Source organism: Myotis daubentonii, chromosome 9 (assembly GCF_963259705.1).
Source record: "Myotis daubentonii chromosome 9, mMyoDau2.1, whole genome shotgun sequence".
Classification (NCBI taxonomy): domain Eukaryota; kingdom Metazoa; phylum Chordata; class Mammalia; order Chiroptera; family Vespertilionidae; genus Myotis; species Myotis daubentonii.
This window is the reverse complement of record NC_081848.1, coordinates 52,061,155-52,125,954: the sequence shown is the minus strand read 5'-3', so window position 1 is coordinate 52,125,954 and position 64,800 is coordinate 52,061,155. Positions and strand designations below refer to the sequence as shown.

The 64,800-nt window shown below is 41.3% G+C and overlaps 1 protein-coding gene and 2 pseudogenes across 5 annotated transcripts; 1 reads left to right on the top strand and 2 right to left on the bottom strand.

Moving 5' to 3' along the window:
* Positions 1 to 4,144: 4,144 nt before the first annotated feature.
* Positions 4,145 to 15,859, bottom strand: LOC132240988 (ferritin light chain-like). Of its 5 annotated transcripts, none has more exons than XM_059708948.1 (2): positions 15,499 to 15,859; positions 4,145 to 5,454 (listed from the first exon to the last, which is right to left on the bottom strand). In XM_059708948.1, the coding sequence occupies exon 2, from the start codon at positions 5,347 to 5,349 to the stop codon at positions 4,774 to 4,776; it is 576 nt and encodes a 191-aa protein (XP_059564931.1). In that variant the 5' UTR covers positions 5,350 to 5,454; positions 15,499 to 15,859; the 3' UTR covers positions 4,145 to 4,773. The 5 variants fall into 5 exon arrangements, with proteins under 5 accessions (XP_059564931.1, XP_059564932.1, XP_059564933.1 ...); XM_059708949.1 differs by having other exon boundaries at positions 4,145 to 5,368; XM_059708950.1 differs by lacking the exon at positions 15,499 to 15,859 and adding an exon at positions 15,034 to 15,141.
* Positions 15,860 to 27,540: 11,681 nt separating this feature from the next.
* LOC132242485 (U2 spliceosomal RNA) lies at positions 27,541 to 27,649 on the top strand (annotated as a pseudogene).
* Positions 27,650 to 64,698: 37,049 nt separating this feature from the next.
* Positions 64,699 to 64,800, bottom strand: part of LOC132241677 (cyclin-dependent kinase 1-like) — a 3,317-nt pseudogene continuing 3,215 nt past the window's right edge.

Here is a 64,800-nt window from a genome sequence, read left to right as displayed (position 1 = left end):
GAATATAATCCTGTCACAAACTCAAAAAACCTAGACCACTACCCTATTTAAAAAAATCTTGATACAGTAATTTAAAAAAAAACCCCACAGAATTTAAAGAGGTCAAAAGCTAACTCAACACTCTGGCAAGATATAAAGGTCTGTTTATATACTGAATACAAGTCTAAAAGAACCTAGATTATTCTTCTCTACAGGCGTGTATGTTATTTACAATTTTATAAACTGTAAATTTATATTTACAAAGATTAGATATGAGATATGGGTGGAAATATAGACACATGGTAAATAGCACATAAATATGAAAATTCCCCAAAAAACTGCATTGACCATGAAGGAATTCTATATACATATACCTATGCTTCCTCCCTCTCCCACCTTCCCCCATATATTTTTCCACTAAAAGGGAAATGGGGATTAGGAATCTCTAATCAATGGAAATTAATAACTGTCTAATCCAGAAGTTCATGAACAAATAGGGTGTGTGTCCAGGAACATGTTAAAGTTTCATCCAAAACATTATTGTGTTTGCATGTATTTATATGTGTGTGTACAAGTGTGCACACAATGCATACCTCACTATCTTTTTCTAGGGGAAGAATCCACTGCTTTTATCAGATTCTCAAAGGGGTCAATGAGCCTAAACCAGGGGTGGGCAAACTTTTTGACTCGAGGGCCACAATGGGTTCTTAAACTGGACCGGAGGGCCGGAACAAAAGCATGGATGGAGTGTTTGTGTGAACTAATATAAATCAAAGTAAACATCATTACATAAAAGGGTACTGTCTTTTTTTTTTTCTTAGTTTTATTCATTTCAAACGGGCCGGATCAGGTCCGCGGGTTTGCCCACGGCTGGCCTAAACAGTTTAAAATTACTATCAAATTTTATGTGTATTATTTATGCACACTGGAGCAAAGGGAGACTTAACATGAAGAGAACAGAGCCTCATGGTCACTAATTAAAAACCCCATTCACATCTAATATGGAGTAAAAATGTGTAAATGGTTAAAACATAATTATACAATCTCCCTTGAGGCCTGTTTTGGATTGAACTGTGTTCCCCCTAAAAAAATATATTGAAATACTAAACCCTAATACCTCAGAATGGGACTTTATTTAGAAATAGGAGCTTTGAAGATGTAATTAGTTAAGGTAAATGATGTCACACTAGAGTAGGTGTCACACTAGACACATTTCTTTGTCTTCACATGGCCCATTTATAAGGACTAGAGTAGGTGTCCTTATAAATGGGCCATGTGAAGACACAGAAATGCACAGGGAGAATTTCATGTGACAACAAAAGCACATGTTGTAGGCAGAAATTGGAGTTATACAGCTACAGGCCAAGGAATGCCAAATTTACCAACAAAAAAAGGTAGGAAGAGGCAAGGAATGATTCCCTTACAGGTTTCAAAGGGAGCATCGATTTTTTACTTCTAGCCTCCAAAACTGTGGAACAATAAATTTGTTGTTTTTAGCTACCCACTTTGTTACAGCAACCCTAGGGAACTATCAGAAGGCCAAATGTCCTAGTAACTAAAAGGAAGGCACAGAGCAAAAGGCCTTCTAAAGATGATGCATATGCTCTCATGACACAGTAAATACACATGACAGAGTTTGTTACCAAAAAGCCCTCTTACTAAAGACGTAAGATGGAATGGCTTTTCCAAATGGGTATAGAAAAGAATGGTAGAGAAAAGTTTATATAAAAAGGTAGAAAATCAAAATAAGGTTATGTTCAGATTCCAGAACAAATCATTGGGGTGTATTCCTAACTGCACGCCTGTATATTGTCAAATCTCAGTACACAGTAACAGATTCAGAAAATGAAGTGTTCTGATTATCTACTGCTATATACCAAAATCACTCTAAAACTCAGTGTCTTAAAATAACAATCATTTTTTCTTCCTCAAAATATCTGTGCATTAGAATTTGGGAAGGGCTTGACTAAGCAGTTCTAGCTGATCCTAGATCAGGGGTGGGCAAACTTTTTGACTCGAGGGCCACAATGGGTTCTTAAACTGGACCAGAGGGCCGGAACAAAAGCATGGATGGAGTGTTTGTGTGAACTAATATAAATTCAAAGTAAACATCATTACAAAAAAGGGTACGGTCTTTTTGTTTTTTTTAGTTTTATTCATTTCAAACGGGCCGTAGTTTGCCCAGATCCTCTTGGGATGATCTCTCTACATGAGGTAGTTTTTGGGTTTCCCTATGAGGATCTCAGGCTAGACTGCTTACAAAGCTGCTAAGTGTTTCAAGACCAATATTTTAGTGAGCTAGGTAGAAGCTATTCAAGTCTTTTACTTTCTGACCCTGTTTTGAAAGTCCCACAGTATAACTTCTGCCTTGTTCTATTGGTTACAAATGATTCAAAAGACCACCCAAACTCAAGAGGAGACATAAACCCCACCTCAGAGTAAGAGAAGACTTAAAGTCACCCTGAGATGGGAGATACTGTTACAACCATCTTTAGAAAATATAATCTGCCACTAAGGGCATGGTGAAGTAACTGCTTGTTACTCTTGAGACTGTCCACCATTTAATCCATGTTATACCTACTTCATGGGGCTAGGGAATGAGTTGTTCGTTGCCCCAAGTGCCTTTAAAAAAAAAAATATGGTCCTATGAGTCTCACAGTTGGAAATGTTTTGCTACCAAATAACCTCATTTACTTAATAAAAACTGTCATCATCCCATGTTCATGTAATTATGAGCTTGTAACCAGTAAGTTACCACTTGGAGTTAACACACTTCTAGACAAAAGAAAACCAACTCATTTTAGTTAGACTATGAAGAGGTCTCACCTTGTAAGTAAGTATATACTTTCTTTTAAGATCTGTGATAGACTCCCATCTGGAAGCATATTGGGAACTATTTGTTTATTGGTTCTAATAACTCCAGAATCTTTAGTGTTTTGATTAAGATGCAACATAAAAGAAAACATCCTCTGAAAGTAAAGTGTAAGCAGCAAATAAAGGGGCAAAATGCAAACTCAAAATGTACAAACTATTTACTGTAGTTTGCTAATAATAATAATGGGTTCCTTTTTTTAAATTAAGGCTTATAAGGCATTTTTTTTTTTTTTTTTACAAACAAAAGAATAGCTGTAGCATCTTGGTTAACATTTCTTTTTCAATAAAAGATGCTAGTGTCCAACCCTGTTGTTAGCCCTCATTGAAATAGATATAATGGCCGCTCTGTTTGCCTACACAGACCCTGATACCAGTACTTAACTCTCTGTACCCTATTTTCCTCAATGTCGAAGATACTTCTTGGTAATAAGTAATCTCAATAGGTTCTTATGGCACTACACAAGTATTTTATACACTGATGTTGGTCCCTAAGAATGGCACTTTTGCAAGAGTTAAAAATGCCTCTAAGGCCTCATTATTCTGAAAAATATTACATATACACTCAGAATTCCTGAGTGATGTAAAAATCAAACACACAGACATCTTAAGAAGTCAAGTTCTACTCCATTAGTGAGGAAATGTCAATTCTATAGCATTAAAATGATCTGCTAACAAGAAAGCAAATTTTTCAGCAATATCCATTTTCCTTCGTGTATGTTTCTGTCCTCAAGGCCTGTACCACTAGGGTAACTTCTCTACTTTGAAGCCTACCGAAGAAAGGCTGTGCTCTTGTTAACACAGAGTTTTGTAATAACTGTCCCTTTGCTGGCAAAACATGGAATCAATGCCATGTTAGGGGACACTAATTTTTCAAAAGTAATTTCATAAGTCACACATGATTCTTTTTTAGACAAACTATTGTACTATAATCTCTCCTTACCATAATAAAAATATTTTCATGCTAAGAAATAAAATTTTTATCCTAACACTTTCAGACTCAGAAAAGTGAAATGCATTTCAGAAATAGTATTCCAAAATACATTGGATTACCTTCTAAGGTAATGACCCAAAAATCGGCCAGACTACCCAGGGACTACACATTATTTAAAAAACATGACCTTCCTTTGATCCATAAGGCTCCTTATAAACAGACTTAAGTCAGATATTAAGAGTTACAAAAATGAACATGCTGATATACCAAAGATTTTAATTTGCATACAATTAATAACTGTTTGCTGCAACCATAATACTGCAAAGCTCCTACACCACATATGCACACTCAAAGCTTGAATTCTTTTACATTTTTTATTTTTTATTTATTGATTGGCTTTAATCCTCACCCAAGGATATTTTTCCATTGATTTTTAGGGAGAGTGGAAGAGAGAGGGAAAGATAGAAAGAAACATCAACGTGAGAGAAACATATCACTGGTTGACTCCTGCAGGAGACCCGACCAGGGCCTGGACCAGGGAAGAGCCTGCAACCAAGACACATGGCCTTGACCAGAATGGAACCCAGGGCCCTTTGGTCCGCAGGCCAACACTTTATCCACTGAGCCAAAGCGGCTAGAGCTATTTATTGATTGATTTTAGAGAAGAAGGGAGAGAAAGAGAGAAGCATTGATTTGTTGTCCCATCTATGTAAGCATTCACTGGTTGTTTCTTGTATGTGACTTGACCAGGGATCCAACACTCAACGTTCACATATTGGAAGGATGCTCTAACCAACTGAGCTACCTGGCCAGGGCCAAAAAATTAAATTATTTTTCTTTTTTCGTTTTCTTTGATGCAAAAAGCTTTTTATTGTTTCCATTTGGTCCAATGCATGGGAGAGGGCTTCAGGGTGGTTAAAAGAATGGCTAGTGGTTTCAGGGAGAGGCTCAGGTAAAAGCCAGACACCAGGGGAATGCAGAGGGGCCTCTCAAAGGCCTCTGGGTTCCAAAGGCTTCGAGTGGTGCTTGAGGGTGAGCCTTTCAAAGAGATACTCGCCCAGCCCAGCCTGGGGGCTGTCCAGCCCAGCCTGGGAGCTGGCCAGTCTGCGGAGGTTAGTCAGCTGGTCGCCCATCTTCTTGATGAGTTTCACCTCCTCATCCAGGAAATGTTTCTCCAGGAAGTTAGAGAGATGAGGGTCTTTATGGGCAGAACCCAGGGCATGCAGCTCCAAAAGGGCCTGGTTCAGGTTCTTCTCCAAGGCCAGGGCAGCTTCCATGGCGTCCTGAGTTTTGCCCCACTCATGCTGGGAAGGCTTCTTCACATCATGGAGAACAATGCGGCCACCTCGCTGGTTTTGCATCTTAAAAAGAAGCTCAGCGCCCTTGAACTTCTTCTCCTCCAACACTCGGAAGAAGTGGCCCACACCCTGGGAAGCCACATCATCACGGTTGAAATAGAAGCCCAGAGAGAGGTAAGTATAGAAGGCCTGCAGGTGCAGGTTGGCCAGCCGGTTGACCTCAGCCTCCACCTCGGTGGAATAATTCTGACGAATCTGGGAGCTCATGGTTGTTCAGTAAAAGGAGCTAAGGTTAAAAACAAGAACAACAAAAAAACAGTGTTGGCTGGTCTCAAAGGCTGAGGATGGCTGAGGTGGTTCGGAAGGTGGTGACTGGAAAAGAGGTTGGAGGATGGTCAGAGGCTGGAAGAAGGGACATCCCTGGGTCTGTTCCACCCAAACACGGTTGAAGCGAGAAAGATCTGGGAGACCAAGGGCACTGCCTTGAATCTTTAATTTTCTAAAGGGACACTCACTGCCAGTGAAGTTGTGTTGTCTTTAGCAGATCATGGTTTTCAATTATCATTGTTCTTACTTTTCAATTAAAAATTACCATTAATTGAACTTCATTATTGTCATTTTGGCTTTAGTTGTTTTAGTCAAACTTCAGAATGTATTATATATTTGTATTACTAAGATTTTGGGCCTACATTTTTCTAACTAGTCTAGGCTTTAAGACAAGTAGTATATTTTTTGTGATTCAATGAGCAAATCATCCATATTCCTAACTGCTAAAGAAAATCCCTCTTTCCCCAAAATGCTTGCACTTTGACAATTAGTTGTTATTATCCCACTAGAAAGTGGGAATTATTGAGGTAAAGAATGACCCAGATAAGGGGTCAGGATTAAAAAAGCTTGAGAGTCACTGTTCTACGAGTCCTCACCCTGACTGCAGGGTCACTAATTGTAGGGACAGGTCTTCTCCCTGGCCACCAGGTCTATACCAACCAAATGTGACATTAGGACTTGGAATCAGAGCCTTTCGTGAAAGTAATAACTTCCCTGAACTTGGATGTCAATAAGCCTCCGGTCTCTAGTTCTGAGTGAGAAGCTTCCAAGAAATGTCTTAAATTGACTAAATCTCTTAGCAAACCCTCTTTTCAAAAATCATTTTCTGGCTTACCTTTAAAACTCTGCAGGTTCACATAACAGCTTTCAACTAAATGCTGTCAGGCAGGGATCACCAGCCCAGAAAGGTATAGAAAACATGAGGAAACTGGTGACTTTTTGGAATACATATATATATTTCAGAGAGGGAGAAGGAGAAAGAGCTAGAAACATCAATGATGAGAATCACTAATGGGCTGCCTTCTGCACACCCCCTACTGGGGGATCAAGCCCACAACCCTGGCATGTGCCCTTGACCAAAATCGAACCCGGGACCCTTCAGTCCTCAGGCTAAATAAAGCTCTATCCACTAAGCCAAAGCAGCCAGGGCGACTTTTTGAATTCTTTTTTTTTTTTTTTGACTTTTTGAATTCTTAGTATCTGTTTCCAGCTGTGAAAATGACTCAAGCTCCTAAGAAGCCTACCCCGCTAAAGATAAGAACATGCATAGCAAAGTAAAAGCATTACAGTATAAAACTTCAAGGAATTCATCAATTTATCAATTGAGAATCAAAGTCATAATGCTAAAAACCCTAGTGTTAAGATACTTCCTTCTCCAGAAACTGAGATCCAAAAGGAAAAGACAGCCAAAATATATAAGCACAACAGACTTAAAAAAATCAGTAGGTTAATGAATAACTACACTAACGGGACTGCCACTAACCACCTAACCTTGGACATGTCAATTAACTGCTCTGATCATTGGTAAAATTCATTGAAGGGGAGGCCAAATCACTGATGGTTAAGCTCTCAAAGTCTATATATCTATTACTGCGTATTAAAATAAGTTGTTGCCTAAGAGTACATTAGATACTCAGTGAATTATTAACTCTAATACATCACAAGGGTTATCACTTTAAAGCAATACACCTAATACTCACTGATCTTCAATCAATGTACTGCTCTGCAGAGTCAAATGTCCCAAAAGCAGCTAATTCACCTGTTCCTATCTCCTGAGGATTCTGCATATGGTAATAACCATTATTTTGACTTCATTTTATAGGTACAATCCACAAGTTTTTAAAACAACATATTTCTAAGAAATTTATTTAGGACCATCCTTGAAATTAGATGGATGCTAAGATCTCTGGACTCCACTGAGAATCAATCCTTCATCAGCCAAAATATGTCTCTAAACCCCTGTATCACACCAAGGAGTTATTTTAACACAAATGTAAACCTCAAAATACTTTAATAGATTCTTTCCTCCACAAATCTTAACTATGTAAGGGCAGGATAAGTCAAAGAAATGTTTTTGTCTCTGAAAAAAATGGTATTTATACATTTATTTATTCTTATATCATATATTCTACTTCCTGTTAATTCAGAATAAATAGCAGCCATTATAAAAAGTACCATACACTTATTCCAAAATCTTTGGTAAAACCATTCCTACAAACTTATTAAACCAGCTATAGCTTGCTTTCACCCAAGAATCCAATTAAGAAGTGGTGTATTTTTTTAAATTAACATTTGCATAATGAGCTTTATAATTTTATCACTTAATAATAAAAAAAAGACTGCTTGTAAAAGGTGAGCAGTACACAGAAATAAATTTGAGTTGAATTTTAACAGTAGGCTTTCTGCCTATACATTAAAGAATGGCTTATTAAACCAGAATCCATAGGCCCCCAAGGATATTTGAGTAGGTTCTGAGAGTCTTATTAACCCCCTGAAATTATATGAAAAACTAAATGTATATTTTCTGAGGAGATAGCACAAAGCTTTAAGGAGATATTCAAACAGGTTCATGACCTTTGACTACAAATCTCTGCATTATGAATATATTTTAAGATTTTATTTCCAGCCTTAGCCAGTTTGGCTCAGTGGATAAAGCACCAGCCTGCAAATTGAAGGGTCCCAGGTTTGATTCTGGTCAAGGGCACATGCCCAGGTTGTGGGCTTGATCCCCTGTAGGGGGCATGCAGGAGACCGCCAATCAATGGTTCTCTCTCATCATTGATGTTTCTATCTTTCTCTCTCCCTCTCCTTTCCTCTATGAAATAAAAATATATGTTTAAAAATATTTTATTTCCAATTAATATCTCTAAATATTTAAGACAATACTCCAAAATAACAAGATATAATGGTAAGATTCCTTAAATTCAAGGATTGCTCATGTGACTAGTAAGAATTCCATAAAATAGATAAACTAGATATTTCAAAGTAATTCTAAAACTGTCAAGTGGTTAACATTTAAACACACACACACACCAGCCACTATTTAAAACCTCAAAATGACATACTTCAAAGCTGATCACACACTCACACACACACAAACATTCTAGACAAAATGGATCCATTAATACATGTGGTACTAAGATATTAAGAAGGCTTTTTAATGGAATGTGTCAAATAATTCACCATGGACATTCACAAAGTAGTGTGTCATAATTTGTAATAAAGCAATTGGCTTCTTTCAAATATTGATGTAAGATCTATAGTATGTCAATAACATCTTACAGGGGTCTAAAAGATATAGAGAGGTACAGGTTTATATAAAACATATTCTAAAAAAAAAATATTACATTTTTCTACTTGTTTTCTCCATGTGATCACCCTCACCTCCTCCACTTAATGTTCTTTCTCCCTGTCTAAATCCTACTTTGATTCAGAAATAATGTCATTTCCCACTTAGAATCCCTATAACCAATTTTGACATATGATCTCACTACATTCTATTTTATATATGCACACTCAGTCTCCCCAATTACATTATTCCTGCTCTACAGATTATTATATCTAATTTCTTTTGCCCAGCACAATATAATCTATAGTCTCCATGTGATATATATAAAAAAATTCCAGCCCTAACTGGTTTGGCTCAGTGAACAGAGCGTCGGCCTGCAGACTGAAGGGTCCCACGTTTGATTCTGGTCAAGGGCATGTACCTTGGTTGCGGGTACATCCCCAGTAGGGGGTGTGCAGGAGGCAGCTGATCCATGTTTCTAACTCTCTATCCCTCTCCCTTCCTCTCTGTAGAAATCAATAAAATATATTTTAAAAAATAATTAATAAAATTTACTTTTTTAAAAATTCCACTTCACTTTATTAGCACATTTACTGTCACACTTATCATAGTATCTGGTAATCACTGGTAAAAATGTCTAGGGATTTGCTTCAAAATAAAATAATGGGGAAGTGGATGGAGGTACAGATAAAACAAGATTGACCACAAGTTGAAAATTGTTAAGGTTACTGATATGCATATAATTGTATTTTTATGTTGGCAATTTCCCATAATACAAAGTTTTTAAAAGTCTGCCTCTTCTACTAGAAGAGAGAGCTTCTTACAGACAGGCCCAGTAGTTTTCTTCTGTGTGCACCTGACCAATAGAAAGCAGATAAATTTACTTTACAAAACACATTTAACTCTCTTTATTTTAATCTTTATTGTTGAAAGTATTACTTATTGTCTCCTTTTTCCCCCCATTGACCCCTTCTAGCCAGCCCCTACCCCTGGCCTTCACCACCCTATTGTCTGTGTCCACAGAGTATGCATATATGCATACAAGTTCTTTAGTTGGTCTCTTCCCACCACCCCTCCCCGGCACCTGCCTTCCCTCTGAGATTCCACAGTCTGTTCCATGGTTCTATGTCTCACATTTCATTCTTTAGGCAGAATTATCTTTCAATGAAAGTTCAAAAGCTTTCAGATGGTATTCTATTTAAATAATTCTCTTATTAATTCAGATAAAATACATTTATTCATTCATTAACTATTTAATAGGCACCTATTTTCTCAGATATCCTGTCCTGGTAAATGCAGGGTATCAAAAATAACTCACCCTCTCTAATAAGTTAAAAATCTAACAGTAGGGGGGGATGAGGACACATTTGAAAAAAAAAAAAAAATCTAACAGTACGCTCAAAGATCCATGGGGGGAAATGGGCAGGAAGGAAGACAGGGAGATGAAGAGAAAGAAGAAATAGTCAAAAGCAATAAATACAGTTTTTAAGAAAGGGATTTATAGCATCCACATTTTTTATTAGAAAGAGGGCAGCCCTAGCCAGTTTGGCTCAGTGGATAATAGAGTCTCGGCCTGCAGACTGAGGGTTACAGGTTCGATGCTGGTAAAGGGCATGAAACTCGGTTGCAGGCTCCTCCCCAGCCCGGGCCCTGGTCAGGGCTTGTGCAGAAGGCAACCCATCGATGTGTTTCTCTCACATTGATATTTCTCTCAGTCTTTCCTTCTCTTATCCACTCTCTCTAAAAATCATTGGAAAAATATCCTCGGGGTGAGGATTAAAAAAAGTAAGAGGGCACACAGTTTGTTTAAGACAGACAGGTCTGAAAGTTCCCCACCCCACTCCAATTTACAGATGAGGAAACTAAAGTTCAGAGAGGGGAAGTGACTTGCCTCAAGTTATAAATCAAGTTACTAGCAAAACCAAAATTAAAACTCAGATCTGCTGATTCACAGTGCAATGTAAATTTTCTACATCACAGGATTTTTCTATACTATAATATTCACTAGCTAAAGAGAATGACTATTTTATTATTAATATATACTTCAGTTCTATATTGTGCCATGCTGAAAAAAAAAGTAATTGGTTAAGTAAAGAGAGGAGGTTGGGAAGAAATTGCACACAACAAAATACTAAGACAGTTATACATGAAGACTATATGCATATACCACACTACCTCAATTCTGAGACACATTAAATTTTAAGACATAGTATCCATTTCATAAACATCTTAAAATAAATATAGCACTGTAAATACATCTTCATTTCAAAAAATACTAAAATGTGAGCACACCTCTAAATGTAATATAATACACTCAATAAGACACAAAAATTACTATCATTTAAGAGCCACTGTCACAAAGCACAAACACACAGAGTAAGAATCCCTTCTAAGGGTAACAAATAGTTACTAAACACCTAAGGCTATGTGCCATTCCCTTCAATTGCAGGTATTCAAGTAAACAAGTTCTTCTTGCCACTGTCTCACATGCGTGAGTTCCGGAGTTTTTTGACAAAGCAAGGTTTGACTCTCAGCTCTGTCACTTACCTTTTCAACCTTTGGAAAATTACTACTCTGAGCCCCATTCTCTTCATCTGAAAAATGGGATAGCCACCTTAGAGAACTATATGAAAATTAAACGTGATAATTTAAGAAAAAGAACTATAGTACCTAGATGAAATACTGTTTTCTCCCACAATCCCTATAGGCTAAATGAAATTTAAAAACTAGAACTTAGCCCAGCTGGTGTGGCTCAGTGGTTGAGCATAGGCCTACAAACCAGGAGGTCACGGCTGGATTCTGGGTCAGGGCATTCGAGTTGCAGGCTCAATCCCGGGTAGGGGGTGTGCAGGAGGCAGCCAATCCATGATTCTCTCTCATCATTGATGTTTCTATATCCCTCTCCCTTCCTCTCAGAAATCAATAAAAATATGTATTTTTTTAAAAACTACAACCTATTCTTGACTTACAAAATTCCTCTCTTTCTCCTTTAGAGATTGGAATAAATCAGACTGGGTCCTAGAGCAAATCCTACTAGTCTCCTTTGGAGAAATTTGATGAGAAAAGCTTACTTTCTTGAAATCAGTCTCTTCTTCAAAGTGGGAACAGAAAACAATGACAAATTTTAAGTGTTTCAGTTTTATGCAAATTCAGCATTTTCATATTGTTTTACTGAACCGGGACTCTAAGCCCATTACAAACCCACTGAAGAGAGGAACTACAGAACCAACGTGTGGGAAGAGGAAAGAATAAAAGGCCAAAAGACAAAGTTGAAATAACTCAACTGTACTAGTGGTTTGTTTTCTTTTTAACCTTTAATTCATTTATTAAATGCAAAGAAAACAATGTTCAGGAGAGTCAAAACCCTATCTTCATGATTCAGGGTGCTTTAGTCATCTTGATCCCTCAGATTAAGCACATGCTATCTTTCAACATGTAGTTTCAGGATGTTCACACTGGTAACAACCCAGACATTCTACGATGGGAATGTGCCTACCAAAGTGGCTCATATGCAGTAGGCCCTGAAGTAAAGGCCATCTTTTTCTCTGATCCCAAACACAATTCAGATTAGCATTAGCCCACCCACACAGTCCCTATTTCAGTTGAATAATTTGCCCCCACTAATTACAAAAATAATGCTCATTTTTTATTTGAAAAAATACTAAAAGCACAAGCATTTTTAAACCACCCACAATCTTATCAGCCAAAGATTAAAATATTACAAAGAGACATGCCAACATCTTTTCTATGAATTTGACCATAACTGTGATCATACCAAATTTTACATTTGTATAGAGCATTTGCCATTAAACATGATTAACTATTGGCCTGTATTTTAATATCTTCATTCTGGCTTTCTTGAGACTAAATTCACAATACTTTTTCCCTTACCTAACTCAATAGTTTCTTTTCAATCTTTGTTCTTCTGAGTCTCTCAGCTATATAGTTTGCTGCTGACCACTTCCTCTTTCTTAAAATTCTAAGTTTCCCTAAACAGTATATTGCTCAGTGTCTACAAAAGTCCTTCCAACTAATCTTTTTCTCTTTCTTCCCTGGCTCTCTTCTGTTAACTCATGACAATCTCTAAAAAAAAATAGCTCAGACCTGACCTTTGGATTTGCTATCAACTTTGAATCTCCAGCACTTACTACAGTGCCTGACATGAAACAAATGCTCAATTAATGTTTATTGACTGGCTACACCAATCCTGACCTTATTAGCTGTGTGATCTTGGGCAAATTAAATCTTTCTGAATCTCAGTTCCCTCATCTATAAAATAGGGATAACCAAAGAAAGATGATGCTCAGAAAGCTCAAAACAGTGGCTGGCACAAAGTGGAATCCAACAAATTATACTACCATTATCAACATAATCTAGTACAGGACACAAAAATGTTTATTATACATAGTTGAACACCAAGTCTACCTCTCAACAACCCAACTTACTTTCACCATATTCTCTTATAACTATCAAAAAATACTTTTATGATCTTTCCTTTACTACCTATCTCCAATCATCAACTATTCTAATTCTTCTCTTATCATAATACAGAATCATCATTTATCAACTAAGCTACAACAAACTTAGTTGAAGTCCACACCCTTAAATCTTCATTCAAACCTTCAATCCTCCTTTAAAGCCATTTCATTTGTCACTCATTATAATCCTCATGTCTTCCAATAACCCAAATCCCAACTCCTAATTCAAAGGATGGTTCAAAACTCACCTCTTCCCAGAAACTTTCCCTGAGTAACTGTAACTTCACACTACTCAGATTCCTTCTCTGCTCTGAGTCGCCTCAGCACCTGTGAGCGCTTGGGTATTCTGTTATACTTAGAGTAAAATGTGATCAATGAGTAGCATTACCAAGAAATTACTTCCACAAAATTATTTCTACATCCCAAAGAATGGCTCATTAGCTATAATGCTTTGTTGATCTAGTTCAGCCGTGGGCAAACTACAGCCCATGGGCGTTTTGAAATGAATAAAACTAAAAAAAAAGAAGACCCTACCCTTTTATGTAATGATGTTTACTTTGAATTTATATTAGCTCACACAAACACTCCATCCATGCTTTTGTTCCGGCCCTCTGGTCCAGTTTAAGAACCCATTGTGGCCCTCGAGTCAAAAAGTTTGCCCACCCCTGAATAAGGAAGCACCCTACACATACAGTGAATGCCCTCTTTGGTTTCTGTCCTTGACCCTATACTATTTTAAGTTTGTCAAAAGTGCTGAACTCTTCACATTCTTTTTGTGGTATCCTCAAGCAGAAATTATACCTCACTGCCTATCACCTCCTCCCATTTAATGCCACTGGAAATTGGGTAGCGGGCCACTCTTTCTTTTCTACTACCTCTTCTCTGACCCCAGCCTCTGGCCTCACCCCACAAATAAAAAATCCAAAAGCCTGAAACAGTGATACACATGTATCATGTCTGTATTTCCTCTGAAAACGAAAGGAACTTTGAACCTATTTAGCTATAAATCTTCCCAAGGCTGAAAATTTTCCCAGCAAGCATGATACATAACCAAATTCTACTACATCAAAATAGCTGATGCTGTAGCATAGCAGGATTGTATTTACATGTTAACTCTCACTGGTGATACCGTAAGAACTCCTGCATCATTTTTATGCTAATATTACTCATGCCCAGCAAGACAGTTGAGTAATTCCCCTACAGGGCAGATTTTCTAAGAGTTATCTTCTGACAATGCGTTTAAACCAATGCATACTTTTTTTTTTTCATGTAAAGAATCAAGAGATTCTTCCCTGCCATCCAAGCAAAACCAAACACTTGTGCCATTAATGCTGAGAGTGCGCGCGCGTGGGGGCTGCTGAAGCAAAGCAAGTCAGATGAACTGAGGGGAGGAAGATGGATCAGCCTCAGCAGCGAGAGTTGTCAAGTCTGGGCGTTTAGGCCTCGATGCAGCGCAGCGAATGAACCTATGAACTTGGCGGACTGACTCCTTCCTGAGACATCTGGCTCTCCCGTCGCTGCCAAAACCGAGTTATTATTTATTACTCACTCAAAAGGCCCACACCCTTCAGCTACCACGCATAAACCTACCTTGTTTGCCCCTCGTATACTTTCCCCTAACTGGCCACCTAGCGCTCTCTAGTTAAGGAGCCTCTATCCACATCTCACCTAAAAAAATAAAAATTTAAAAAAAAAAAACAACCCTTCTCCTCTCAGTCACCTTCCGGTTTCAGTAGGTGTCTCTGACTCCAGATCCACGTGTCCCCAACTGTCCACATCGCTTAACCTTCAAAACCCAAGCCTGCCCTCCCTGCACTCCCAGCTGACTCCCCCCACCCTCTACCCATGCCTACTTACCAGAGGCCAACCACACTGCACCGCTCCGCGCCGTCTCCTCCGGCACCTTTTTCTGAGCATCAACCTTTTCTCATCACTTTCTTCCTCCCCAGACCTGGAATCCTTCAATCACGGGCTTCTGGTGCACACCAGCCCGCTCCTCTGTTAGCTACCCCGCCCCGCCTTCGCCGCCTCTTCCCGGCCTCCCCACCCCGGGAGGCGCCCCCAGGCTCCGCAGCAGCAAACCAGGCTCCTCCCTACATCCCTGCAAGCGGTCCCCGCCCTCCGGAGGGCAGCGGCGCGCCCCAACCGGAGACCATCCGGTCCGAAGCCGGCACCCCCAGTCGGGGGCGAGGACGTGGGCGGGGCGCCGGGTGTAACCCCCGACTGGGCCCGGCCTGCCTTCCCGGCGCCCGCAGCTGCGGCCCGAGCCAGGCGAGGAGGGGCCAGCACCCGGCTTCTCCCACCCGGCGTCCTGCCTCTCACCTCGATGCACAGGCTTGGGCCTCGCTTTCCCCCGGGTCGTCCGCCGATGGCTCCGCCGCCGTCGCGCTCTCCTCACTGGCTCTTCCACCACCCCCGAGCGGCTGCTGAAGAGCGGACGGGCAGCGGCACGCCCATTGGCTGCGACCCGCACTCGCGTCAGCCGGCCCCCCGACCCAGACCGCGGGATGTGACTGGCTGGCGCGGCGCCACTCTTCGACGTCTTGGCCTGATTGGCTGTCTCGCGCCCCCTTACCAGTAGGACCGCTCACCCGCCTCCCCGCTCTGGCCTCCCACCCCCAACCCTTTTTTCCATCCGGGAGGGAGGGGGGCGGAGCGGGCGCCGGTTAGAACGCAAACGACCAATGGAAGCGCCGAGAGAGGGCCGGGGAGGTGGGCTCTGCGGCCGGACGGGGGAAAGTTCAGCCAATGGGCGTGCGCCCCACATCCCGGGCTCCGGAGCGCCTCCCCTGGCCACTCACGTTCTCGCGGGTCGCGCCCAGGGCCACGCCCGGCTGGCTGCCCATCGCGCGGGAAGGGCGCCCGCACGAATGGTGGAGGGGCTGCGGCGAGGCTGGCGTGGGAGCCCGCGGGCGGGCGGCTATTGTGGCGTGCCCCGGCGCTGCCTACGTGAGGCCCGACCGCCTTCTGGCCGGCCGGGCTCCGGCCCGTGTGAGCGGAGCCGTCACTCCGCGGACCCCCTGAAACCTCCGCCGGACGCCCTTTAAAAGGAGAGCGCCGAGGGTGCGTCCCTTCCAGGCCCGCGGGATTGTGAGCCAAATCATGCCATTTCTCCAGAATAATTTCCTACAGAACTTATCAGTGGTGTAAGAGTTTAGAATAATGGTTACCTCTGGAGGGATGGAAGGGGCACAAGGGAATCTAGTAAGAGTTTTAAAAAGCTCCGGGTCTTGATTTGAGTGGTAGTTACAAAGATGTATACATACGTAAAAATTCATGGAGCCTTAAACTTAAGATGAGTGCACTCAACGCACTTGATGTGTCGATTTTTGATGATAAAAGGATTTTGACAATAACTAGTAACATTACCATAACCTTAGGTCCCATGGGACTCCATGGTATAAACCAGTGGTCGGCAAACCGCAGCTCTCGAGCCACATGCGGCTCTTTGGCGCCTTGAGCGTGGCTCTTCCACAAAATACCAGTGCGGGCGCCCACGTTCCGTGCATGCAGTGCGATTGAAATTTGTGGCCCATGCGCAGAAGTTGGTTTCTGCCTGTGGGGGTCCTTTGGCTGAGGTCGACCCCCTCAGATTGAGGACGTTTTTTAGCAAAGGCCAGCTTAGGAGAACCCCAATTAAGTTAATAACAATGTACCTACCTATATAGTTTAAGTTTAAAAAGTTTGACTCTCAAAAGAAATTTCAATCGTTGTACTGTTGATATTTGGCTCTGTTGACTAATGAGTTTGCCGACCACTGGTATAAATAATCCCATTAGGCATTGCCTATCATTCCCAAATGACAAACTGGGAAGAAAAAGGGGGGGGGGGGGGGTGGTGGATTGTGAGAGTTTAAAATGAATGAAAGCTTCTGGCACAGAGAATAACACAGATCGATACTTTAAGGATAAGCCAAGATGATTGAAGGTGATTTTTTTCTTTGAGGATTCAGTGCCTGGCCCTGTTCATAGCACAAAGGCACAAAGGGTGCTGCACTCAATGGAAACTACAAAAAGTTTACTGAGCTCCCTGCTTTGTGGCCACATCAGTCTGAACCATAGAAACCTTCCTTCCATGGCTTTTGCCCTAGGCCTAGAGGATCTCACAGTCCAGCACGAGTATAGTTATTTCTGGAAGAGGGCAGAGAAGGCAAAGCTAACACAGCTGCCTACCCTCAGGGATGAAACATTCCACTGGGTGAGGCAAGATGTGAGCACCTGGAACCCAGACCCGTAGCAGAATTCTGAAATAGCCAGGTCAGGTGAAACACTCCTAGAAATAGGTCAAGAATATGCTCCCCAAACAAGACATAAGAACTCTGAACCAAATTCTAACCTGTTATAGGGCACCAGCCAAACAGTTAAAGATGATGGGCTTCATAGTTAGTAATTTCATCATTAAGTTGTTCAGTTCAGATAAATAGCTTTGTTTAAAGCCCTTGTTCCTGAACTAGGCACATAAAATTAGATAAGAGTATTTTCCATAGAGCAAAGGTTATAATAGGGAGACAGACATAAACGGATAATTCCAAGATAATGCCGGATGGGGGAATACATATAAATAAAGTGGATATAACCCAGTCTAGGGAATGTACGGGCATCTTCTTAGAGTACACTGTTAAGGTTTATCAGCACACCCTCTGTAATTAGGTACTACTTTTGGAGAATACTTTCATTACAAATGTTTAAATTTTTGTGCAAATATCTTTTTTATTTATTATATTTTTATTGATTTCAGAGAGGGAGAGAGAGAAACATCAGTGATGAGAGAGAATCATTGATTAGCTGCCTTCTGCACACCCCCTACTGAAGATCCCACAACCCAGGCATGTGCCCTTGACTGGAATTGAACCCAGGACCCTTTGCAGGCCAGTGCTCTATCCACTGAGCAAAACCGACTAGGGTGCAAATATCTTCTTAAAATAGCTATAAATACAAAAATAAATTCATACTTAGTTCTGAGGAAACCACAGTAAGAAGTTAAGTAATTGCTTAATGAATACATTGTGATTTTCAAAAGTAACTTTAGCACTGAGAGCATGAAGTCATCTCAGTATGTAACATGTGCCTCCAGCAGAGACCCCCACGAACCGACAGCCTGCTGTTTAGAGGAGGACTTAAAACAATGGTTCACTCTCCAAGATGGTACAATCTCATGGGGAGGGCAGGTTATATGGTCAGTGTCCCTTATCATGCACCATCATTCTTAAGTTAATTCAAAGAATTTATATAGCTACAATTAATAGTCTTCACAAAAGGCAATGAAGAATTTTGCTCAGAGTCTAACCCAGGAGTGGGCAAACTTTTTGACTCGAGGGCCACAATGGGTTCTTAAACTGGACCAGAGGGCCGGAACAAAAGCATGGATGGAGTGTTTGTGTGAATTAATATAAATTCAAAGTAAACATCATTACATAAAAGGGTACGGTCTTTTTTTTTTTAGTTTTATTCATTTCAAACGGGCCGGATCCGGCCCGCGGGCCGTAGTTTGCCCACGGCTGGTCTAACCTATAAAATGTAATAATACCAAAAAAGTAATTCATTCAAGTGTGTTTCCCATTGTTCTTCAACAAGAGCCCTATAAAGTGGACAGCCATATATTGGAGTCAACTTCATTGTAATTTTATTCAAATATAAAACACCTGTACCATTATAGTCTACAGTCTAAGGAGAGATATATAATAATGAAAAAATACATAGGAATAAGCACCAAAACAAATATGCTACACGTAATGTAGTTATAGCTATTTATGAATTCCTCAGAATTTTATAGCATCTTTAAAAACAGAAATACTACCTCTTCCTGCTCTAAAGAAACACTTTTATATATATATATATATATATATATATATATATATATGTATATATATATATATATATCCTATCTAATAAAAGAGAAACATGGTAATTAGCCATACATCTGCTACCCTTCCCATTGGCTAATCAGGGCGATATGCAAATTAACTGCCAGCCAAGATGGCGGCCGGCAGCCAGGCTACTGACACGAACAGGAGGCTTGCTTGCTTCAGTGACGGAGGACTCCAACCTTCCCCGCCTGCCGCTGCTGGGCTCTGAGCTGCTAAGAAACATTGTTACAAATATAGAAGACAAACAAAACCCCAGAAACCTGTTTTCAGTCAGCCGGGATCTCAGAGCTGGAGTCACAACAAAGTTTCAAATACAGAAAGTAAACAAAGCCAGAAACCTGCTTTCAGCAGCGAGGTCTCACAGCTAAAGCCGGTTCTCAGCTCCAGTGACAGCCATAAATCCAAGAATAAAAAAAAAAAAGGAAAAAAGGAGCAGTTGGGAGCTTCAATCACCCGCCAGCCTGAAAACGGCCCTCAGCCCCTCACCCAGACTGGCCAGGCACCCCAGTGGGGACCCCCACCCTGAAGCGGGTGTGACCAGATGCAAATAGCCATCATCGCCTCATCCAGGCTGGCCAGGCACCCAAGCGGGACCCCCACCCTGATCCAGGACACCCTTCAGGGCAAACCAGCCGGCCCCCACCCGTGCACCAGGCCTCGATCCTTTATAGTAAAAGGGTAATATGCCTCCCAGCACCGGGATCAGCGGAGCCGCAAGGCCTCCTGGCCCCTGGAGCAGCGTGACAGGGGGCAGCGCCCAAACCCCCTGATTGCCCTGCGGCTCTGTGTGTGACAGGGGGTGGGGCCACAACCTTCCTATCTGCCCTGCTCTGTTTGTGACAGGGCAAGGCGCCCCAATCCCCTGATCGGCCCTGCTCTGTGCCTGATAGGGGGGAGCTCCCCAACCCCCTGATCGCCCTGCGGCTCTGTGTGTGACAGGGTGCAGCCCCCCAAGCCCCCCATGGACCCTGCTCTGTGTGTGACAGGGTGGAGCCGCAACCTCCCCATCGGCCCTGCCCTGAGTGTGACAGGGGGTAGTGCCCCAACACCCTGATTGGCCCTGCTCTGAGGGTGACGGGGAAGCACTCCAACCTCCCCATCGACCATGCCTTGAGTGTGACAGGGGGCGGCACCCCAACCCCCCAATTGGCCCTACCCTGAGTGTGACTGAGGGTGGCATCACAACCTCCTGATTGGCCCTGCTCTGTGCATGGCAGGGGGGGAGCTCCACAACCCTCTGATCGGCCCTGCTCTGTGCGTGACAGGGGGGAGCTCCCCAACCCCCTGATCCGCCCTGGTCTGTGCGTGACAGGGGGTGGCGCCGCAACCTCCCCATCGACCCTGCCTGGAGTGTAACGGGGCGGCGCCCCAACCCCCCAATTGGCCCTACCCTGAGTGTGACTGAGGGTGGAATCACAACCTCCTGATCCGCCATGCTCTGTGCATGACAGGGGGCGGTGCCCCAACTCCCGACTCGGCCCTGCTCTGAGCCCAACCAGGGGCTGCGGGGCAGGCACCTAGGGATTGGGCTTGCCCTCTGACACCCGGGAGTGGGCCTAAGCCAGCAGGTCGTTATCTCCTGAGGGGTCCCAGACTGTGAGAGGGCACAAGTGGGGCTGAGGGACAACCCCCCCCCCCCCGCCCCCGCCAGTGCACAAATTTTTGTGCACCGGGCCTCTAGTATATATATAATTGATTTCAGAGAGGAAGGGAGAGGGAGAGAGAGATACAAACATCAATGATGAGAGAGAATCATTGATTGGCTGCCTCCTGCATGCCCCCTACTGGGGATCAAACCTGCAACCCAAGCATGTGCCTTTGACAGGAATCGAACCCGGGACCCTACAGTCCTCAGGCCGATGCTCTATCCACTGAGCCAAACCAGCTAGGGCAACACTTTTCTTTTAGCATGTATCATTTTCTAACATATTTTTCCTCAATGTCTTATTAAACACAGATCTGTTGACATTCTTCACTCTGTTAAAAAGAAACAACAGGCCCAAAATGCAGTCACGAAACTGATATTTAATACCTAACCTAACTAATCTCAGCCTTTTGAGGAAATGTAACTTTCAGCCAGTTAATCTGTAATTTCCTGGTCAACACTAGTGAGGTAATCCGCCCAATAGACACCCCAAAGGAAAGGGCCTTGCCTGAAATGTTGCACTCTTTGCTAGAAACTTCGTTTCTCTGCCCCCTTCTCCCTATAAAAGGCTTTCGTTTTATATAGCTCCTGGGATCTCTTTCCTATTTGCTAGATGGGATGTTGCCTGAATCATTGAATAAAGCTAATTAGATCGTTAAATTTATTCAGTTGAATTTTTTTAACAGCTGTATCTTCACAACAACCGTATGCAAGCATTTACCAGTATCTATGTATCTGAATTTCATAGAAGAAAAAATTGAGGCTCAACGAGACAAGTACCCTGCCCAAAGTCACACAGCTGTTAGGTGGCAGAAGTATGATTGAACTCTAGATCTATTTGATGGCAAACTCCTTAATCTTTCTACTATGCCACATTTGCCTCCTGTAAAACAAGATCAAGTCCTTTTGCCTGCTCCTTCTACTTCTTTGTATTCCCCACAGTGAGTAGCACAGAATCTCACATATGTCTCAGGGAACTCACAGAATTAATTATTTTCACCATGCTTCTGTACTGATTTCATGACAATGTCGAGTGTGAACTATTTAAAAGAAACCATTTTTCATTAAAAATGTTTATTTTGACAAAACTAAAGGGGGCACAACTTTGAGGTTGCAGTTGACAACCCATCACAGCTATCTAGAATGCATCAGAGATGCTAATTTTCATAGAGAGTTTCAGGCAACTAGCGAGAGCCAAATTTCTAGTAAGGGCAGTTATGCTCTGCAGTTAATTTGATGATCTCTATCTTGCTCTGTACTCAATTATGACATCCAGAATTGATCCGCTTTAAACATATTTTTAAAGCTTGTTAAAAATAAAAGCAAAAAAAAAAAAAAAAAACTCTACCAAGTTTCTAGCATTTCTATTAATACTGTGTGCAGATGGAGCAAGTACACAGGTCCCTGTGGTTTCATTTCCTCATCTCTAAACAAAGGGTGAAACTTAATGCCCATATCCATCCTGAGGGCTTCAGAGATCTGTGAAATAAGAGATGAATAATCTGACCTTTGGTTATTCAACAGCCTAATCTAGGTGGAACAAAAATGGAGCTGCTATAGTCTTGGCTGTGCTAAATCATTCCTTGTGTCCTGGCCATTGACTTTCTGTTTCTTAAAAGTAAACACCACCTCAAAATATGCCACTTTGGCACAAGGATTATTTAGAGCTAAAGACGCATAAAATACAAAAGGTTCAAGAAGGGTATTCTAATCCCCCTTTTTCTTCCTGGAAAGAGGGTATAAAAATGTCCTCCTTACACCAGGAGAGAAGACACCATTGACAGGAAAAAATTCTGAGATGTCGTAAATTAAACTACAAGCTGGCAGAGGGTAAGAGGAAGACACAAGGAAGGTTAATCAGTTAAAAACCTTGAGGGGAAAGCAACAAAAGACGGCTTATTTTCCTGAATATATATTGAAATTTTGAATTAAATTCCAAGAAGCTGTTTCTGAGGTTATCTAGATAGAATAGCCGATGAATGAACTTTCCAAAGTATTGCCCACGACCAATCCAGAAAGAGCAAATACTTTCTTACAGACTATATACCTATCCCAAAACTAGTTCTGCTTCACCTTTTCCTGCCCCCTCTATCTATAACCAATCTAAATTCTTTCAAAACCACTTACTCATTCTATAAAAGCGCCGGGTCAACCCCAGGATGTCAGACATGTTTGCCTCTCCACCCAGCTCTACTGCTGGCAGTTTCCACTGCATACCCCAAAACCCGGTGCTTTTTCCAGCTGGCATATGGCTCAATATGCCCTTTCTTTCAGAAAAACTTTCTACTTCAAAGTGTTTGTTCAACTCATCCTTTCGTGGGGAATCAAAGCCGGGAGAATCTTGTATTAAATAGACCTTTTAAAACTAATTCTTGGAGAAACCAAGATGGCGGCATAGGTAAACACTGGAATTTGCTGCCTCGAACAACCACTTCAAAAATACAACTAAAAGATGGAACGGGCATCATCCAGAACCACAGGAAGGCTGGCTGAGTGGAAATTCTACAACTAGGAAGGAAAGAGAAAAGCATACTGAGACTCAGAGGAGGCGCAGTGCAGAAGTAAAATACTAAGGTACAGAGGCGCACATGGAGCGGGTTGGCGGCTGAGGGCGTGGTTGTCGTTTTCAATCGGAAGGGAGTCTCAGGCTCTGAGCTCCAGTTCCGGGCGAGTCTCTGGGGACCCAGACTCATACAGGAGAAGCGGGACTGTCTGGCGGAACTCGAGGGCAGCTTTCTCTCGGAGAGGCTTGCAGCGATTACTGGGACATTGAGAACCGGAGCCTCTGAGAGCAGCCATAACTGCTAGCCCCGCCCCGTTGATCCTGTGGGACCCGTCCCGCCCAAGCCCTGCAGGGGGGCTTTTGCTGGATAGCCTAAGGCAGAGGCTACATTAGCACCTCCCTAAAGATCCAGGACCCAATGTACCCAGAGGTCACAGTGGGACCATCCAGTTTGCAGTTCCTCAGGTCCATAAAGGACACACTCAGGGGGGCAGACTCAGTGAGCACCAAAGCCCCATTGAAGCAAGTCTTGCCCCAGAGGGGTGTCTCCAGCACAGAAGTTTTCCCACTGCAGACACAGCTGATTCTCACAGCCAATTGGCCTAGAGGTCAATTCCTCCCAGTGATACCTACAAAAATCAAGGCTACAACAAGACTGTGCACAAAGACCACAAGGGGGTGCACCAAGAGTGTCCTCCTCAGGTAATTGGGGAGGCTGAACCACTGGGCCCTAGAGGACACTTAGCACAGAAAACCACTGTATCAACACAGGGAAGCATAAAAAATGTGGAGACAAAAAAAAAATGGACACAAATGACAGAAATGGAGGAAAGCAAACTACTGGATATAGAGTTCAAAACCACACTTTTAAGGTTTTTCAAGAATTTTCTAGAACCTGCCGATAAACTTAATGAGACCTACAAGAAATCTAATGAGACCCTCGAGGTTGTGATAAAGGACCAACTAGAAATTAAGCATATACTGACTGAAATAAAAAATATTATACAGACTCCCAACAGCAGACTAGAGGATAGCAAGAATCAAGTCAACAATTTGAAATACAAAGAAGCAAAAAACACCCAATCGGAAAAGCAAAATGAAAAAAGAATCCAAAAATACGAAGATAGTGTAAGGAGCCTCTGGGACAGCTTCAAGAGTACCAACATCCGAATTATAGGGGTGCCAGAAGAAGAGAGAGAGCAAGATATTGAAAACCTATTTGAAGAAATAATGACAGAAAACTTCCCCCACCTGGGGAAAGAAATAGACTTACAAGTCCAGGAAGTGCAGAGAACCCCAAACAAAAGGAATCCAAAGAGGACCACACCAAGACACATCATAATTAAAATGCCAAGAGCAAAAGACAAAGAGAGAATCTTAAAAGCAGCAAGAGAAAGAAAGTCAGTTACCTACAAGGGAGTACCCATACGACTGTCAGCTGATTTCTCAACAGAAACTTTGCAGGCCAGAAAGGAGTGGCAAGAAATATTCAAAGTGATGAATGCCAAGAACCTACAACCAAGATTACTTTATCCAGCAAAGCTATCATTCAGAATTGAAGGTCAGATAAAGAGCTTCACAGATAAGAAAAAGCTAAAGGAGTTCATCACCACCAAACCAGTATTATATGAAATACTGAAAGGTATCCTTTAAGAAGAGGAAGAAAAAGGTAAAGATACAAATTATGAACAACAAATACACATCTATCAACAAGTGAATCTGAAAATCAAGTGAATAATCTGATGAACAGAATGAACTGGTGATTATAATAGAATCAGGGGCATAGAAAGGGAGTGGACTGACTATTCTTGGGAGAGGAAAGGGGTGAGGGGATGTGGGAAGAAACTGGACAAAAATCGTGCACCTATGGATGAGGACAGTGGGTGGGGAGAGGGAGGAGGGTAGGGTGGGAACTAGGTGGAGGGGAGTTATGGGGGGAAAAAAGAGGAACAAATGTAATAATCTGAACAATAAAGATTTAATTTTAAAAAAAGTAATTCTTATCTTGATTGAGGAAAAAAAGAAAGAAAACTCGAGGACATGGACAACAGTGGTGATTGCAGGGGGGAGACGGTGGGGAGAAGTGGAAGAGGGCAAATAAATGGTGATGGAAAAAATAAAATAAATAATTTTTTAAAAAAGTTTAATACTTATCTGCCTTTAGCTTCCTCATATAGTTTAGTGCAGAGGTTCTCAACCTGTGGGTCACGACCCCTTTGGGGGTCAAATGACCCTTTCACAGGGGTTGCCTAATACCATCAGAAAACACATACATAATTACATATTGTTTTTGTGATTAATCACTATGCTTTAATCATGCTCAATTTGTAACAATGAAATTGGGGGTCACCACAATATGAGGAACTGTATGAAAGGGTCCCGGCATTAGGAAGGTTGAGAACCACTGGTTTAGTGACTTTTCCACCATTGCCTCTCTTTGTGCAATCTAATGTAAAAGCCTGTAGGTTTCGCCATATTTTTAGATCTTTATTTTCTTGTGAGAGCTTTCATATCTTGTATACTTTTCTCCTGTTAATCTGTCTTATATCAGTTTAATTCTCAGGCCCAGCTGAAAAACCCTAAGAAGGTAGAGGTAAAATTTTGGCTCCCCTGCCTTCTCAACTGTCTCCTCTAAACCCTGTTTATGGTTAAAAGTGTCCTGGTGTTACCTAGCTCACAGGTGTTGGGAGGAAGAAGAACAGTATTTGCAACATTTCTTTGCATATCATCTGTTATCTATTTTCCAAACATCATTGTAAAAATAATCAATCATCTTGCTGGCCAATTTCTTCCCACATCTGGTTAGGTGAACATTTTGGCCTTCTTTTGAGAGTGGCATTGTTTTGACCTCATTGTTGGGCTATAGTAACTCAATACAGCCCTGAGACCTGGAAGTTAATCTTTATCTTGTCTCCTTTCCATTTTTTTTTTTTTTTACATTTTTAGGAATTTATGCCCTTTGTATATGAGTCAGAGCAGAGCTGCTGCAAATGCCCAGAATGGGAATTGCTAGTTCGTCATCTGTATTCAAATATCACAGCATGTCTAAGGTGTAAGCCACAGTCTCTGACTTGCCTATTTCCTCCTCTTTGGGTGGTGTTTTTTGAGAACTGTGCTTAAAGTCTCTAAGATCAGTACCTCACACCTTTGAACTACTTAAGAAAGGCCTCCTCCCAGAAATATTTGCAAAGTCCTGGAACTAGAAGAACTTGAGGCAGCAAACCACACCTGTGTGTAACAAATTGTCAGTATATACAAAAGTATGACTTTTTTTTTTTTTAATATGACTCTTGAAGTAAGTAAAACTTATACTTGACTCAGTCCCTACTCTCTTATTTTCCAAAGCTCAGAAAGGGCACAAATGAGCGTTTCTCCATAAACCAAGTCATTTAATCGCTGTGATGATATTTATTAAAACAGCAAAATTGTAGTGTTGTGTGTGTTTTTTTAATGAATTAGGCAAAGTTTGGCTTGAGAAGAATAGAGCACAGTGATTAAAAGTCCTGATTCTAGCCCTAACCGGTTTGGCTCCGTGGATAGAGCGTCAGCCTGTGGACTCAAGGGTCCCGGGTTCGATTCCGGTCAAGGGCATGTACCTTGGTTGCGGGCACATCCCCAGTGGGGAGTGTGCAGGAGGCAGCTGATCGATGTTTCTCTCTCATCGATGTTTCTAACTCTCTATCCCTCTCCCTTCCTCTCTGTAAAAAATCAGTAAAATATATTAAAAAATAAAAATAAAAATATAAGTCCTGATTCTAGAAATGAACTCCTGGGTGTAGAATCTGAGCACTACTATTTACTATCTTTGTGACCTTGGGCAAATTATTTATCCTCTGTGCCTCAGTTTCCCAAAGGTAAAATGGAAGTGACAGTCATACCACCTACCTCATAAGGGTGCAATGAAGCTGAGTCAGTTAATATTTTAAAGCACCTAGCATAGTTTCTGGCGCGTGGTAAACCTTCTCTTAAAGGGTTACCTTAAGGTTGTTAAATCTTAAGGAAAAATAATAATTAAAGTGAAAGATTTCCCAGAACCAATAATAATGTCTATCTTCTATTTTTGAAAATATACTAATATGCCAAACACTTTGCAGATATTATTTCCAAACCTCACAACAAGATAGGTAGTAATGTCTCCATTTTACAGATGAGGAAGTGGAAGATTGGGGAATTTAAATTGCCTGAGGTTACATAACTGAGTAATGGTCGCGGAAAGTCTAACTTAGTTTGTCTAATTCCAAAGCACAGTCCCTTCCACTGTGCAACATCATTTCCTAAATCTTCTAACCCATTCTCTCCACTTATTTATAATCCACACTATTTTAGAACTGGCCTTAAGAATCACGTTGCATCGCTTCTTGGCCCTTAGACTAAGATCAAGTGTAGTATCTATTCTTAATCAGCTTAATATCTGATATGTCAGCCATCTGAGAACAGTATATTAATGGATGGACCTCGAGAGTATTATGCTAAATGAAATGAGTAAGACAAATACCATATGATTTCATTTATATGAACAGAACAAACAGATACAGAGAACATGGTGATAGTTGGCAGAAGGGTAAGGGGTTGGGAGCTGGGTGGAAAAACTGAAGGGATCAAAAAGTACAAGTTGGCAGTTACAAAATAGTGATGGGGATGTAAAGGGCAGTATAGGCTATATAGTCAATAATATTATCACTATGTATGGTGTCAGGTAGATTCTAGACTTATGGGAGTGGAAATAACTTCATAAATTATATAAATGTCTAACCACTATGCTGTACACCTAAAACTAATGTAATATTCAATGTCAACTGTAATTGAAAATTTTTTTAAATTTAACAAAAACAGGCTCATGGAAACAGAGACCAAAGGAATGGTTACCAGAAGGGAGGGTTGGGGATATGGGTGAAAAGGAGGAGGAGAATATAGTCAATAATATTGTGATAGCTCTACACGGTGACATGTGACTACTAGAATTAGTGGAGTGATCACTTTGTAAGGGTATAAAAATGTCTAATCACTATATTGTGCACCTGAAAATAATATAACCAATATAAGAGTAAATTAAAATAAGTAAATAAATTAAAAATAAATAAGAACAAAAGCTAGAAAAATAAAGTTTCTGCCTGGGGAAAAAAGTCATTTTGCCCAACCCCTCTGTCCTTTCACAAATAAGTAAATGGAGATCATTAGAAGTTAAGTTGCTTTCCAAAGGCTACCTAATTACTTAATGACTGTTCAGTAGCTATTGAATGCCAACCAGCCACTTGATGGTAAGGAAAGGAATAAACAATTATGTATCTTGCTTATCACAGGGCCTTTCACCTGGTAAGCCAATGCAAGCTATTTTATCATCATTCATTTACTCATTCATTTATTAGGCATTTCTTACAAGTTTGGCACCTGAGAATACAAAAACGAACAAGATGTGATTCCTTTTGAAGCTTACACTTACTGTCCAATCTGAAAGCCACCAACCACAGTATTGGGTACTTGAAATGTGGCAGATTGGAATGTACTATAGGTATACAAAACACACAGGATTTTTGAAAACTTACAAAAAATAAGGTAAAAGACATAATTAACAAATTTTATGTGTTGAAGTGGCGATATTTGGGATATATTTGAGTTAAATGAAAATATTAAAATTCTTTTCATCTGTTTCATTTTTAGAATTTTTAAATTATTATTATTTTGTTGTTGTTAATCCTCACCAAAGGATATTTTTTCCATTAATTTTTAGAAAAAGTGGAAGGGAGGGAGAGAGAAACATCCATGTGAGAGAGACACATCTATTGGTTGCCTCCTTCACATGCCTCAACCCAGCCCAGGGATTGAACCAGAAACTAAGATACATGTCCTTGAATGGGAATCGAACCAGAGACCCTTTGGTTCGAGGCCCAACACTCTATCCACTGAGCAACACTGGCCAGGCCCCCCCCCCCCTTTTTTTTAATGTGTCTAGCAGAAAAGTTAAAATTACATGCAGCTTGTATTTCTATTGGACAGCATTAGTCAAGATGGCAAAAAGATGAATGCAATAAAATATAAGTGCTATGCCCTAGCCAATTTGGCTCAGTGGATAGAGCATTGGCCTGTGGACTAAAGGGTCCTAGGTTCAATTCTGGTGAAGGCCAGGTACCTCGGTTGCAGGCTCTATCCCTGACCCTGGTCAGGGCACATGTGGGAGGCAACCAATTAATGTGTCTCTCACATCAATGTTTCTCTCTCTCTGTCTCTTCCCCTCCCTTTCTCTAAAAATCAATGGGAAAATGGCCTCTGGTGAGAGTTATGCTGTCAATAGAATGTTAAGAAAAGTCAATAGAATGTTGCATGGGAGCACAGGAGAAACTGAATATGGGAGTCAAGAAAGGCTTACAGAAGAGAAAATATTTGAATCCCAAAAGACAAGTAAGAACATTGTTAGGTGAGTCTTTTCCAGCCAGAGATGAGCATGCAGAATGCCACATAATCATGCAAGAGTAATCAACAAGTTGAAATATGATAATTTTACTTTTCCAAGTCAGAGAATAGAGGGCCAGAGTGCTTGATGAGAAGTAGTAAGAGATGAAGTTGGAAAAATACATCGAAAGATTATGAAAAGCCTTGCCTGCCATGTACTATTGAAATGTTTAATGAAGGCTGGCATTGTTTTATTTGACCTACAGAAAGATAACTCTAGTGGCCTTATGGAGGTTGGACTGGAAGTAGAGAAAAGACTTGGGATGGGAAAATGGGAAACAAAGACAGGAGACCTAAATGGCCATAATTTGGGCAATGGGAATTCAGAGGAGGATAGGTCCACAAAAGCTCTCTCAGTACAGTAGAACTGATGAGACCCAGTAATTCATGTCAGGGAAGCAAAGAAGAATTAAGAGAAATAACCAGCCCTGGTCTGGTTGCTCAGCTGATTTGAGCATCAGCCCATAGAACAAAAGGTTGTGGGTTTGATTCCCTGTCAGAGCGCATACCTGGGTTCAAGTTTGATCCCGGGTTGGAGCACCTGCGGGAGGCAGCCAATCAATGTTTCTCTCACATCAATGTTTCTCTCTCTCCTCAACACCATTAAAAAAACAGATCCTCGGGTAAAGATTAAAAAAAGAGAGAGAGAGAGAGACATCCAGTTGTATTTGTACATTGCTACATAGTGACATTTCTTTCTATTCAACAAATATTTATTGAAGACCTACTTATGTGTCAGGTAGTAGGTAGTAGTGCATAATGGACTTCTGGTGACAATGTCTTACTATTGTGCGACTATGTTTAAAACATTTACTGAGAGTCAGAAAAAAAATAAGTGGTTAAATCCATATTTAATTATTGGCCCACTAATGAAAATTTTTATTTTACTTCTGTGGAATTATATCTTATCGGGGAACTTAAGGGTCAAAAGTCTTGTGCTAAGTTAAAAGTGGGGGTTCCTCATCTAATGAGATAGCCAGTTAGAGCAGGAATCTGATCCCTGAAGGGAGAGGTCAACCCACAAATTGACAGGTATAAAGTCTGCTACTATAGTGTTTAGGACAAATGTGAAGAAACAGGAATCCCTTCATAAATTGCTTATAAATTAATACATTGAATTTTGAAAAGCAATTTGGAAGTTTGTAGTACAATTGAAAATGTGCATTTCATGGAGTTCAGGCATTAGATTTCTATGTCCCTGAACAGTGCTCTGTAAAGCAAGCACTAAGTCCAAGCTATCTAATAAGACAAAATTTTTGCCAGTTCACAAATTACCCTACCCGTTTATTTAAAGTTAAGTATTTATTTACTGTAATAATCACCCCAAAATCATGTTCATAAAGTTTGAACAATGAAGAGGAAACCTTGGTTTTCATTCTGGTTTATAAGAAGACTAGAGGCCCAGTGCACGAAATTCGTGCATGGATATGGTCCCTAGGCCTGGCCTGTGATCAGGGCCATCTTTCCCAGCTGCCTGTAGCTGGCCCCGCCACCCCCAGCCACCCACCCCCGGTTCCCTGTTCGCCACCAGGTGATTGGTGCTTGACGGCTGGGGGAAGGGACCAAGAGATCGGCTGTTCCAGTCCACTCACCAGCCCCACCCCCACCGTGGGTGGCTATCAGGCAATTGGTCATTCTGCTGTTAGGGTCAATTTGCATATTACCCTTTTATTATATAGGATGCTGGCATGCGTTATACTTGACTCACTAATCCATTGTAGTTTTCAATGTAGGGTTTCAGGAACTTTGAGTTGTAAAGTAAGGCTCTCAGTTACAATAGTTACTAAAAATGATTGACAGCCAGGTTAGAATTATATTAGCCAGAAGAACTTGAAATTCAAGGCAAAGTTTTAGAAACTATAAAAAGTGAGAAAGGGGAAGGACTTAATACTTAAAATACAATGACACGAGTATTTCCCTCTTAACTCTGAAAAGTGGCAATTCAGGTTATACAGGCCTTCAAACATAGAATGATAAGGAATGTACACAGAGATTACAGAAAAATTAATTGTCCAGGAGGGAGAGAATCAAGTTCTTTTGTTTCAACACAGTAAAAACCTGAGAGAGGCTGGATTCTAGAGTCATTGTTTATTGGTATTATGCCTATTTTTTCCAGAACACAGCCACAACTTTTACTACACAAGAATATCAAGGGGGCTGAAGGAATCTCACTTTTGAAACTGGTATTCATATTATTCAAGAAAGTAAAAGAGATGCCAAGATATCAGAAATTGGTTTTATTGTCTATAGCAAGTATGTCATTACTGTAAGCATTGCTAGGAGAGCTAGCTGCCAGGAGGCCTACTGAGCTGGACCAACAATGTGGATAAAGGGAGGTGGGGTGGGGCTTGGTAAGATTTCCGAAGGGAAGCCACCTGATTGTAAAATCTGAATTTGAGGCTTGCTAGTCCAGAAAGCAGACTTTGGACCCTAGAATGAGCAGGTTCTGAGAGAGTTTTATAACTAAATTTAATGAGGTTGGTGCAATTGGCCTGAAGGCCAGTTTGATTTATTTATAATTAGGAGCTATATCTTTCTAGTGACAGTATGTTCATGTGCCCTCTTCAATGCATCGCTTTTCCTAGGACCCCAGACCTTTGTAGACTGAATTGGTGATCCAAACATTGTTGGATAGGCAGGGAATTCCACCCAAAGGAGACAATTAGACCTGAGGCACATTTCAGCCAGTTCAGAACTGGGAAAATATTCCTGACCCACAGAAATACATTTCTATTGTACTAGACACTCTGTTAGAATTTGCTTTTCTGAACATGCTTTATACTTAGTGTTAACATCATATTCAATCAGTTGTCAAAACTAAAAAAATTAACATTGATATAATACTGTTAATCATGGACTTTATTCAGATTTTACCAGTTTTTCTGCTAATGTTCTTTTTCTATTTGAGGATCCAAACCAGTGTCCCACATTTCATTTAGTCATCACATTTCCTTAATCCTGTTCAGGCTATGACAGTTTCTTAGTCTCTCCTTTGACAGTTTTGGAGAGTACTGGTCAGATATTTTTTAGAATGTTCTTCAGTTCGGGTTTTTCTCAGGATTACACCAGTTTTGTGGGAAATTACCGCAAAGGTGAATTGCTTTTTTTCTCATCTATTATCAGGGGGTATAGATCTCAACATGATTTATCATTGATAATGTTAACTTTACCATTTGGCTAAGGTCGTGCCTGCCAGTTTTCTCCTATTTTTCTTTCCCATACTCTATTTTTAATTTTTTTAAAGTATGTTTTTATTGATTTCAGAATGTGGAAGGGAGAGGGAGAGGGAGATAGAAACATCAATGCCTCCTGCATACCCCTCAGTGGGGATTGAGCCCACAACCAAAGCATGTGCCCTGATCGGGAATCAAACTGTGAGCTCCTGGTTCATAGGTTAATGCTCAACCACTGAGCCATACCAGCCAGGCCCCAGACTCTGTTCTTTGGAAGCAAGTCACTAAATACAGCCCACACTCAAGGAGAGGGGAATTAAGCTCTACCTCTTGGAGTGGGGAGTATCTGTGAATATTGTTCTGAATTCTTCTATAAGGAAAATTTGTTCTTTCTCTAGCACTTACCTGTCTACTTATTTTTTCAATTGTTTATTTACATCATTATGGGGTTGTGGGTATTTATTTTATTCTTTGAGTTATAGTATTAGTTGTGCAAACTGCTCCAGCTTTGGCCAAATTTTCCTAGCTTTCAGGCCTCTTACCTTCTATGTCCCTTTATTAGAGATCTAGAGGCCCAGTGCATGAAATTCATGTGGGGGGAGGGGGGGTGGGCAGGGGAGTGGTGTCCCTCAGCCCAGCCTGAACCCTCTCCAATCTGGGACCCCTTGAGGGAAGTCCGACTGCCCGTTTAGGCCCAATCCAGTTGGACATCCCTCTCACAATCCAGGACTGCTGGCTCCCAACCGCTCGCCTGCCTGCCTGCCTGATTGCCCCTAACTGTTTCTGCCTGCCAAGCCTGATTGATGCCTAACCACTCCCCTTCCAGCCTGATTGACACCTAACTGCTCCCCTGCTGGCCCAATTGCCCCCAACTGTTCTCCCCTGCTGGCCCGGTTATCCTTAACTCCCCTCCCCTGCAGGCCTGGTCACTCCTAACTGCCCTCCCTGCTGGCCATCTTGTGGTGGACATCTTGTGTGTTGGAGTGATGGTCAGTTTGCATATTACTCTTTTATTAGATAGGATTATACTTGGAAACCAAGATTTGGGTGTGGTATGTGCTCACGGCTACCGAAGTGCCACTGCTTGTAGGCCCACTCAGTGAATGGAGCTAACGTGTGTGTGTGTGTGTGTGTGTGTGTGTGTAAGCAAATACACATATCTATATTTGTTTCTGTGTTTACCTACATACATATTAAAATAAACATGAGTTCATACAAACATCCCCAACTCCAATAGAGTATTATAGGACTCACTTTAGCCTTCTCTCCTTGATTTTCTTCTTCTTTTTTCTACAAAAAGCTTTTTGTTTCTATTTGGTCCAATGCATGGGAGAGGGCTCCAAGGTGGTTAAACAAATGGCTACAATTTCCGGAAGAGGCTCAGACAAAATCCAGACACCAGGGGAATGCAGAGGCGCCTCTGAAAGGCCTCAGGGCTCCAAAGGTTCCTAGTAGTGCTTGAGGGTGAGTCTTTCAAAGAGATACTCGCCCAGCCCAGCCTGAGAGCTGGCCAGCCTGCGGAGGTTAGTCAGCTGGTAGCTCATCTTCTTCATGAGTTTCACCTGCTCATCCAGGAAGTATCTCTCCAGGAAGTCACAGAGATGAGGGTCTGCATGGGCAGAGCCCAGGGCATGCAGCTCCAAAAGGGCCTGGTTCAGGTTCCTCTCCAAGGCCAGGGCAGCTTCCATGGCGTCCTGAGCTTTGCCCCACTCATCTTCCAGAATGTGAAGGCTTCAGCACATTCTGGAAAAGTATGCTTAGCGCCCTTGTGCTTCCTCTTCACCAACTCTCAGAAGAAGTGGTCCATGCCCTCCAGAGGCACATCATCGCAGTGGAAATGGAAGCCCAGAGAGAGGTAGGTGTTGGAGGTCCACAGATGCAGGTTGGCCAGGCGGTTGACAGCAGCCTCCACCTCAGTGGAATAATTTTGATGAATTTGGGAGCTCATGGTTGTCCGGCAACAAGGAGTCAAAGTAGAAAGAAAATAGTGTCCTGGCTGCTAGTCTCAGAGGTTGTTCCGAAGCTGGTGACTAGAAAAGATGGTGGATGGTGGTCAGAGGCTGGAAGAAGGGGTGTCCCTGGGTCTGTCCCATCCAAACACTGTTGAAGCAAGAGAGAGATCTTTGACTGCTGAGGGTTCTCTTGATTAAAATACAAGTTTCCCCTATTAATTGACTCATTCACTTTAACTATACAGCTGTTCTGAGGGCCTAGGAAACAATTTGCTGGCTTCTCAGATGTGCTGAGTGGATAGGTTTAGGGTTCAGAGGGCAGCATTTTTTCTCATTTCTAAGATTTTGAAAGGCTCCTCACTGCTGCTCACTCACTCCACTGCCATGTATTAACTAAGTAGCTTGCCCACGAAATCATAATGACCAAAAACTTGCATCTGAAAGACTCATTTTGGACTGCACTGTGAGACTGTTCCATCTCCCTTATAATATCATGCCGGGAGCCGGTCCATTCTTGCTGTTTCAAGGGACCTGGCATATATGGCATACTGTTCTTAATATGTTTGCTCACCTTCTTGGCACTATGTGTTTTAACCAAGGTCTCCTCTCTGAGAAAAGTTGTTTCCCCAGGTAGGGATTTTCCCCTGAAGTTAGGGAGGGAATAAAACCCCTCAACTAAGTGCCAGGCGGGTAATTAATCACTTTACGAACAATCATGCTTAAGCTACATAATCTTTACTCCCTGGAATGGAGATAAGAAACGCCCTAACCTTTGTAATAGAGATTGATAGGATTGAATCAACTGGTATAAATACAGATGTAACAAGACAGAAAGAGAACAGAACTTAGAACACAGAATTCAGAAGACAACAACAGACAGAACTTAGAACACAGGGCTTGGAAGACAGGACCAAGAGAGACAGAGCCTAGGCACAGAACCTACACAGAACGTTCTCTAGAGACAGAAGAACTTCGCTGGCGAGAGCATGCCGGAGGATCCTGGACAGGGACTGGCCTTGGAGCTTGGAGGCAAAGCCTGGCGAGAGAGCATGGCAGGGGATCCTGGACTGAACCTGACTGCGGAGATTGGCAGGAGAGCCTGACTAGAACCTGGTGACTGAACCTGACTGGAGAACCTGGACAGAACCTCTCTGGAGATCCTGAGCAGAACCTCTCTGGAGATCGAGACCAGAACTTGGCTGGAGATCTGGGCTAGAGATCCTGGCTAGGCTGCTGATCAACTGAACCCTGTCTTCGTGTCATTCCTTCTTCGCCGACTCCGTCCACACCTTTGGAGACCCCTGGACCCGCTGGGGTTGGACCCCGGCATCTGGCGCCCGAACAGGGACCCCTAGGTAAGCGCCCCACACTCGGGACGGATAGGACTCCACCATAGGAAAAGGGTGGATAGTCTTCGCCGACTCCGTCCACACCTTTGGGAACCCCTGGAAAAGGATTCCCCTAGGTAAGCCCCCACCCCATTGAAAACCCCCACACTCGGGACGGATAGGACTCCACCAGGGTGCTACAGACCCCCCTATAGAGGATAAATAGGGTAAGAAGGTGGATAGTACAGAACTTAGATTGAGAAGATGTGCCATACTGAGTCCAAAGAAAGAAGACTCTGTATTGATCTTTAGATTAAGAAGATGTGCCATACTGAGTCTAAAGAAAAAAGACTCTGTATTGATCTTTTAACATATATGCTTGCTAGCAGAGGAATTAAGGTTACTCCCAGTCAGACAGAACGTTTTATACAAGAAATATGTCCATGCTTTTCTGAGGAAGGAAAGGTAAATGTAATGGCATGGGAGAAGGTAGGCCCAAGGAGCCTTATCCTTAACCCCACTGCAGCCTTTCTACCCTGGGAAAGTGCAGGATTGGCAAGCTCTCCATGGGATGATAGATCAGGACTCAGGTAATAGCGGAAAGCGCCAATCCTACTCTTAAAATGGATACAAGGGAGCATTTCAGGTTTTTCTTTTTAATGCCTGCTTTTAAAAAATAAAAAAGGGGGAATTTGCCAGGAGCCGGTCCATTCTTGCTGTTTCAAGGGACCTGGCATATATGGCATACTGTTCTTAATATGTTTGCTCACCTTCTTGGCACTATGTGTTTTAACCAAGGTCTCCTCTCTGAGAAAAGTTGTTTCCCCAGGTAGGGATTTTCCCCGAAGTTAGGGAGGGAATAAAACCCCTCAACTAAGTGCCAGGCGGGTAATTAATCACTTTACGAACAATCATGCTTAAGCTACATAATCTTTACTCCCTGGAATGGAGATAAGAAACGCCCTAACCTTTGTAATAGAGATTGATAGGATTGAATCAACTGGTATAAATACAGATGTAACAAGACAGAAAGAGAACAGAACTTAGAACACAGAATTCAGAAGACAACAACAGACAGAACTTAGAACACAGGGCTTGGAAGACAGGACCAAGAGAGACAGAGCCTAGGCACAGAACCTACACAGAATGTTCTCTAGAGACAGAAGAACTTCGCTGGCGAGAGCATGCCGGAGGATCCTGGACAGGGACTGGCCTTGGAGCTTGGAGGCAAAGCCTGGCGAGAGAGCATGGCAGGGGATCCTGGACTGAACCTGACTGCGGAGATTGGCAGGAGAGCCTGACTAGAACCTGGTGACTGAACCTGACTGGAGAACCTGGACAGAACCTCTCTGGAGATCCTGAGCAGAACCTCTCTGGAGATCGAGACCAGAACTTGGCTGGAGATCTGGGCTAGAGATCCTGGCTAGGCTGCTGATCAACTGAACCCTGTCTTCGTGTCATTCCTTCTTCGCCGACTCCGTCCACACCTTTGGAGACCCCTGGACCTGCTGGGGTTGGACCCCGGCAATATCATATCAGAGTAAGACATGTCTTTCCTGGAAAGCAAAGATATATATTAATCTATTAACAGTTACTGAGGACTTGGTATTTATGTAATGAGTAACTCCCAGAGCAGTCTGTAAGAGCCCTGTTTGTTCAGACATCAGAACCTATCCTTCAAATGTCAAAAATGGTCCACTGTTGATATCTTTCTACAGTGGCTCCTTAACCTTTCTTGGTCAATTTCACATCCTTGTAGACTCTTCTGAGAATATGGGGAAAGCTATAGACCTTTCCCCCCGAAAAATGCATGAACCTACATCCACTCAAAATGCTAGATATTTTGAAAACCTTCATGAACCTCCAAAGGTCCATGGATTTCACATTAAGAATCTTGATCTAAACATTAAGGCAAGTTGATGAAACACAACAAAGGATTTTCTGATAATTAATGAGTATATTTTACTATAGAGTTAAATATACATATGCATATTGTGTTGGTTAATTTTATGCCAAGTTGGTTAGAATATGTTCGGTCACAGCATTAGTCTAGATGTTCTGTAGGGTATTTTTTTTTACATGTGGTTAACATTTGAATCAGTAGACTTTGAGTGCAGCATATTACCCTCCACAATATGAGTGGGCCTCATTCAATCAGTTGAAGGCCTTACAAACAAAACCTGAGGTTTCCTGAAGAAAGATTTCTCAAGACTGCAACATGGAAACCCTGCCAGTTTCTAGCCTGTTGCCCTGCAGAATTCTCAGGGCTGCAACATCAGCTCTTACCTGAATTTCCAGCCTGCCCTACAAATTTCAGACTTGCCAGCCCTGCCCTCCAATGCATGAGACAATTTCTTTTTTTAAAAGTCACACACACACACAATCTCCTGTTTCTCTGGAGAACTCTGACTAATATATATATATCAAACTATAACAAATGCACAGTAAATTTCCATAGAGATGTTCAGTTCCCCCTTCTGACTATGAAAAATGATGAAAACTCTTACTGTTTAATTAGGTATTGCCTCTGTTTGGTTCAGTTTGATTCCTCTTGTCTTTACATGGTCCAAGTCCTGTAGATAGTCATTGCTATGTTTCATGCTGTTCTTATTCTATGTCAGTCTGCATTTGGATGTCCTATTTCTGCTGTAACAAATTACCATAAACTTAGAGGCATAACACAACACAACTTTGTTGCCTGACAGTTCTGGAGATCAAGTCTCAAATGAATGTCAGCAGGCTGCATTTCTTCTGCAGGGTCCAGGGAAGACTCTGTTTCCTTGCTCTTTTTAGTTTCCAGAAGTCAGCTTCTTCCATCATTTCAACTTATGCTTTCATTGTCACATTCCTTTTTTTTAATGGAATATATTTTTTAATATACTTTTATTGATTTCAGAGAAGAGAGAGGGAGAGACAGATAAAAGTATCAATGGATGAGAGAGAATCACTGATCGGCTGCCTCCTACACATTCCACACTGGGGATCGAGCCTGCAACCCAGGCATTGTGCCTGACCAGGAATTAAACCGTGACCTCCGGACTCTCAATCACTGAGCTATGCCGGCTGGGCCATTGTCACATCACTGATTCTGTTCTGACCCTTCTACCTCCCTTCTATAAGAACTTTTGTGATTACATTGGGCCTACCAGGAAAATCCAAAAATTTCCCATCTCATGGCAACTTAACTTAATCATAACTAAAAAAAAAAAAAAATACAACAGTTGCATGTAAAGTAACATTCACAGTTTCCAGGGATTGGAACATAGATACCTTAGAGGACTCATTATTCTTTCTACCACCGATGTCCTTTATTTTCTAATTTATTCTGTTTTACTTTATTCTTATTTTTATTCATAAACTTATTAATAAATTTTATTTAAAGGACTATTCTGATTAGTTTATTTCTCATAGGTTTATTCATTGAATACTCTGCCAAAGTATTTTTCACTCATTAAACACCAATCTCTTTTCTCTTTTCTGATTGGATAATTCTGAAGATGTTACATCGCCATCTCCCATTTATTTATATAAAAAAAAAGTTCCCTCATTTCGACGTATGTACATATGTGCTTTATGTTTTTTATTATTTATTTACCACAAGTAAAGGTCAGGAATTGTTATCTTTCTTTTAAATTTTTTTTACTGTTTCACTTCATTACTGCTGTGTATGTGCTCCATGTGAGTGAGGTAGGTGCTTATGTAGGTGGGTTCCAACTTACAGTGAAAATCGCATTACGTCTCGCTGTAGGAACGGATCTACGACGTAACCCGAGGACCTACTGTATATATATGAGACCTCTACATTCTCTCTGTGTTCTATTTTGTTCTTTGTATGACAAAGGAGGGGCAGTTTAATAATCCATTTGTTAACAAAAATACATTATTGATTCATATTCCAGCTGAAAATGGGTTTCCTCCCTTTATACAGTGGTATCTAGATAGGTAGTGCATATACTCAAATGCTATTCTCCCCTTCATTCCTGCTAATAGAACCCTTATTTGGATCTAAAGTTGTGACAACCAAAAGATCTTTCTAAAAGTTCCTGGAGAGACTTTTATTCCCCTAAGTATTAGTAACAATTTTTCCTCCATGTTCCCCAGGACCTGAACCAGTGTGCTAATACGTCACCTGGGGTTGAAATTGGATCACTTGGTCATTTATTTGGGATTTCATATGTATTAGCAAAGGAGAGATATTAACAGATTCATTTGATATAAAAAACATAACATTCAGTTTGGGTAACTGCACAGGTGCCTGCCTCCCTGTAACTGGATTTCACATGAACAGTGGAAGTCTGAGGTCAGAAAGACAAATATTTATAGGGACTTAAATGGGAAGATCATAGCCTGATCTTTACATGTGAACATAGCCACAGCCTTGGGAATCTGGCCAGGCTGTGTAAACCATACCGGTTAGCCAGGAGAGGTAATGCTTTCTGTCGTGAAGAGGTAAATAGGAGGGGTGATATGCCAGATCAGGTCCCCTACCTCCTCCCATCTTTCAATGGTGCATGACCAGTCCACATATAATGTGTCTACATGGGTCCCTACTGTGTTAGGTGACAGGGTCCCACTAGGGACCAAGCAGTTCTTCCCCACCAGGGGTGTGAATTAATTGCCCCAACCAGCAGAATGTCCCATTGCAGATTCCAGTAAATCAGTGGTTCTCAACCTTCCTAATGCCGCGACCCTTGAATACAGTTCCTCATGTTGTGGTGAGCCCCAACCATAAAATTATTTTCGTTGCTACTTCATAACTGTAATTTTGCTACTGTTATGAGTCATAATGTAAATATCTGATATGCAGGATGTATTTTCATTGTTACAAATTGAACATAAAGCATAGTGATTAACCACAAAAACAATATGTAATTATATATGTGTTTTCCGACGGTCTTAGGCAACCCCTGTGAAAGGGTCATTCGACCCCCAAAGGGGTCGCGACCCACAGGTTGGCGACCCACAGGTTGAGAACCGCTGCAGTAAATAGTCCCAGTTCTAGGGACAGTAGGGCTTGCTGCCCTCAATTATCATGGCCAAGCCATAGAGTCAGTCATTTCAGAATCACCCAAGGTCACTACCCAGGTAGGGCAAGGTTCATGCGTGATTACCAGCCAGACCCCTCATAACTCGGCCCAGTGGCTACTATGATTTGTTTCTGTTTCCACGTAGAGAGTGTCAGCGGACAGTTGAATGCTGGCTGCCATCAGGTGGGCAGATTAGCACAGCTAGAGCCATCAGTGTACCAAGTTCCAGTCAAACTTCCATACAAGCCTGAGACATTTGGCAATATGGGCACAAGCACGTTTCCCAAGCTTGAGCAATTAGGCAAGTCAATTGAGCTTGCAGCTGCTGCCCTTTGGGATGTTGGGCTTGACCTCCTTGGGCTTTATAAGGGCCTTGATAGCCTCAGCACGTGCGCTCATGGCCTTGGTGTTGGCCTACAACTTCAGGCCCTTCTTGTTGTGCTTCTTGGCAGAGTGCATGTTCCTCAGGAACTACCCCTTAAGAGATTCATATCTTTGTGGTTGAGGTTTCCTAATGCTGTTTCTGTGCCATTTTCAGGACTGGTTGCATGTGGTGTGGTTCTTCGACTTGGCCATATTTGCACCAAAGCCCGCAGCTCCAGAAGCGCTTGCAGCTGGAAGAGGAAGAGAGAGGCCTCCCAGAGTGACTTCTGAGAATCACTGTTTTAGACCAATCACGGCCACCCAATTCTCTATCAGTGATATAGTTGGGGAAGGCGTATGATCCAGTTCTGACAAAATGGACCTTACGGTTTGAGATTGAAAGGAAGAGAGATCCTGAGGAAGACTTTCCTTTCTGAAAAAAAGAGAACTAGCAATAATGAGGCCCTTTTTGTCCCTTCACCTTCCTTGTTGCCTGGGATGCTGGTGTGCACGGACTTGAATTTGGACCCTTGGCAGTCATCTTGGGATTATGAGGTCGGCAGGGCAGACAGATGAGAAGATCCTCGATGACATAGTTATACTGCAGAACCAACTTTGGAACTGACTATCTTTAAATAGTAGTTATGTGAGATAACAGAATATCTGTTATTTAAACATTGCAAAAGATTCTGTTATTTCCAGCCCAAAGCATCCTAACCAATAGGATTAAAACATGCCGTATTAAACATTCTCCCTCTCCTTGCAAATACCCAAATGGTGAAAGTTTAGAGGTGTGTGAAATGTTTAAGAAGAGTTAACTGTAACTATGTAAGTACTATTCATATTCAGTACTAAAAAAAAACCAATAAAATATTCATGAGTACTTTACATCTAACAGAAATTTAATAAAAATATAAATTTAATAAAGCAAGAGCTTAAACACCAGATAAAACAATAACAGGAGATAGAAAGGGAAATTTCAGAGTTAAAATAGCAATTCAAGGACCAAATTTGTTAGCTGTTACTAACAAATTAATATGAAATAGCAAGAAATAGAATAGACACCACTGAGATGAGATTTTACAAAAGCCTCGTTAAACACTGAAATGCCAGAGGAGAAGAAAGCAAAGGTTAAAGCAATTAGAAAGAAGTTAATCATTACAGAGGACAAACATTACCCAACATAAGATCGATTTTTCCCAAAAGGGTAATCCTAAAAAATGCAGCAGAAAAAAAAGGGATTAAAAGAAAGTGAATTTGTAAATTAAAGGATCCATCTTGTTCTAGAAAAAAAGTGATATGAAATGATCAACCTGATGTCAGATGGATACTAGACTTATCAGAATAATCACTTCATAAGGTATATAAATGTCTAATTGCCATAGTGTACACCTAAAACTAACATAACATTATGTCAACTGTAACTGAAAAATACATTTTATTTTTAAATATATTTTTATTGATTTCAGATAGGAAGGGAGAGGGAGAGAGAGATAGAAACATCAATGATGAGAATCATTGATCGGCTGCCTCCTGTATGCCCCCTACTGGGGATCAAGCCCACAACCCAGGCATGTGCCCTTAACCAGAATCCAAACTGGGACCCCTTCAGTCTGCAGGCCAATGCTCTATCTACTGAACCAAACCAGTTAGGGCCTGAAAAATACATTTTAAAAGATTATTAACCTGGGATGAAAAATGCCAAATTCAGTTGAATTTCAAGTAAAGTCATCTATAATAGAGGAAAATAGAATCATCCTCTGACTTTTCCACAGTAATATTCAATGCAAGGGGATAACAGAGCAATATCTAGAAAGTTAAAATGTGAGACAAGACTATTACACAGCCAGGTTGTTCACATTTAAGGAAGTATATTTACATTCCTAAGTATAAAGGAACTCTGGAATCACATTACCCAGGAATCCTAGAACAAAACTACTTTTTAATAAAGTCCATATATCCATGAGATTTCAGGATAGAGAAGGCAAAAAAAAAAAAATCATTGGTGGTAAACAATGACTACATTTAAATACAGAATTAAATAACTGTGATATAAAGCATGGTGTAAAGCATGATTCACTAAATGTGATGATTATTTCCGGGTGAGAGAATTTAAAATATATTTTTATTGATTTCAGAGAGGAAGGGAGATGGAGAGAAACATAGAAACATCAATGGTGAGAGAGAATCACTGATTGGCTGCCTCCTGCATGCCCCTTACTGGGAATCAAGCCCACAACCCAGGCATATGCCTTGACCGGAATTGAACCTGGGAGCCTTCAGTCTGCAGGCCAACACTCTCTCCACTGAGCCAAACCGATTAGGGCTATTATATTTTACCTTTCTTATTAATCTCTCTGTGTTGTTTGAATGCTTTTCAAAGAATATGCTATATTACATATTCACAAACATAATCATTAGTGTAAATATAAATTTGTGATCTAGCTTAAATAGTTTATCTCTAGAAATTTTAGGAGGGGATAAACTAACTGGGATAAAACTTGGCTTGATTTTTGTCCTTTAAATATTTAGTACCTTGTTCATAAGTCTACCTTTGTATCTAATATTTTGTATTCTTATAACCCAACAATGTAGAATTATTCAGCACAGAGCAGGCTTTAATTTTCTTGGCTTTAGTGCATTACTAAGGCCTTTGCAAATTCTTTGAAAAAATAAGAGGGGAGGGAACACATCCCAACTAATGAAAGATTAAAACTTTTTTCTAAGATCAGAAACAAGACAAGTATGTCTTACCACTTTTATTCAACATTGTGCTGGAGACACTAGTTAGGGCAATTAAGCAAAAGCAAACAAACAAACAAATCATATTGGGAAAGAAATTAAACTACTTCTACATGTAGATGGCATAAACTTGTTTGTAGAAAATTCTAAGGATTCTGTTAAAACTAAGAAATGCATTAATTCATCAAAGTTGAAAAATACCAAATCAATTATAAATATCAATTGCATTTTTGTACACCATCAAATAACAGAGAATAAAGTCAAGAAAAAAATTTCATTTTTAGTAACATCATAGCAATAAAACACTTAGAAATATTTTTAATTATTAAAATTTTGAAAGAAATTAAAGACTAAACAAATGAAAAGACATGTTCACAGATTGGAAAACTTAATATTGCTAAGATGGTGATATGCCGGGAACCCGTCCATCCTTGCTGTTTCAAGGGACCTGGCATATATGGCATACTGTTCTTAATATGTTTGCTCACCTTCTTGGCGCTGTGTTTTAACCAAGGTCACCTCTCTGAGAAAGGTTGAATCCCCAGGTAGGGATTTTCCCCTGAAGTTAGGGAGGGAATAAAACCCCTCAACTAAGTGCCAGGCCCAATTAATCATTTTAACTACGAACAATCATGCTTAAGCTACATAATCTTTACTCCCTGGAATGGAGATAAGAAACGCCCTAACCTTTGTAATAGAGATTGATAGGATTGGCATCAACTGGTATAAATACAGATACAACAAGACAGCAAGAGACAGAACTCAGAACACAGAACCTACAAAGAATGTTCTCTAGAGACAGAAGAACTTCCCTGGAGAGAACATGGCAAAAGATCCTGGACAGAAACTGGCCTCAGAACCTAGAGACAGAACCTAGCGAGAGAACATGGCAAAAGATCCTGGACTGAACCTGACTACAGAAATTGACAAGAGAACCTGACTAGAACCTGGTGACAGAACCTGGCTGGAGAACCTGGACAGAACCTGGCTGGAGAACCTAGCGAAGGAACATGGCTACAGAACCTGGCTGGAGATCTCAGACAGAACCTGGCTGGAGAACCTAGCGAGGGAACATGGCCACAGAACCTGGCTGGAGATCCTAAGCAGAACCTCTCAGGAGATCCAGACCAGAACTTGGCTGGAGATCCTGGCTGGAGATCCTGGCTAGGCTGCTGATCAACTGAACGCTGCCTCCGTGTCCTTCCTTCTTCGCCGACTCCGTCTACGCCTTTGGGGACCCCTGGACCTGCTGGGGTTGGACCCCAGCAGTGATACTCCACAAATTGTTCTACAGATTCCATACAATCTCAATAAAAATCAGCTTTTCTTATATAGAAATTGGTAAGTTGATCCTAAAATTCACATGGAATAACAAGGAACCCAGAATAGCAAAGACAATCTTGAACCTGACTGGTGTAGCTCAGTGGTTAATCATCAACCCATCTCAGTTTGATTCCCAGTCAGGGCACATGCCTGGGTTTGGCGAGGGGGGAAATGGGAGGTCAACCCCCACCCAATATGGGGTATACAGGAGGGAGCCAATCAATGATTCTCTCTCATCATTGATGTTTCTATCTTTCTCTTCCTCTCCTTTTCTCTCTGAAATCAATAAAAATATATTTATTTAAAGGAAATCAGGAAAGGACAAAAAGCCCTGTTACTGGGCTTTATCCCCTTCTTAGCACCCCAATTTTCTTTTTTTCTCTATTGCCTCTTCTACTCTGGCTATTTGGTAGAGCTATTATTTGAGACTTGGCTTCTCAAGTTAGGGCATTGTATTTGCCTTTCCTGTAATTTGCATTTCTAGTGCAGGGATAAAGATTGAAGCTATCAGTGATCAAGTTTCTCTTCTGCTTGTATAACAGCATCCTGACCAGACCATTCCTGCCACAGAGACTACTATTGTCTTCAAGGCTGTCTTCATTCCACTGTTCTCACTCCTGACTCTCTTACCTCTTGTCTATTTGATTTTATCCCTAATGCCTTTTGAATAAATTCCTTTCTGCGTAAGTTAGAGCCATTTTCTGAAGCATGCCACAGAAAGATTCACTCATGAGTGGCAGGGACCATGGTAGGGCTGGGTCCCATAGGACTGGGTAGTCTTGCAGAGTCCAAAACAGTCTAGAGTCCTTAGCAATAGAAATTCAAGAACTCACCCTAGCCAGTTTGGCTCAGTGGATAGTGTCAGCCTTCAGATTAAAGGGTTCCCAGTTTGATTCTGGTCAGGGCACATGCCTGGGTTGTGGGCTCAATCCCTAGCAGGGGGTGTGCAGGAAGCATCCAATTAATGATTCTCTCTCATCATTATGTTTCTCTCTCTCTCCCTTTCCTTTCCTCTCTGAAAGCAATAAATATATAGAAAAGAAAATCCTATATAATAAAGAGGTAATATGCAAATTAACCCTCACGCCCTCACAAGACCAGGCTGGCAGGGGGATTAGTGAGGGACAACCAAATGACTGAACAGCAGGCTGCATGGGATGACCAGGCCAGCAGGAGGTTAGTGAGGGATGACCAAACAACTGAACAGCAGGCTGTGCGTGGCGACCAGGCTGGTGGGGGGCCGTGAGAGGTGACCAGGCCGGCAGGGGGGAAGTTGGGGGTGACCAGGATGGCTGAGGGGGTAGTTGGGGGCAATGAGGCTGGTAGGCACAGCAGTGAGGAGCGACTAGGCCAGCGCGGGGGGGGGGGGGGGGGCAGTTAGGAACAACCAGGCCAGCAGCGGAGGGCAGTTAGGGGCGACCAGCCAGCGGGGTGGGGGCGGCAGTTGGGGATGATCAGGCTGGCATGCAGAGGCAGTGAGGGGTGATCAGGCAGGCAGGCAGTTGAGCAATTAGGAGCCAGCAGTCCAGGATTGTGAGAAGGATGTCTGACTGCTGGTTTAGGCCGCTGAGGGGTCCCAGATTGGAGAGGGTGCAGTCTGGACTGAGGTGACCCCCACCTCCATGAATTTCATGCACTGAGCCTCTAGTGCAGCGGTTCTCAACCTGTGGATCACAACCCCTTTGGGGGTCTAATGACCCTTTCACAGGGGTCGCCTAAGACCATCGGAAAACACATATATAATTACATATTGTTTTTGCGATTAATCACTATGCTTTAATTATGTTCAATTTGTAACAATGAAAATACATCCTGCATATCAGATATTTACATTACAATTCATAACAGCAAAATTACAGTTATGAAGAAGCAACAAAAATAATTTTATGGTTGAGGGTCACCACAACATGAGGAACTGTATTAAAGGGTCGCGACATTAGAAAGATTGAGAACCACTGCTCTAGTCTACACTAATAAAAGAGAAAAATGGTAATTGGCGTACGACAATACCCTTTTCATTGGCTAATCAGGGCTATATGCAAATTAACTGCCAACTAAGATTGGCAGTTAACTGCCAACAAGATGGCGGTTAATTTGCATATGTAGGCACAATGCAGGGAGGTGAAAGGGAAAGCAGGAAGAAGCCCCCTGCCACTGACAGTGATCAGAAACCCAGGGGGGAGCTAAGAACTGGGGGGCAGGACAAAGACGGCCCTGGGGCCGCCTTTGCCCTGCCCCCCAGCCATGATCGGAGAATCAGGTGCCTTTTCCACCCTGGCCAGTGATAGCAGGAAGTAGGGGTGGAGCCAGCGATGGGAGCTGGGCATGGTCGAAACTGGCAGTCCCAGCAGCTAGGGGTCCCTTGCCTGGGCCTAAAGCGGAGCCCAGGATTGCGGGGCCGCTGCAGCTGTGGGTCCCCGCTGCCCGGGCCGAACGCCTCAGCCAGAGGCATCCTGCAGGGGCAGGGACGGAGCCCGCGTGATCGCGGCGCCCCCCGCTGCCACTGCAGGCCCCCGCTGCCCGGGCCGGACGCCTAGGCCAGAGGCATCAGGCCTGGGCTGGGGGCAGAACCAGTGATGGGGGGAAATGAGGGTCCCCTGCCCAGGCCTGACGCCTCTCTCAGAGGCGTCAGGCCTGGGCAAGGGGCCGATCCTGCGATTGGAGGGTGATGGGGGTCAACGCCTGAGGGTTCCCAGTATGTGAGAGGGGGCAGGCTGGGCTGAGGGACACTCCCCCCCACCCCACACCCAGTGCACGAATTTCGTGCACCGGGCCCCTAGTGTATATATAAAAAAAGAAACTCAAAAACTCTCTCTATAGTGCAGTGGTTCTCAACCTTCCTAATGCCATGACCCTTTAATACAGTTCCTCATGTTGTGGTGACCCCCAATTTCATTGGTACAAATTAGGCAACCTCTGAGAAAGGGTCGTTCAACCCCCAAAGGGGTCGCGACCCACAGGTTGAGAACCACTGCTCTAGTGTAACATGACTAACTACTCTCTGCCTATCTGCTACTACTCTGCGTCTGTTCCTTTCCCTACTACCAACGGACTTCCTCACCTTTGTCTAATTTCCAGCTCACAGTTTCTGTATACTCAAAATTTCAGTTATTCTCTTCAACATTCTCATAGCCCCTGCAGGGGAGGAAAAACTCATTTTTTTACCCTCTTAGGTTGTGGTATCACGCTAAGAATGAAACTGACATGAGGCATATCAACAGGAGAAAAGCATATAAATTTCATTTAAAATTTTCATGAAAACTGAAGACTGGAAGAGGCAGTTAGGACAGAGAGCTTAGCTACTGTTTTTAACACAACGAATGTTAATTTTTGGAGAAGAGACAAGACACAGGAAAAGATTTTAAGCTTCTAGGAGTGGTAAATTGTGAGGAAGTGCCTAAAAAATATATGGGGGAACTAATGGAAAAATAAGGGTTGTCTTCATAGGTTTGTTTGTACAGGTTTATTTTGGCATTCACTCCCTCTGTTGATAAGAAAGTTCTGGTACAGGTAGGGCTAGTTTCTCAAGGGAAATTTTATGATCTGCTTTTAGGCAGAAAGAGGGAGGTCAAAGAGCCCTTCCTGCATGTGCTATTCCTCAAGAGCCCTCAGCTCACAATAAATAGGCCACAGCATTATATTTGGGGGTGGCATGTTTTGATCCCCTAGGGGATCACACTTCTGAAGCTCTGCTCTCATCTTCAATTTACTGAATCTATCAGAATTCTGCAATTAAACTCCTGTGAGTGAGAATCTGTTTGACACAGCGCATTCTCCAACAATGGAGAGTGCCCCACCAGGCCAGGACAAGGATGAAGCAAGCCAGGTGCCCAGGGCATAACATTTCATAAGGGAGGTTTCTCACTTGTGATGACAACCAGGCACTTACACAACCGTGAAAGGGAGCACTTCTGAAAATGCTGCACCCAGGGTATCTTGCTTGCCTCACCCTAGTCCTGACCTGAAATGCTTCAGCATAGTGTTCCAAAACTATGCTTATCTTAACCCCAATAAGGGCCAGCCTAACTCCTGCTACAGTACCCTTCAGCAAATCTCTCCTCCCTAAAGTCCATTCTCAAATTCCCAAGGCTCGGTGAGCGGAAGTTGCTTTTATCTTTCCCAAAGAGTCCTCATTGTATGGTCCAGAATTTACCTTTTCTCAGGATGATTAAAGGGGGAAGCACACATTATCTTTACACCCCACCCTTGGGGCTGTCCTTCTATACCTGGAGTGGGCAAACTTTTTGACTCGAGGGCCACAGTGGGTTCTTAAACTGGACCAGAGGGCTGGAACAAAAGCATGGATGGAGTGTTTGTGTGAACTAATATAAATTCAAAGTAAACATCATTACATAAAAGGGTACGGTCTTTTTTTTTTTTTTTAGTTTTATTCATTTCAAACGGGCCAGATCCGGCCCGCGGGCCGTAGTTTGCCCACGGCTGTTCTATACCATCGGAAGGTCCTTCTGAAAATAATGAGCGGTGTGTGTTCCAAAATATGAATAATTCAGTTTTTAATAATATCACATACTGGTATAGGCTTACAACCAAATAGCAAGTTTGTTTTGGATAATTGGTTTGTCTCCAGTTCTAATTTTCTACTTTTACTTCCTTGAACAAGTCACATTTATTTCTCCAAAATATCGATTTTTATAGATAAGCTATTCTAATGCCAAATTAGAGTAAACGTCTTTAATATCATGTTCAGGGATGTTGTTCTACAGAAAGATTTACTTTTTTAAATAGGACACTCAATTTTCAACATACATCTTCTATATTTGAGTATTATCATTGACTTTCCCAAGAAAAATTGATAGTTAACTATATCCACTTAACTAAAAAGTCGTGCAAAAATAATACTTCCCAGAACACAGGTAGGGTATGTTCCCCAAAACAAGCTGTTTTTCCATTCTGGGTGGCAGAAAGTGCTTCTAATATATAAATTCAAAATTTTCATACATCTATGTTTTTTGTAAGGTTCATTCTTCAGTGAGCAAACCCATACCTCAGTTAAGGCACAGCACTTCATGTGATCCCACTGCACAGTATGTAGGCTAGCCTGTGTTTTGGTTGTTCTTCAGTCAGTTCACTCTGTTACCAGTGGCTCTGGGAATACGGGATAAGTTAGTAACAGGATAGAAAACAGGATTACTAGTCAGCATGGGCCATGGGTAGGGCTGGGGACATGGCAAATATTTTGATAGCTCTCTCAGCATCATACTAAGTAAGTCACAACCACAACAAGGAGTTTGGCGGAGCGGACACAGAGAACACAGAGCTGACATAGGGCCCCACCCCGACCCTCCACAAACAGTGGTGCAAGAAGCAAGCAAGTTCCTCATTGCGGTTCCTGCTTCTACTAAGTTGCCCTATTTGTCACAGGCTGTCCTGGAGGGAGAGCAAGTATCCAAAGACCAGAACAGAGTAGGTGAAAGAAGTTCACCAATAGTGAGCAGGCTTTGGAAGTGTTTGGTCTTTTGGTAGGAGTGAGGTGGCCACTGGAGTGGCTCAGTTGGCTGAGTGTTGTCCTGTGCACAAAAGGTTGCTATGTCAAGGGACATACCTGTGTTCAATCCCTGGTGGGGATGAATATGGAAGGCAACCAATCAATGGATCTCTCTCTCTCTCTCTCTCTCTCTCTCTCTCTCTCTCTCTCTCTCTCTCCCCCTCCTTGCAATTCCTTTCCTTTTACCTCTATCTTCAGGAAGATTTTTGGTTTTGCAGAGATTTTGTTTATTTTGTATCGTTTAATTTTTCTCTAATTATTATTATAGATCTAAGGTACCTTTCTTGAAATAGTGTCTTACTTATATGACTCCACTTCTGCTTTGGAGAAAAATTCTCATTTTTTGAAATTTATCTTTATTGTTGAAAGCATTACAGATGTCCCCCTTTATCCCCCTATTGACCCACTCCACCCTGCACCAGCCCCTCCCAAGCCTTCACCACACTATTGTCTGTGTCCATGGCCTATGCACGTATGCATGTAAGTTTCCCAGTTATTAATCTCTTCCCAGCCCTTTAGAAATTTGTTAATTTTACATCTGGGATAGGGAGGAGGAGGCTTGTGCCTTATAGTGTCCTACATGAGGCTTATGAGGACTGCTGTTTTACTAAATCTGGAGGTGTCCTTTCCAAATCCCCACTGCTTGGTATAGAACTTGGTAAGCTTGATACTTCTGCTCAAAACATAAGTTTAAAACCAGGTCCCCAAGTCATATTTTATCAAGTTGCCTATATTTAAGCCTTAGATTCCCATGGGAGCATGGAGTGAGAGAACCTAATGGTTATTGAATATATACCATGTTCTAGGCACTATAGTAATACTTTATATTCAAGCCACACAACAGCTTTTGTAGGAAGTACCATTATCTCTACTTTACAGCTGAGATAAAAATAAAATTCAGAGTTGAGTAACCAGCTCCCTAAGGCCATCCAATGGCTAGGAGCCAGAGATAAAATTCCTTTGCATCACTTCAGATAATAACAGTTACACATTGCTTATGAAAACAATTTTTGACCTTATGCTCATATACCCTTTTGTCAAATACTTGAAGAACTCCAGTGCTATATTAAAGTTTGTAATTCAGCCATTTTACAAAAATTCGTGTCTGTCTTTCCTTAATAAACGACTGTCTTGGATGACACCACTGTAACATCTCTTACATATTCAAAGTTTAAGTGGCTGATTTAACATAATTTCTCTAACACTATCACCCTTTTGTTTGAATATCCAACCACAAAGCTTTTTTGTCTGGCTACCTTCCAAGAGAACTCAAATAGATTTGGGGCTACTATTTGATTCCTTGAACAGTGAGTTTGTGAGGCTAAAGACTAAGTATCTTTTACTTCTTGTCAAAGATCTTAGGGCCAAATGGTGTATAGTAGAGTCACATCTGAGCTTGAGATAGGGTATTATGTATAAAATGTGTCTTACATAGTCTGGAATGCCAGAGGCAGATATTAAGAGCCTAAGTGCAGAATTAAAAAAGTGAGAACAACCAGCAAAGAACACAGTAGGCAGTAGTAGTAGTTTTCAAACTTGTGTGCTTAAAAACATTCTGATCTGTAGGTCTGGAGTAGAAACAAGGTATTTGTATCATTAACAAAGGTCAGAAGTGATCCAAATTTGAGAATTCCTGGGAAGGGCATCAGTAAAACCAGAAGATGTCTAGTAATGAATTCCCATTAAGGAGAAGGAGCAGGGAATATCTATGGTTGGAATTTGTTCTGCTCTACTCCCAGCCCAACTTGGTGTACATGACTCTGATCCATATAAGTGGGTGAAGGTTCAGAGAACAGGTTGAGGGAGTAGGATATTTTGCTAAAGACCAAGATTTCCAAAGGGCAGAGTGGATTAGGGAGATTTCAGAGTGGATTAGGGATATGATATTGGGTGATATCACTAGAAGATGCTCAGAGCCATACAATTGAGTATGTCCCAACTTTCAAAACAATGCTTCTTCACCCCTCTTCCCTTTGTAAATGTGTCTTTATTTCTCAGTTCCACTTTATAGCGAGACTCTTCAAAAGGGTTGTCGATGTCCCCTGTTTTATTTCCTATTTTCCTATTTCCTCTTCAATCCACATCAATCAGGCTTTGTCCCAACAACTTTGGCAAAGTTTTCAAACTTCATGTTTCCAAATCTAATGTTTATTTCTCAGTTTTATCTTGTTAACCTCTTAGCAGTGTTGACAGAGTTGACCACTTCCTTTTTCTTGAAAGAGTTCTTCACGTGGCTTCCCGAACATCATATTCCTTTGATTTTCCTTCTACCTCGTAGACCACTCCTTCTGAATTCCATTGTTGGCTCCTTTTCCTCAACATTTATTGGAGTCCATCAAAGCTTAATGCCCAACCCTCTTCTGTCTCTACCCTCCCTTCCCAGATTATCTCATCCAGTCTCATGGCATCCATGTGCTAATGGCTCCCCAAATTTTTATCTCTAGCCCTGACATCTAAACCCAGTCCAAAGTCATTAACTTTTCCAGACCCTTCTTGGTGACTCCATTTGGTGAATATAGATGTTTAATATTGTCTTTCTTCCCCAAACCTATTCCTCGTATAGTTTTTCATTATTATTATTATTTTAATAATTGACAACTCCATTCTATCAGTTGCTCTGGCAAAAAAAAAAAAAAAATCATCCTGGATTTCTCTTTTTCTCATATTTCACATCTAGTCCCTCTGGATATCCAATATTTTCCATCTTTAAAATATAAATGAAATCTGACTATTTCCTATCACCACAACTTCCACTACCCTGATTCAAGCCACCATGGCTCTCAACTGGATTAGTTAATAGCTTTCTCCCTGACCTTCCTGTGTTTGTATCTCTACCTTCCCACATAGTCCATTGTTGAGACAGCAATCATAATGCTCTTTTAAAACATGTTACTCTTGCACAACTCTCCCACCCACACAACCCCATCCCTGAATTTCCAATTAGGGAATAAAGGATATATTTTTAGTACGTGTCATTGGGTATAATTGGATATTCCTTTGGTAAAAATTTAAATAAGAAACGTGTATTATTTTCTTATTGCTGCTTAACAAACTAGTGGCTTAAAACAACACAAATTTATTCTCTTACAATTCTGGAGGTCAGAAGTCTAAAAGCAAGGTATCAGAAGGGCTGCATTCCTCTGGAAGCTTCAGGGAAGAATAACAGTTGGGGCAAGCAATGGAAAAATAAAAAAATAAAAATAACAAAACCTTGGGAGGAAAGTCTGGGAGATGAAATGCTTTGGGGGAATAAGGCCTTTGAAAAGCTCCCATAATTTCTAAAAAATATAGAAGGTCGGGTGCATGCCCAGGGCTGGGACATGCTTGAAAACATCTGAGAAAACATTGAGCTCTTACCTCTAGACTCTGCTCACATAGGAAGTGAAGAGTAAGGCACAATTGTTACCTGTCTGGCTGAGTGTTGAAGGTGTGTCCCAACATGCCATGGAGACCCTTGGCAAATTGGGAGGTTTTTCTGTGATTGTTGTTCCAGGCATTTAAGGAAATCTCTGTCAAATTATTAGCTGATCACTCAGCTAGTGGAAGAGAGACTTCAGTGGTCCCACACAATAACAACAACAAAAAGAGCTTACAAAATTTCTTCAGAAAATTCAATAAACAAATAAAAAAGCAACAAACAGCAACAACAGATCCTAGGGAGGGCACAATATAATTACTGGAGTTGTTACATCCTATATAACAAAAGCCTAATATGCAAATTGTCCCCTCGACTAGGAGCCCCACTGCTCGCTATGACGTGCGCTGACCCCAGTGGGCAGTGCAGATCATGGCAGGCGTCAGTGACGAGGCACTAGCAGTGGGCGGCAGTGGAGGAGCTGCCAGCCCCAGTGGGCTTCCGGGTGATCAGGGCTGCAGCTGCAGGGGCCCCAGGGGCCAGCTGGGCTCACGGTGGGTTCGTGCAGGAGCCGTCTGCCAAGGCCGGTTTGGAGAGAGCACACTGCCTGCCCGGCTTCTGTGTGGCGCTGCGGGGAGGTCCAGAGGACCACCCTGCACCCCTGCCCGCAGTGTCCGGCCGCGCTTACTGCATCTTCGTGTGGGGATTCGGGCGCTGTGACTCGGGTAGAGGAGGGTGCGTGGGGGCCCAGGGGCCCAGGTGCTGCCCAGGGCCCAGAGGTCAGCTGGGACCTGCCCTTCCATGCCAGACACTTGCACTTCGATCGCCGGCCAGGCCTAGGGACCGCACCTGTGCATGAATTTGGTAATAATAATAATAATAATAATAATAGTGTATTTTGTACAAAGAAGTAAAGAAAACCAGGAGTACAAAGTCTCATCAAATAAAAAATATCAATAAAGAGATAGAAATTTATTTTTAAAGGAGGGACCAGCCCAGCTGGCGTGGCTCAGTGGTTGAGCGTCAACCTATGAACCAGGAGGTCACGGTTTGATTCCCAGTCAGGGCACACGTCAGGGTTGCAGACTCAATCCCCAGTGTGGGGCGTGCAGGAGGCAGCCAATTGATGATTCTGTCTATCTCATCATTGATGTTTCTCTCTCTCTCTCCCTCACCCTCTCTGAAATCAATAATTTTTTTTTTTAAAGGAACCAAATAAAAATTCTGGAGTTGAAAAATGCAATAAATAAAATTTTTAAATCACTTGAGTGGTTCAACAGCAGATTTAAGCATACTGTGCAGTGAATTGGTTACTAACTTATGAATATCTTTAAGTTGTTTAACAAACCCTCGACAATAATGTAAAATGTCTCCTTTTAGCAAAGTTTGTTCATACATGCTTTCTTTCAGATGCATAGGGAGGTAAGTGACTATTGCATAAAGAGAAAGTTTATATTTATCAAAAAGGAGCAGATCTCAGGTTGAGGAGTACTATAGGCAGAGTTTTTGTCCAGGGAGATTAAAAGCTTCTGAAATTTTGGCTAGTTGGATTTTGATTAGATGATTGTACATTCCACCAGTCCAGAAGACTGGGGGTGATAGGCACAATGGAAATCCTATAGTATAGACCAAATGTTACCAATGGATTTTATTATTTGCCCAGTGAAATGAGTCCCTTGGTCACTATGTAACTCAGAGGGAATTCCCAGTTAGAAATTATTTTTTCTAATAACAATTTACCAACTGTTAAGGCTGTTGCTCTCCTGCAAGGGAATGCCTCAACCCAGTGAGAAAACATACAAGTCATAACTAATATATGTCTGTACCCCTGAAATAGTGACATTTGGATAAAATCCAATTGCCATACTTCAAGTGGTCCTAAAGGGAGTGGGAAATGTCCTTGGGATCCATGGAGTGGTTTTCCTGGGTTATATTTGGACAGATGGGATATCTGCTGTACACTTTATAAGCTACTATAAGAGAAAGTTTCCAGTAATATTGTTTAGTCCATGAAATCATTTTTTTAGAACCCCAATGTGTTAGCTCATATACATGTTGAAGTACATGGGATTGGGCCTCTATAGGTAAAATAGATTTCTGATTAGATCCAAGCCATGTCTGTCTGGGTTAAAGGTTCCCACTGTTAGTTGCCATATTCTTTTTTCATCTTCTGTAGTTGTGTACTGAAACTGTAAAAGATAACCTTTTATTGATTTAGTAGAAAGCAAAGAACATTCTTGGGTCTGGATAACTTGACTGTTCAATACCGCCTGCTTAGCTGCAGCATCAGCAAAATGATTTCCTTTTGCTTCCATGGTGGTAGCTTTAGAATGCCCTGGGATTTTGATAATTGCCAATTGTTTCAGTTGCTGTATGGCATCTATAAATCCTGCGACCAGTTTTCCATTTTTTATGGGCTGCCCAGAGGAAGTTAAGAAGCCTTGCTGCTTCCATAACATTCCAAAGTCAGAGCTACAGCAAATGCATAGCAACTATCAGTGTAAATATTGGCTACTTGGCCTTTGGCCAATTGACAAGCCCAAGTCAGAGCAGATAATTCAGCTTGCTGGGCAGATCTTATTTCAGGTAGCTAAGAACTTTCAATTACGTCCACCATGGAAGTTACTGCATATCCAGTTCGGTAATGTCCCTGTTCATCTTTCAGATAAGATCCATCTGAGAACCAGATTACGTCAGCATTATCAATAAGAGTTTCCTGTAAATCATTCCTAGGAGCAAGAAGGTGCTCAGTGAGCAAAACACAACTGTGGGTGTCTTCATCCTGAAAAGAGGGTAACAGAGTGGCAGGTGATTACAGCAAGTTAAAGTAATATTAGGTGCAGGAGCACTTCATAAGAAGCCAATCTACTGATAGAAAAGTGTTGAGTGTGATGAGAGTTCAGGAAAGATTCAACAGAACGAGGAACAGAAATAGTTAAAGGAGAGCTCATAACTATATCTTCTGTGTGTTTACATAACAGGGCTGTAGCAGAGATTGCCCTCATACAGGAAGGAGCTCTTTTGCTACTGTGTCTAGCTGCTGACTATACTATCCTATAACCTATAGTGATCTCCATATTTCGGAGTTAGAACTGCTAAAGCATTTCCTTTACTTTCATATGTGAAAAGGAAGAAGAGAAGTTTATAGTTTGGATGCCCCAGCGCAGGAGTTTTAGACAGTACTTCTGATAGAGCCTCTATAGCTTGATTCCCTTCAGGATTCCATTGAATTTGGATCAGGTGTATCTGACTTTAATAGGGCAGAGAGAGGTTGGGCTATCAATGAAAAGTTTGGAACCCAATTTCTACAATATCCAGTCAAACCCAGGAATCCTCTAGGTTGCTTTCTTGTTTTTGCAAGAGAGAAAGATAGGATTCCTCTAAGTCAGGGTTAATCAGTAGCCCATCTTTAGATATGAGATGGCCAAGGTATTTTACTTGAGGTAAGTAAAACTGAAGCTTATCCTTCGAGACTTTATGTCCTTTTATAGCTAGCTGCTACAGTAGGTAAATTGTGTCCTTTTGAGGGTCTAGTAATGTCCTAAAGCATAAAAATAAATCATCTACATACTGGATTAGAGTGGAATCTCTAGGAAATTTAATATCATTTAAATCAGCTTTTAATATCTGGGAAAATAGGTGGGACTTTCTGTATATCCCTGGGGCATTATAATAGAAGTAAATTGTCCATCTTTCCAGGTGAAGGCAAAGAGATATTGACTGTCCTTTTCTACTGGAATACTGAAAAGGCACTACATAAACCTATTACTGAAAAATATTGGCAGTCCACAGGAATGGCTGATAATAATGTACGTGGATTTGAAACCACAGGATGTCTGGGTATAACTATTTTATTTATAGCTCTGAGATCCTGTACAAATCTCCATCCTTTTTCTTTCTTTCTTTTTTTAAATATATTTTATTGATTTTTTTTACAGAGAGGAAGGGAGAGGGGTAGAGAGCTAGAAACATCGATGAGAGAGAAACATCAATCAGCTGCCTCCTGCACACCCACTACTGGGGATGTGCCCGCAACCAAGGTACACGCCCCTGACCAGAACCGAGCCTGGGACCCTTGAGTCCGCAGGCCGACGCTCTATCCACTGAGCCAAACCAGCCATCCTTTTTCATTTGGTTTCTTTACTGGAAGAATAGCAGAATTACAGGGGCTTGTACATGGAATTATTAGCCCCCTTTTTGACCAGTAAAAATATATGTTGCACCATAACATCTCCTACTTGAAAGGGGCTAAGTTTGGATTTAAAAACAGTCATTGGTTGGTTAGATATCCCTACCATTAATACAGAAGCTTTATTCCGAGTGAGAAGGAAACCTAGTTGGGTAGGATAAAGAACGGATAAAGTAGCCCCAGTGTCCACAAGGGCCTTAGTAACTTCCCCTTTTACGAAAATTTCAATTTCTCCTAAAGCATTAGTAAGGAGAAGAGGAAGTACCCTCTCAGTCCTCGGAGTAGCCCTATGCTTGCTTCTGTTTGTTTTCTCTTTGTAAATACCATTTCAGTTTTCTATAATCTTTCTTATGGTGGTCTGCCTTTTTACAGTAAAAACTTCTTTCCCTCCTTTTCTAAGAGATTTCTGAGTAGAGTTGACTTGATTGATTAATTGTTGGAGCTGTAAGTTTATAATTTGGTCAGCTTTATCTTTTTTTCTCTTTTGGATAGTGTTAGATAGTCGATCAGCCAGAATAGCCAGTTCATCAGCATGGGTAGTTTGCCTGTTTAACTTACGTTGTTTGATCAAAGTTACAAGCTCTTCATCCAGTCCTTCCAAAAATGCCGAATTTAGTAAGGGATCATTTTGATGATCCTTAAAACTGTCTGGAGAGAGACCTGAGTATAGTTGGAAAGTTTTTTCAAAACGTTCAAAGAAATCAAGCACTGGTTCATCTGGCTTTCTTTTACATTGCTGGATTTTGGTCCAGTCCATTTTCCGAGGAAAAATCTCAGGTATGGCTTGATAAAGCCCGTGAGCTAATTCCCTGCATTTTTCCCTGTCTGTGTCTCTCTGCTTTAAAAAATCTTGAACCAGAGTATGCCAGTGAACCTTATTCAGCCATTCTGTTGCCTTGCTCTCAGAAACCAGTAGGTATATTAATTGGAATAGGTCAGAATAGCCAGGATCATATATGCTAACAGTTAAATCAAATTCCTTTGTAAAGGAATTTGGGTTCTGGAGAGGGTCAGGGAAATCTTTAGTTAGATTTCTTAATTCTGTTCTAGTCCAGGAATATATCTCAAAAAAAAAAATAAAAGAGATATATAAATGGCTAAAAAGCATATAACATTAATATTTAAAGAAACACAATTCAAATCTAAAATGAGGTACCACTTCACATCCACTAAGGTGGTTATAATTTAAAAATAGGAAAATAATAAGTGTTGACAAAGATATGGAGCAATTAGAACTCTTCTAAGTTGCTGGTAGGAATGTAAAATGGGGCAAGTGTTTTGAAAAACAATTTAGCAGTTCTTCAAAATGTTAAAAAGGACTTACCACAAGACTCAGCAGTTCTACTCCCACGTACATACATAAGAGATTAAAAACAGTTGATCAGACAAAAACATGGATAGGAATGTTCATAGAAGCTTTATACATAATAGCCAAAAATTAAAAACAACTCAAAATGCCCATGACTAACGAATTAATAAATAAAATGTGGTATATCCACATAATGGAACATTGTTTGGTAATAAAAAGAAGTGAAGTACTAATACGTACTACAACATGAATGACCCTTGAAAACATTATGCTAAGTGAAAGAAACCAGACTCAAAAAGCCACAGATTATGATTCCATTTGTATGAAATGTCCAGCATAGACAAATCCATCTATATTATATAAAAGCCTAAGCAACCGCTGACCATCCGACTGTCCAACCATCCAACTATCCAAATGGTAGCTATGACATGCACTGACTACCAAAGGGCAGACATTCAATGCAGGAGCGGAAACCACAGGCATGGAAACATGGAACAGACTGATGAATCTCAGAGGGAAGAAAGGAGGGGTGGGGGAGGACAGGAAGAGATTAACCAAAGATCATATATGCATACTAGAGGCCCAGTGCACGGATTCATGCACCAGTGGGGTCCCTCGGCCTGGCCTGCACCCTCTTGCAATCCGGGACCCCTCAGGATGTTGGAGAGCCAGTTTCTACCCTATCCCCACAGGCCAGGCTGAGGGACCCCACCAGTGCACGAATCCATGCATCAGGCCTCTAGTAGAGACATAAAGCTGATTAGTGTTTGCCCAGGAGCTTGGTGGAGGAGAGGAATGTGGAGTGAACGCCTAACGGGTATAGGGTTTCTCTCTCAGGGGATGATGTTGTGGGGCACAAAACATAATTTTCCTCCCACCTTTCTAAGTTCTGGCTGGGCTAATAATCAAATTAATGTGAGAAAGATTAATAGGATAAAATGTCCAAATTTATTGCATATGTACATTTGGGGGTTATATAAGAATGTGAACCCCAAGAATACACTCAGCTGTTGAGGCTTATATGCCATTCTGGAAAAAGAAGAGAGAGGCAGGAGTTTTGGATTTCAAAGGGAAAGAAAGCAATTCATAAGTAAATGACAAAAAGCAAACATGTAATAAAGAAATTCTTGCTGGGTCACCCTGAAACAATGGGGCACAAAAGGGGGGGGCCTGTTTGTTGCTAGATTTCTTCCTGACTGCCACACTAAATTTATATTATGATTCTAAGGTGATGCTCTCTTCCTTTAAACAAGTTTTTCTAAATAAATAGGTTTTTCTATCTGAATCTCTTTAGGTAGGTAAGGTGGAGGGTCAAAGGTTCTTTCTGAGGCTTTTGTTTGTTAATAACCAGCTTAAATTCAATATCCCAGAGGCATATTTTGGTGTGGCAAACTCTGGTCCCCCTCTATATTCTAGAATTAGACAGTGGTGAGGGTTGCACAACATTGTGAATGTATTAAGATCACTGAATTATATACGTACTTTAAAATTATTTTAAAAAGTAATTTGTTTATTATGTGAATTTTACCTCAACTTAAAAATATCTGCCATAACCAGTTTGGCTCAGCGGAGAGAGCGTCAGCCTATGGACTGAAGGGTCCCGGAATTAATTCTGGTCAGGGGCACATGCCTGGGTTGTGGGCTTGAATTGATCCTCAGTGGGGGGGACGTGCAAAAGGCAGCCAATCAATGATTCTCTCTCATCATTGATGTTTCTATCTCTCTCTCCCTCTCCCCTCCTCTCTGAAATCAATAAAAATGTATATATTTTTTAAAATCAAGTCATAAACGGACTTTATCAATATGTAAAACTCTTTTCACCAAAGACATTAGTGGTGAGCAAAAGACCACCTGTATATAAAAGGTGTAAAAAATGTGAACAGACTCACAAAAGAAATATATATAGCCATAAAGATATGAGAAGACACGGAAGTTAACTAGAAAAAAGAAAAATGCACATTATAACAATGAGATAGCATATCTTTGTAGATTTGCAAAATTGAAAGAATTTGAAAATATCAAGGGTGTCTAAGAGTTGGAAAAAGATGATCTTATATACTGCTAATACAAGTTTAAAATGCAATCATTTTGGAGGGTAATTTGGTAGTAAAGTGTTAAAATTTTAAAATATACACCCTCTGCAACTTAGCAATTCTACTTCTCTGTATTTACTCCCCCAAAATATCAGTAGAGGTACATATGAAAGCATGTACAAGTATATTTGTTGCAGCATTTTTTTTTTTTGTAAATGCAAAAATAAGAAACAAACCAAAGAGTGTGGAGAAATAAATTAGGGTAGAATTGCCCAGCCAGCATGGCTCAGTGGTTGAATGTTGACCTATGGACTAAGAGGTCGCGATTTGATTCCTGTTCAGGGCATGTGCTGGGTTGTGGGCTCGATACCCAGCGTGAGGGAGGCAGCCTATCAGTGATTCTCTCTTATCATGGATGTTTCTATCTCTCTCTCCCTCTGTCTTCCTCTCTGAAATAAATAAAAATATATTTAAAAAAAATATTGTGCCACATAATAATATATAACCACTAAAACAAATAATGTTAAAATGGAAAGATTCCTAAGAAATACTGATAAATTTAAAAAGCAAGTTTTAAAACATTCTTCATTTATGTAAAAATCTACAAAATCTTACAAAACCAAACTACCAAATACTTTGTTTCCTATGGGAATGTATATTGTGTATGTATGCATGTGTTGGGGGAAAGCCCGAAAAGTCTAAATTCAGGATTGATTCTGAAGAACTGACACATAGCCTTATTCAAATTCATAGGAGCTTTAATAGGAGCAACTTACATAACGGGCAAGGCAGCTAGCTGCTTCCAGTGGTGGCCGGCCAGGGAGAATCCACACCCCTCCCAGGACAGAGTTTCTTTTTAAAGGGGATTAATAGCAGGGGTTAATAGCAAAACCAGCTGGCAGGTAGACCTCCAGAGAGAACAATGAATCACTGAGTTAAAAGAAAAGTTAAAAGAAAAACATCAGGCAGTTACTACACTCTACATTCATTAACCTTCTTCCTGGGGGCATGGTGTTTGTCTTTGGGTAGCATGGGGGTGGGGGGGGGGTGCGCGGAGGGAGGGGAAGTGGTTCAGAGTAGTCAGCCGTGTCTGAGCTGACAGAGTTTGACAGTCACAGAGAGTTCAACATCTCCCAGGTGCCTTTGCTGCTGGAGCTATATTGCATCTCTAAAGTGAGTTCCCCTACATATATAAATGTAAGGGGGAAAAAGTTTGGGAAATCAAAAGTGAAAGTGATATCAGTGGAAGGGGACAGATCCATATTGTTGAAGGTAATAAAAGGTGATTTAAATCTTATTTTAAACATTTTTTTTTTTTACATAGAGACATGCTATTAATCATAAAACAAGAAAAAAGTAGATTCAAAGTCCAATATTTAAATAGTGAATATATTTTAACTCTGAACAAATATATTCTGAGCTAGTCAAAGTGACTTGGTTGAAAGAAAACTTTGATTTACATTTTTGTCTTCCTAAGGATAGGAAGAATTGAAAGGGAAAAAAAGAACTTAGAGTAATTTCTGATTTTACTCTGCCAAAATGAAAGCCAGGTAAATCTTACTAGTAGGTAATAGTTTAAACATGCCTTGAATCAATTATTTAGTCTTACAAAGAACTCATTATAAAAGCTTTTTGAAATATCTAAAACCTGAGAATTCATCAGTAAGAAACTCTATCTACAAAGAATTTTTCAAGAAACACTTGAATTGGGTTATCAAGATCTCTTGATAAGGTAGACGTGGATACTAAGGAAAGCCTGCTATTGCATGTTAATTATTCAGTACAACAGACTATGGGAGAAAAAGTAAAGACAACTTAAAAAGCAAAAAGAGTAGTGGCATAACAAAATGCTATTCTAGAATGCCAACATGACAAAATGTAAATAGCATAGAATCTAGAGACAATACCTTTGGATAATTTTGAGTCTGCCACTTTCTAATGTGACCTTAGGCAAACCACTTACCCCACTTGTAAAATGAGAATAAGAATACTGTACCTACCTTGCTTACCTAGCTGGGTTGCTGAGAAGGGCATTGTGAAAGGAAAAGTACTAACAAGATCAAAAGAGTTCAAAAGAGTTAGCGTGAAAGAGATCAACTCAATAATGTAAAATTCTCAAGGGACTGAGACAAGGCTTGGGACAAGCTGTCCAGAGAGACTTGTTTTAGACCAAGTACAGTCTCATTCTTTATCCTCTGTGTAGTCATGCACACCTGCCTCGGATTATGCCCATGTTTCTCCATTTTATTTCAGAAAATTGCTCTTGAACCATCAGCTATATTATTTTTATCATTTATATCTCCATTTCATTGACATAATTAAAATATTTATCAGTCTCTCCTACCCACTCACGCGTCTTTGAGAATTATGTATTCAGGTGAAGCATTATCAGGGAGAAATTAAGATGAAGACTCTTGGGTCAGATTGCCTTGGCTTAAAACCAAAATCCACACCTTAACAAATATGTAGGAGTAGAAAACTTACTTAACTTCTGCGTGCCTCAGTAAAATGGGTGAAGGTTCATAACTGAGGATTCTTCCTGTTGGGGTCTGTAATTGACACTTTCCTGTGGGGTCTGTAATTGACTAGAGTGGTAGGTGTGAGGGCTCCCCCTTCTGGCCTCCTGACTCCATTTTTTAAAGGTTTATACTTTTATTATAGTAACAATAGTTGTTACAGTGAGATGTACACTCATATACAAAATTATTATATTTAAATTCATATAGAACAATATTTACATTTTAAGTTACAGCTCTTGAAGTTAGAAGATGAAGTAGAGCTTAAGTTTTACAACAGAGGATACAAAAATACACAAGGCAAAAATAGAGTTGACAGTATAACTATCTATTCTCGATGCAGGATT

What these genes read in the sequence shown, in the direction of transcription:
- LOC132240988 (XM_059708948.1), bottom strand. Translation starts at nt 5,349, where the DNA reads ATGAGCTCCCAGATTCGTCAGAATTATTCCACCGAGGTGGAGGCTGAG.